This window comes from Camellia sinensis, chromosome 14 (assembly GCF_055761805.1).
Source record: "Camellia sinensis isolate YWXY chromosome 14, ASM5576180v1, whole genome shotgun sequence".
In the NCBI taxonomy this organism is placed as follows: domain Eukaryota; kingdom Viridiplantae; phylum Streptophyta; class Magnoliopsida; order Ericales; family Theaceae; genus Camellia; species Camellia sinensis.
This window is the reverse complement of record NC_138974.1, coordinates 52,208,322-52,280,410: the sequence shown is the minus strand read 5'-3', so window position 1 is coordinate 52,280,410 and position 72,089 is coordinate 52,208,322.

Genomic DNA, 72,089 nt, shown 5'->3' with positions numbered 1-72,089 from the left:
CTGAGGGGTCTACGAGCTTCATGTACAACCTGAGGGGTTACATAACATCAGCAGGCCAGGCTACGCCAAATGTGGAATTTCCAGTGGGGGCAGAGATTTGCGTGGTTCGAGAGGATGGACGTAATCAAGGGCCGGATGACCTTACAGAACTGGAGGAGGATATCGCGAGTCTGCAATTCTTTAATGAACAAGATTCGGGGGACGTGACTGTCAACTGGTTTGATCTGGAAGGATCAGCAGAAGCTACTAGGTGGCTCAGTGACGAGCCAGATGTTGTTGAGGCACCTCAGCCAGAGCAAGGGCAACCAGGAGTTGGGATGTCACCAGTGGCCGGAAGGGCCGGGAATCAGGATGCACCGCCGGAGAGCACCGGTGTTAAGAATTTTGCTCAAAATATGGGCAGTTTGAGTACGGAAGATACTGAACAACAGGCTACACTGAAGCAGTTTGAGCGGGAAAGGATTGAAGATTTTGAGGAGGCCAGAAAGGCCAAAGCCCTTGTGGGGACAGAACGTGTTGTGTGCACAAGAACGGAACGTGTTGTGTGCACAGGAATGGGAAGTGCTGTGGGCACAGGAATAGTTGTAACAGAGCCGGACAAGTGTCTGTCGATTGCCGATGGCATGTGGTGGGAAGACGACGACTTATGTCTTGCCCACACAGATGAAGATTGGGGGAACAATCAGTCGGATGATACCTGGTATGTTGGCGAGGTTGACCACATGACTAGGAGTGGGCAGTATTTCAAGCCCCTACACTTAGATCAACCAGAGGCGTCCGGAAAGGACAAAGAGGCAGAGAGGCAGAAAGATAAGCTGCTCGAAGAGGAGACTGTGTTGACACAGCTGAAGAAAATCCAAGCAGACAACTCCATCTGGGGACTGCTCATGGCCTCAAGAGTTCACAGGCAGGCTGTCCCTTCTGCCATGGACAAGGCCAAACTTTCAATCGAGACCACGCCTAAGCAGCTGGTAGGATTGGTTTTTCCGGGAGGAGCTTCCCTGATGTTGACCTTCACTGACAAGGAACTGCCGCCTGAGGGTGCAAATCATAACAAACTGCTCTACATCTCTGTCGAGTGTAGAAGTAAATGGATACCGATGGTTCTTGTCGATACAGGATCCGCTATCAATGTGTTCTTGTCGAGGATGACATATTCAATCGGGTTGAAGCTCGCAGATTTTGTGCCAACTGCCCAGGTGATAAGGGCCTATGATAATACCAGCAGAGAGGTGATGGGGGCCGTGAAGATTCGGACTCGGGTTGGTCCAGGACAACAGAATATTGACTTTCATGTCTTGGACGTTCCCGTAACCTTTAATCTACTCCTAGGGCGGCCATGGCTACACCAGGTAAAGGCAGTCTCTTCCACCTTGCATAAAATGCTGAAGTACCCCCACGGGAAGGGGGTGGTAATTGTCTTTGGGAATTCTTCAATCCATCTGCCACCAGAGGTTTCTACACCAGTTCTGGATATTGAGCATGGCGCGGAAGATGTGTTCCTATCAGGATTCACCCTAGCCGAGGCCCGGGTTGTTCGAAATATCTTAGCTGTTAATGAGGGGTTATATGTTAGTGCGCGGTCTGTGTACCTCATGAACAAGCTCCAGCATATCCCTGGGATGGGACTAGGAAAAAGTGGCCGGAAGGGCATTATAGCATCGGCCGAAGTGCCGCATAACCCGCATACCTTTGGTTTAGGTTATCTACCTACCAAAGATGATTGAGTGTGGAAAGGCAAAGAGATGGCCAGAAGAGCCAGAGCCAAGCAAGCCGGCAAGCCTTATGAGTTGATGCAACGGCCTATCCAGGGCACCCTAAACGGACGCCTTGTCCGGGAGGGGGAAGACTTTCCATTCTGCGACTTCCCAGAGCCATGGCTAAATGCTGAGAGGCGGCGCTCGCTGGGATGTGAGATTTTCTTTGACTTGCAGTTGTCCGGGGATGATGTTGTCAAAGAGCAGACAGACCCACCAACTGAGGCTGAGTAGTGTAAGGAAGAGGATTCTGAGATCACCGAGATTGAAATGGGGGTAGCATTGGCTTGTCCACTCTCAGATCCTCCGATCGTACAAGAGTGCTTGGGGAATAACTCAGTTTCCATGATTGGGAATGAAATGGCTGCGAGCCCATCTTCAAACATTCTGGATACTTCCATCACACCCTCCCTCGTCTGGCAGTATGATGAGGGATTTTTACTGAGCAGCACCGGGTCACATAGTGAGCCAAAATCTAATTCCATTGAGCCTGTGGAGTCGGAATCAGGTTCCAGCTCATCTGAGTCTGAGTCTAGTATTCTTGGGGGTAACAACCCGGATGCCACAGTCCTGTCTATGTCGTCTTTTTCTTTTTCCTTTGAGTCTTTTGTAACAGAGGAATCAGGCGATTTGGAAGTGATTAAAGAGAATTGTGCGATTGTGGCCTTCGAGTACTTTTCTGTGCCTTTGAATTATTGCATTACTCAAGACTTTCAAAATTTCGATGAAAATGACGAGGAAGAAATTCCTCCAGTTTTGAAATATTTGCTTGATCAAGAGCAGGAGAGGTTTGCAAAACCGCTGGTTGATGAAACCACCACAATTAATGTGGGTACTGAGAAAGACCCGCGGCTGGTCCAGATCGGGTCCACGTTGTCTTCGGAGGAGCACGAGCACTTACTCGCTTTATTAAAAGATTTCAAAGATGTTTTCGTATGGTCCTACGAAGACATGCCTGGAATCAATCTTGAGATTGTACAGCACCGGATCCCTCTTGACCCAGAGGGTCGACTTGTTAAGTAGAAGCTCCAAAGGATCTGCCCGGATTGGGCTCTTAAGATCAAAGAAGAGGTCACCAAGCAAATTGACGCAGGTTTCTGTTGGTATCAGAATACCCAACTTGGTTAGCCAATATAGTTCCAGTGCCGTAGAAGGACGGCAGAATTCGGGTATGTGTAGACCTCAGGGATTTGAATAAAGCCAGTCCGAAGGACGACTTTCCTCTGCTGCATATTGACGAATTAGTGGACTTCACAGCGGGGCATGCGTTGCTCTCATTCATGGATGGGTTTTTAGGCTACAATCAGATTCTGATGGCAGCCGAAGATCGGGAGAAGATTGCTTTCACCACCCCATGGGGGACCTATTGTTATAGGGTGATGCCGTTTGGGCTGAAAAATGCTAGAGCTACATATGAACGGGCCGCGACCATGATTTTGCATGATATGATCCATAAAGAGTTTGAGGTGTACGTGGACGACATGATTGTCAAGTCCAAGGAAAGAGAGGGCCACTACACCGCCTTGCAAAAATTCTTCCAACGAATCAGAGAGTATCGGTTACGGTTGAATCCTCAGAAGTGTACATTTGGTATTACAACAGGGAAAATGCTAGGGTTCTTGATCACATAGAGAGGTATCGAGGTCGATCCTTCTAAAATCAAGGCCATCTTAGAAATACCACCACCGTGGACTGAAAAGGAGGTGCGAGGCTTTCTGTGTAAAGTGCAATTCATAAGACGGTTTATTGCAAAATTAACCTTGACTTGTGAACCACTCTTTGGTCTCCTGAAGAAAGAAAAGAAGTTCCAATGGGACGGCCGATGCCAAGCTGCCTTCGAACAGATCAAGCAATATTTACAGAACCCACCTGTGTTATCACCACCTGAGCTGGGGAAACCGTTGATTCTGTACCTTTCAGTGACTGAAACTACAATGGGCTGTATGCTTGCACAGTAGTCTGAGGACAAAGTGGAGAGAGCTATCTACTACCTGAGCAAGAAAATGTTGGATTAAGAGACCCGCTACACTCCGCTGGAGAAGCTTGTCTGGCCATGGTATGGGCTACCAGGAAGTTGCGGCACTACCTGTTAGCTCACTCTGTAATACTAGTTTCGAGATTAGATCCCATCAAATATCTCTTCGAGAAATCGGCACTTACGAGTAGGTTAGCTTGTTGGTTGCTTCTGCTTTCCGAATTTGATCTGAAATACAAGACGAGCAAGTCAATGAACGGGAGAGCGGTAGCGGAGTTCCTAGCCGATCACCCAGTGGAAAGGGATGAAGCAGTTGAGTATCTGTTCCCAGACGAGGCCATTCTGTATGTCGAAGAAGAAACTTGGACGATGTACTTTGATGAAGTGTCAAACCAATACGGGTACGGGATAGGGGTGCTGCTGATAGCACCTGGCAATTCCCGTATACCTTTAGCATTCAAACTCCGGTTCAAAGTCTCAAACAATGAGGCAGAGTATGAGGCATGTATTGCTGGACTAGAAGCCGCCCTAGAACTAAGGGAAAAAATGGTTGGATGTCATCGGGGACTCGAACCTTGTTGTATCTCAAGCTAAAGGAGATTGGAAAGTTACAGAAGAAAAGATGAGAATCTACCACTAGACCTTGGACCTGCTGATTCCTCGGTTTGAGAAATTGAACCTCGCTCATCAGTTAAGAGAGAACAACAGGTTCGCAGATTCATTAGCAACTCTATCTTCTATGATAGACATTTCTTTCGGAGTCCGGATGCGTCTGATCATCATCAAACAGAAATTTGTGCCGGCCTACGAGCTGATTGCTGCCATAGATGAGGTACAAGATGAGAATCCCTGGTGTTACGATGTCTGGAACTTCTTGGAAAAAGAAGCGTATCTGCCAGGGGCAAATGCCAAAGATAAAAGGGCAATTTGAAGAATGGCTGCGGAGTTCATCGTCTGCGGGGGTAAACTGTACAAGAGAGGTCATCTCAGGATGCAAAACTGTACAAGAGAGGTCATCTCAGGATGTATAAGCTGTGTGTTGATGTTGAAGAATCCAAGCACCTGATAGAGGCCATCCATGGAGGAGAGTGCGGAGTGCACATGAACGAGGTGATGTTAGCCCAGAAGATCCTTAGACAGGGTTATTACCGGTTTACCATAGAGGAGGATTATATTGGCTTTGTCCGGTGATGCCACAAATGTCAGATTCATGCAAACCACATGAACATTCCGCCATCGAAGCTATACAACATGACTTCGCCATGGCCATTTTCAGTCTGGGGGATTGATGTAATTGGGGCTGTCACTCCAAAGGGGTCCAATGGGCATGAGTTCATTCTGGTCGCGATAGACTATTTCACGAAGTGGGTTAAGGCCCAATCTTATGCAGTGTTGAAGGCATCGCACATTGCTAAGTTCATTAGAAATAACATCGTCTGTTGCTATGAGGTTCCGAACGAGATTATTTCAGATAATTGCTCCCACTTCAAGAAGGAGGTGGTCGACTTATTGGAGAAGTACAACGTGGCTTTTCATAAGTCATCTACATATTGGCCGCAAACCAACGGAGTAGTTGAGGCCGCCAACAAGAACATCAAGCACATTCTATAGAAGATGGTGGAAACCTACCAGGACTGGCTAGATAAGCTGCCATTTGCTCTGTGGGGCTACCGGACTTTAATTCGAACTTCTACCGGAGCAACTCCGTATTCCTTGGTTTATGGGATGGAGGCTATTCTGCCTATCGATGTTGAGGTTTCGTCATTACGGGTATTGGCTGGGTGTTAGATAACTGAGGCAAATTGGCAATGAAGCAGGTTCGAAGAACTCATGCTGTTTGACGAGAGAAGGCTGAAAGCACTATATCATGTTCGGGCTTATCAACGAAGAATTGCTAGGGCTTTCAACAAGAAGGTTAAGTCCAGGAATTTGAAAGAAGGAGATTTGGTGCTCAAAGACAACCGAGCTCCCATCCACGACCCTAAGGGCAAGTTCAGACCCAATTGGACTGGTCCTTACATCATTAAGTCTATCTGGTCGGGTGGAGCTATCATTCTGATGGACCTAGATGGCCTAGAGTTCTCCCAACTGATCAATATGGATAAGTTGAAGAAATACTTTCCCTGAGTGGCTCGCTAGGCCGAAAATCCAAAAGGGCGACCTAGGCAAAAGTTAGAGCATGAAAATTTTGAAATTATAAAAACTGAGCTCGCAAGGTTGAAAACCCAGAAAGGGCGTCCTTGGCAAAAGCTAGAGCGCAAATGAGAGGATTAATACACGAGTGAACCCAAGCTGAACTACGTAAGGCTTGATTCCCATCTTTGGGATACGTAGGCAACTTCATCTTGAAGTCCAGCCATAAACGCTTCCAAATCAACTTTGTCAGTGTGATCACGTTGGTCATCTTTGTCTATTCTGCATTCAAGAGCTCAGTTGTGATCTCCAGTGCAGTGCTATTCAGACTAGGGGCAACTTTTCAGTTGCTGGGATCTGGGGTTGTGCATCTCAGTGATAGCTTTCAGGCGTGTCCAGTTCGGATCCATATCGAAAATGGTTTTGAAAAGTTTTAATAAAAGTTGATTTTTGCTCAAATTAATCTTTTTACAACTTAGACCATTTTTGGACCAAACGAAAAATTTTCAGTGCCCACAACCTTCAATTATATTGATTTCAATATAGAGTTCTCCTACTCTTGAATACAAATTGAAGTTGCTTTTTTTTTTTATATTCATAAAGAAAACTTAAAGTACTGATTAAAGAAAATAAATTCGGGACATAGTCAGGTGTTCCTGCGCCCCCTCCCAAAGTTGATCGAAGCCTCTGACGCCAAAGCAGGCCCAACCTGTGCCTCTTCATCGAGCCAAGCTATGCACTCATCAGAGAGGGTGCAACTGAAAGTGGGAGCAAGGGCCAGAAGCTCTCTCGTCCTCCATGTTGTGGCATACCGAGCTAGCTGTGCACCTCGGAACAGAAATGCAGCAGGGTACTCTATCCCCTCTTTCGGTCAAGTCTGATCATGTCTGAACTGGTACCAGAATCAGAAAGGGAAGTAAAAGACACAGTGTGTCAGGCCAATCAACTGAATCCCGGGCTGGCGGGTCATGCGGTAGCTCACCGCCGATAAATTAAGCTAAGGGCAGCACCAAGCAATGTCTAGAGCAGACAAACTGCACATCCAGTAGCCCCACCATCCCTCATCAAGGGCCTCAACTAGCCGTCGTCGGAAGAAATAGTTGTGAGCTGAATATGCTGGGCACGAGTCCACAATCTTTAACTTATCCATCAACCATATATGGGGAGGGATGAAAAATGAGAGATTAAAGAATAGAGAGGTGTACATTGAGTGAAAAAGTGAGAAAAGGGTTTTGAGAGAAAAACCAAGCTTGAGAGCTGAGTGATGTGAGAAACATATGTGAGATAAGGTGGGAAACATTACCTGTAGTAGTAGTGGACTCCTCGCGAATCCAGTTGTCTCCCGGCGATGAAAAGCGTCCAAACCCATCAATGTCTCAGCTAGCGTCATGGCGATGCAGCTCTTGCCCTCTTTTAAGCCCTCGACGAATTCAATCAAATGAGTGCTAAACCCACCGGAGCCCGAGGCAAGCAAGAAATAAGACAACATGCACAAGCAAAGCGTATGTCACCGATAACCATGCCAATGATGATCGTCGCGGTCACCGACATCAAAAAATTGATGAATGAAGCTCGGAATGTCCAGTTCTCTGTCGTGAATCAATGACCGAGCGTCATGCAAAGTAAGCCCGCACATCCGTCCTAAGGCCTGGACGTAGCCAAAGCGGAATTGAGGCAAGATATCTTCATCGCGCTCGGATTCCATTAAAGCATGGAAGTCCTCGAAGGTGGGACACATCTCTTTTCCGCCAAAGCAAAAGACGTGTGTTATCGGATTCCAAAACCTTGCCGTGGCATGAAGGAACGAAAAACGCAGCGGGGTGCGACTTAACGTGAATAGTGCATTGATCCCAAAGCCCCGAAAATTTAGATTTTTCGAGCCATCCAAGTTGGCAATCCAATTTGTGAGATTTTGGACAAGAAGTGCTTCCATTGGTGCAAGAACTGAGCTGAACTAGAGAAACCACGAAGCTAGGGCTTTTGAAGAAGATAAGGTGTAGAGTGGAAGACATGTGGCAACATTCTGGAGGTTTTTGCCATTTTTGGCCATCGGCTAGTAATGATGGCCGATGGTCATTTCTTGTGGCCGATAACTTTGGCCGATGGCCTTTCCTCTTGTTCTCTGAGCTATCTATGTGTTGGATGTATTGAGAACTTGTGACTTGTTCCACTTTGAATGCCTTTCGGTGATGATTTTGCGAAGTCGCGCCTGTGTTACTTCAATTTGTTTATCGAGTTGCTGCACTTTTGTTTATCGAGTTGTATTTTGTGTTCCTTAGTCTTTGTCTGGCTTATCGAGTTGTATTTACATTTGGTTAGCATATCAAGTTCTTTGTTTTGCTTATCGAGTTGATTTGTTGTTGTCAGTCGGTTCACTACCTGATTAATGCAATTCGAGTGTTTGGTTTTCAAAACAAAGTTCAATCTCATTTACATTGTTATGTAATGTGATGAAATGCGATACGATGCTTAGAATGTACAAATGTAACACTTTTTTAACAAAAAGAGTTGTTTCATTCCATCATATTTTCTTTTGCAAAAGTGCAATAGTTTTGAAGAACATATACCTGCCTGAGGCAGTACAATGTGCAAAAACTACTAGTAAAAAGAAAAATAAAGCAAAAAAAAAGAAGAGCAGCATCTGGATCGGCACCAGTCGCCTCAAGTGTGGGAGTTCGTCCTCGTCTTCTTCCTGGACGAAGGTCCAGGATCACCACTGTCAGCTCCGCTGTCTGAACCTGAACTAGAACCATCCCCAGCCTCATCCTGAGACAACTCTGCCTCCGCATCAAACTCATCATCTGGGGTAGGCGCCCGTGAGCTACTCCCAGAGTGAGTACGCCCGGTCCTGCTGCGGCTGCGTACTGAGATCCTTCGTCCTGCTCTTCCCGCTCCTCGGGCAGGTACTGAAGGTCCTGCTGAAGCACCCCCTACGGTCGGTATCTGGAATGGGGCCTAGAAAGAACAATTGGCGAACGCATCAGTTATGCTATGCAAATTCGAGTATGGTATCGAACACAGTATGTGAGTACAGTGTATGAATGTTGTGAGCAGTGTATAAGTTACAATGTATCAGTGTCATGAGTGGTATATGAGTACAGTGTATGAATACTGTGAGCAGTGTATAAGTTGCAGTGTATTAGTGCCGTGAATGATATGTGAGTGTAGTGTATTAGTGTCGTGACTGGTATGTGAGTGCAATGTATCAGTGTCGTGAGTAGTATGTGAGTATAGTGTATCTGTCACGCCCCAAACCCGCCCCTAAAAGTTTGGGCATGACCACTTCAGAAACGGACACTTAACCTGCTATATATAACATATGGGGCCTAAGTGGAAGCATAAATTTTATTTAATAACATGCAAGAAAAGAGCTACATCCATTGAGCGACAACTATCATGCCAGGATCACAAACAGACAAATAATAATAGTTACACACACATATACAACCCCACCCGTGTTTGGGCGTATAACAAAAAAAAAAAAAAACATTAGAATTTACAACATATTATGGACAATCAGAATGTAAGCCAAAACATCACAAAACGGGTAGGCTTCACCCAAATGCTTGGACACACAGAGGCTAACAAAGGGAAACGACCATTAAGAGTTGTGGCTGACCTCCAAATGCAGGACCTACGGAATTAGACAAAATACAGAGTGAGATAACCTCAGTGAATAATAGTACGTGAATAACTCAATGTTCAACTTGAATTACAATGCAAATTAGAGCGTATATAATATAAAAGACAGGTAGTTAATCTGATTCTGTACTAATGTCAGAACGGCCTTAGGCCCCTTTTTAACTAAAATAGCTTTAAGCCCTTGAACAGAGTGGTATTGAGCCCTAGAACGGTATTAAGCCCTTATCAGAATGGCATGAACTCAAGAGGCGGCTCACATAGCAGCACTTTGTTTCACACTAATAGATCATACAGAGTGGCCATAGGCCTAGATGTCACAAATTGGCCATAGGCCTCATAAATGTTACCGAACGGCTATAAGCCTCATACCCTTCAGAGTACAGCTTTAGGCCTCATTACTTTCACATCGGCTTTAAGCTCGGTTCACATATGTATGGACTCAAGAGGTGGCTCGTACGGATTCTAGAGGTGACTCGTTTGTAAATCTCCGATTCAACTTATAACAGATAAGACAGAATAGCTTGAAGCTCAACATAGAGCCTTCATCAAGTATGCCACAATAAATTATCAAATGAAGAACTCATTCATGCATAGCAAAATATCTCTTTCAGAAAACTTGTCATATCTTGAACATTCGGAGTTTCGTAGCGTATCTAGTCATTTTGGGAAAATTACCCGGAAAGCTTATCATATCATAAACATGTCTGAAATTCATAGCATTTTTATCATTTCAGAAAATACTTATCATATAAAACATTTCATAACCCAAAACATGGATTTCATTTAACATTGTATAGCGTAGTCATTTATACAAAATTATCTTTTACAAAGACATTAATCACTTAGGTCCATGGTCAACTCACACAAGGTCACACTTGTTAGAAGTACCGAATGTAATTGATGGTATAACATCTTTAAATAACACAGATCACATAAGTTTCATTCTAATGATCACTCATTTCCAAATTACAATAAAGGAACAAGCCTTGAATTAATTCTCATACAAATATCTCATCCTTAATTAATAATGGTGAGTTTATGGTAACAATACGTTAGGTTCAGAACAGAAACGTATCAGAACAAAATTATATCCTTCAGACAAATGGCAGTCCACAAAAGAAACACAACTTCCCTATATCACTAAACTTCCATAAAATTCTACCGAACATTATGTGATCACAAATCATGATACTTGTATTTATTAACATTCCAGGTAGCAATTTCAACGTTCTAACTCTTGATCACTAGTTCCATGCTCATTATCAATCATTAAATATTTCAATCATAATAATTCCATGAGTTGTCAACTACCATAATTCTAATGTCTCTCATCATTTCATATTTCCAGAACTCAACATGTTTGTACTTCCCATTAGTCAAGTCAAAACACTACAATTTCATAAACCTTAGCCTTTTGTTTCCTTATACATATCATGTAGAGAGATATTGATTACGGATTATAATTTACACATAACAAAATAGATTACAAATAGTAAAGTTAGATTTCAGATTTCAAAATTCACATTTTAGCTTACAGGTTTCCATAAACAAATTACACTCGCTAAGAGAGGTCATTATATGCATAACTTCTTCTTACAGTCAATCGTACTCAATACAATTTCAATTAGTATGCAACCACATTTTATCAAACTACTTAGATGCAGTACTTTCTCAAAATCACAGATCTAAACATTGTCATGGTAAGGAAGACATAACTCTAGCTTAAAGTTAGAGTATCACATATAGTATTTCCTTTGTTCTTAGAAATATCCCATGCTTAGAGTTTAATCAATTCACCAATTCACTTAGAGAGATGCTAAAAAGCCTAATTATATTGTCATCATTTCTCACAGATGACTAACAACCGACAACATACATTTTATTTAATCTTTACATATAAGTCGTCTTACCAACCAGTTCGAACCCTCACCACGCTTCTGCTGTGTAACTTTATTGATTTAATCCCATCTGCAGATCTTACCATGTTCTGCATAGCAATCAATCACAATATATACAAGAAACGTATAACAGACATGAATAATAACCATTGCGGTTAGCGTCATTACATATACCATTATCGTTGCTATCAATTCCTTTCATATGCACTAAGGATGTCATGCATGATGCCTAAGTCTTTTCTAGACATCCCAAAGCTCAATGGAGTCGTGTGTGAGATAGCAACTCGTGCTCTGATACCACTTGTCATGCCCCAAACCCGCCTCTAGAAGTTTGGGCGTGACCACTTCAGAAACGGACACTTAACCTGCTATATATAACATATGGGGCCAAAGTGGAAGCATAAATTTTATATAATAACATGCAATAAAAGAGCCATATCCATTGAGCGGCCACTATCATGCCAGGATCACAAACAGACAGATAAAAATAGTTGCATACACACATACAACCCCGCTCGTGTTTGGGCGTATAATAAAAAAAAAACGTTAGAATTTGCAACATATTATGGACAATCAGAATATAAGCCAAAACTTCACAAAACGGGTAGGTTTCACCAAAATGCTTGGGCACACAGAGGCTAACAAACGGAGACGAGCATTAAGAGTTGTGGCTGACCTCCAAACGCAGGTCCTACGAAATCAGACAAAATACAGAGTGAGATAACCTCAGTGAATAATAGTACGTGAATAACTCAATGTTCAACTTGAATTATAATGCAAATCAGAGCGTATATAATATAAAAGGTAGGTAGTTAATCTGATTCTGTACTAATGCCAGAACGGCCTTAGGCCCCTTTTTAACTAAAATGGCTTTAAGCCCTTGAACAGAGTGGCATTGAGCCCTTTAACAGAACGACATTAAGCCCTTATCAGAATGGCATTACAGCCCCTATCAGAATGGCATGAACCCAAGAGGTGGCTCGCATAGCAGCACTTTGTTTCACACCAATAGATCATACAGAGTGGCCACAGGCCTAGATGTCACAAATTAGCCATAGGCCTTATAAATGTTACCGAACGGCTGTAAGCCTCATACCCTTCACAGTACAGCTTTAGGCCTCATAACTTTCACACCGGTTTTAAGCCCGGTTCACATATGTATGGACTCAAGAGGTGGCTCGTACGGATTCTAGAGGTGACTCGCATTGCAGCACTTAGTTCCGTACAGCACTTTGTTCCATACTGGAAATCATTAAGTCTTAAAAACCAATCAATTCATATGATAGCATAACATAGCATAAACGGAACGGATAAATATTATGCTTGAGTCAAAAACAGAAATCAGAGTTTATGCTTGATCATAACCCACCCGTACAAGACCGTCGGTGGTACCATCCGTACAAGACCATCGGTGGTACCATCCGTACAAGATCGTCAATGGCAAGAGATAACTTGTAACATACTTGAACCACGGTATTATTACCCTCGGGCAAGGGCCTTGTGCTAAGGATGCCATGTATACTTATATATATATATATATATATATATATGTATATGTGCGGACTATCATTCGTTGATTCAAAATGTAACATATTAGAAAATACAACATTTCTTGTCATGTCATGTCATTACGATACACTTAACAAAGACAGAACAGTTTACATTTACCATTTCTTCCTGTTAACTAATTCCACCGTATGAACTCTCGGATACAGGACACAGTACAACCATTCTCTTAAAACAAATCACTCTTGTTTTTGTATAACACAGGACATTCTTTAGCATAACGAATCCAGTTAGATTTTTCTTTAAACTAACCTAACATTAATAAGTCATATACCATTCTCATGCAAAGCCATAGGTAATTTACAGATTATGGCACATTATCGATAACCATTAATCATAACCGGAGTGCATATTATTTTCAGAGTCATACCGATGTAAACGAGTCTTTCAACGTTCCCATTCTTCGCACCGGTTGTCAATTAACATAAATGTGAACATACTTACTTGCAAAGAACAAAGTGTTAAGCATAAAAATCATTAACAGTAAGTAAATGTACAATCTCTGTACTGCTACTCACAGTGTTCAGGTGTTTGGTCTGCCCTTGTAGCTGACCCTACACAATTCACGTAATTCAAACATAATTCATCATAGTACAACACTATTCAATTCAATATTAGTCAACACAACATAATCCAACAAAGTCAACACCACGTAGTTCATTAACACCATTTGCAATTCAACATAATTCAAAATAAACCCTTGAATCTCATTTCAACATTCCAAAACCGAGTTCATATCATCCATGTCAGTCATAGATTATTTCCCTAATTTTCCCTTCACATTATAGCAAGAATTACAACGTTCATAACGTAGTTCATTCGCAAATTTTTAAACATATTTTTCAAACATTTCTAAATTTCAATTAAACTTGAACACATATAATTCAATACCTCAATTTCATTAATCTACTTTCAATTTGGGCCAAATCATTGGTTATCATCATTAATCAACCTAGGGTTTTAAAGAAAATTGGGGGTTTTCCTCTTTTCTTAGTTAAATCTTTAAATCAACAATTACTATTTATCAATATGCTAAAAACATTCAACATCCTTTGAAAATTGGAGTGGAAACCCCATTTGTAAGTAAACAACAAGCTATTAATGTTTCTAACCCATAATCAATTCAAAATTCCAAAATGTCAACAAAATCCCAAAGTGGCAACAAAATCACTTTGAATCATAAACATTCAAGGCTAAGAGAACCCTCTACCTCAAGATTGGAAGCAAAGAAGCTAGATCGAAAGCGTCCTCTCGAAAATCTCAAAATCTAATCGATTGGAAAAGTTGATCTTCACTTCTTTTTCATCCTTGATGCACGATCCATGGTGGATTGTTGGTGAGAATGGATGAAATCAAAGGTTTGAGGGTTTGGTTTTCGGACCTAGGAAGAGAGAAAGGAAGAGGGAAGAAGGAAATATAAGAAATGATCCAAAAATCCCATTTTTATGCTGCTGTGCTCACGAAACCCGCTCGAGCATCCCTTTTCACGCTCGAGCGTACCTGCTCCCAGCACAGATTCCAAAACGTCAAACAGGTATGACTCTCCCATCCGGACTCCGTTTTAGGTCGTTTTTGTATCCAAATTGAAGCCCCAGAAATAAGCTTTCCAATGGTTCTAACCTCATATTCAAATTCAAAGTGTGGAAAAAGAAATGGGCAAATGAGTGATAGCTGATCGTAGAATAACTATCCAGATTATATTCTTTGGTCCAATCTTACTTTACCATCATACCACCACCTCAATCAATACCCCAAAATAAGATAAGAACATTCCAAATACACTAACAAGAATGCCAAAAATGAGCCCACGTGCCTCAGAAGTTCAAACTTAACCAGGCGGCCTGCTCGAGCGCCCAACCTTGCGCTCGAGGGCGGAGACCAACAAAGCCGTCCACTCGAGCGACCATTTCTATGGTCGAGCGGAAAATCACCACTTCCAGAATTTCATCCCGCCTGCAAAATTACTGGAAACACCAAAAGTCCGCTTGAGCGCCAAATCCCCCCACTCGAGCGGAGGGAAAAATTTCAGATCGTTACAGTAAAGGTCGTCAATTCCAGTTTTAAAGTCATAACTCAACAGATAGTTCTTCAATTCCAATAGATATAGTTGAATTAAAACACATTAACCCCTACTTCCTCTACGTATTTTGGGGTCATTACAGTATCAGTGCTGTGAGTGGTATGTGATTGCAGTGTATCAAGTGCCGTATTGATAATGTGATGCATCAGATCATGTATGGAACAGATTATGCAAAGTTATGGGACTGAGGTTGAAAGAACTCACCGAGATATTGTAAATGCTCAACAGGTCTATACTCCTCTGTAGCATCCCCATCACCGAAGCCGTCAGCTCTAGGGCCTGTCCAGTGTACTCGATAGAAGCCTGCCAAAAGTATTGAAGTAATTAGTATTCTGTGGGATATCAAATGAAATGAAATGATTGTACAGAGTGAAGAGTATAACACATACCGAGGTCGAGCCGCAAACTCCAAGGAGCTCATGATCAGCTGGAGGAGGAGCGATGGGTGTAATAACCCGACCCTCGTACATGTTCTTTATTATATTTTCGGATCCTATTTTGTGATTTTGAATGCTTACTGTGGAATCCTATGGGAAATTTAAATTAAGTAAGTAAACCATATGATTATGGATGTCTATCTGTTCAACAAGAAAAGTATCTGTCACATGAGAATGCTTAGATCAGAAATTAGAAGCCTTAGAGGATTAATTATCTGAAATTGATTTCACATATATAATCAGCATAATTTTTAAGTAATATTAAGCACTTCTGTGAAATTTCAATTTGGGAATGCTTAAACGATTAATTTTTGTCCCTATTCAAGCTTTATATATATATGCTTATAAGAGTCTTATGACCTTAAGACTTAGGAATCATATTTCTCGTGAGAGAAGGTGAGGAGTGAGAGAAATTGAAGGGTAGAGGGAGGAGATCATCAAAAAGGTTGGGAATTTGTGGAAGATTAAGTACAAGGTATGTATAAGACTATCTCAATTGACTCCCATAACTCTTCTTCTTAGGATGTGTGAAATACCCTCATGATCATGTCACTAAGAGGCTGAAATGATGATTCCATATGTATGTAAGAAGTTAATGAACAAGATAACTTTATTTGGTTGTTTGATTCAATTGAAATGGACTATGGAGAAGTTATATTCTATCTTCTTATTTTGAACTCAAGTGTATGAGCATGGCTTTGTATTAAGTATGCTTATGGGCATGTAATGTAAAGAAAGAACTCTTATGGACTTGTGTATGTTGAACTATAGTTTAATGTATGTAATTGTCATTGTATTTATATGAATTTGGTCATGTTCTATCAATGAGAGAAGTTATTTTGAACCTTGTTCATGTTTTCTAAAAGGTGAGATTTTGCAAGAATTTTCAGACATTTTTTGGGCAGAATCGCCGCACGTGCGGGGGTCATGGCCGCACGTGCGGGAGGTGCTGCCACACGTGCGGGAGTCATGGCCGCACGTGCGGGAAATGGTGAAAAACAGGGGCTTGGCCACTGTCTAAAAGGCACGTGCGGGCATTTTGCCGCACGTGCGGGAGAGCTTGCCGCACGTGCGGGGCTCACAGCCGCACGTGCGGCCCATCCTGAAAAACATGGATCGCTCCGTTTTACATGTAGAACCCTCTAGTGTTGTCGGAATATGTATTTGATGCCTCTTTAATATGTATAAATTCTTTCAAAGTAAAATGAAACAGAAAGTAATTTGATATGAAAAAAGGAAACTAAACTCTAAAAGTTGAATATGTGCAGGGCACACTCCGGGAGGAACAAGCGCATTATCGCAACACTGTGAGTAGTAGTATCATTATCTTCTTTACATATGGCTAATGATTTTCATTAGCATTTTGTTTACGCGATTATGTTAATGTCTCAAGTACGCAACTATGATTAATGTTTCAAGTATGCATGTTAATACTCAAGTATGTTCCAAATATGTAAAGAATGAAATGGGAAAGATAAAATACCTTTATTCTATAAGACTCCGGGCCTACGGCCACTCAATATAAGCTATTATGATATGAAACAAAGTGCTACACGGAACTAAGTGCTACGACGTGAGCCACCTCTAGAATCCGTGTGAGACACCTCTTGAGTTCGTATAAGTATGGTTTCAAGGGCTTTATGCCACTTTCAAGGGCTCCAATGCCAACAAGTTACAAGGGCCTTGTGCCACACGTTTCAAGGGCCTTAGTGCCATATGTTACAAAGGCTTTGTGCCACCATGTTTAAGGGCCTTGTGCCACTATGTTCAAGGGCATTATGCCACCATGTTTAAGGGCTTCAAGCCGATATGAATTAAGAATGTGATATGTCAAGCTGTTATGTTCAAGATTGGGCCTAAGGCCGTTATAAGATGAATACAGAATCAGGCTAACTTTGTAATCTCTGCATTTCCACATGTATTGATATGTCATGTTTCAAGTTGAACTTTGTTTCATTATGTATTACTATTCACTGAGCCCGGCTCACTCTCTGTTATGTCTGTTTCTGTAGGCAACCAACCAGGTGGTCAATCCTAACCTATGACGCCCGGTTTCTTTTGTCAACCTTCGTGTATCCAAGCACTCACGAGGCCACCTATTTTGTGAAGTTTGTTAAGATAATTAGCTTATTTCTTGGTTATCCTTCCAAGGTTGAATGTATATAACTCCAATAGTTTTTGTTACACGCCCGACTACAGGGCTGGGTCTGTATATGTGTTTATATATAAGTACTGTTAAGGAATATTGTTTTTGGACTCTATCAACCTATTATGATGCATGTAATGTATGAGATCCTGGCATGTTAGAAATAGCTCAATGGAGTTTGTTGGTTTTGTATTCTTCTAGTACTTTGTGCTTTCGTCAAGGCCCCATATGCTATATATATACCAGGTTATATGTCTGTTTCTGAATGGGTCATGCCCGAACTTTTAGGGGCAAGTTCGGGGTGTGACAATGGGTATCTAATAAGTCTCCCCATGCTGTCCTTGGCATGTCATGGTGGTGGGCAGCTCTGGCCACTCCGCTCTCTGTCCCCTCCAGGACCCACTCCTATCGGGGGACTGAGTTGCCCTCGGTGCTCCCGCTCCTCACACAGGGGCTACAGGCTTCTCCCTCTCGACTCGACGAAGCACTAGCCAGACGTCACATAAGATGAGTCTCGATGAAGACGGTGTAGTCACCCTCATCTCAGAAAAAGTCAGTGTCCCAACCGATCGTGAAATCGGTCATCTCCTGTAGGGTGTACCTCTCTGTATGCCTAATATGGGTGGGAGGTGGCCTCGAAACTATCTGCTCAGGTAAAGCAAGGGTCTGCCGCAAGAAGCACTCCCCCAAATACCAAGCCTGGCAGACCGGACCCTCCAGCAAAACCCAGAACCGGGCAGTCTCCTAAGCACCCATGTACTGGTCTCTCATTACATCCGGCAACGCGGCCCAAGGCTGCCAGGTGATCTGCAAATGACAGGATATACAGTTTGTTATCTACTGTTAAAAGTACAATGTAAAGCGAAGCTTAAATAAACTGTAATGTTTGAAATACCTCTGCTGCGGTAATGGTGTTGAAGTATCTACAGATGAACATAAAAGACTCCCGCGGTCTATGCTCACACCTCACATTGTATTGATGAGAATATAGGACAGCGAGGAGCATCTCCACCTCTGACTCTGGAGCAAGCCTCGGAATGTAGGCATACACCCACAACTTCAGAGTGTAACAGGGTAAGAATGAGTATGCTTATCAGTAAGGCAGTATGCAGATAAAGCAAAAACTAGAGAATTGTGTGCAGTGTATTGTGCAGTGTGTGTAGTGTACAACCAGTGTAAAACAGATTGCATGTATATAGTGTGTGTGGTGTACAGATAGTGTAAGGAAAAACTATAAAACAGAAAAGGAAGGTGTACCTCCCAGGCTCGCCAGTAGCCTCCTAGCAGATGTCTGCTGCGGCGGGATGAAAAGCTCATGTACCCGTAAAGCGTGGCCAAGCATGCGCCACCCTAGTCGTAGCGTCGGATACTGGTCACATCAACCAACGCGCTCAGCAGATACATGCCAACTGTGTTCGCCTGGTCGGCGAAAAGGGTGGTGCCCAGTAAGAACATAATGAACCCTCAGGCGTACTGCTCCACCACCTTGCGGGTCGTCAGCATCTGCACTTTGAACTGGTCCTCGAACCAAGAATACCTCACGAACCCTGGCCGGGAGAGAGGCGAGCAAGCGCCAAGCAAGAACATCTGGGCAGCATCCCACTCACCCATGTCAGTGTCGAAGGGAATCGGATCACCTCCTACTCCGGTGCCAGTGAGCATGGAGAAGTCAAAGGGAGTCATCGTCATCTCCCCTGCTGCAGAAAGGTGGAAGGAATTAGTGGTGTCCCACCACCTCTCCACCAGTGCACCTAGAAGGGGCTTACTCACAGTGAGGCGCAAGAGTCCCATGCAGAAAATGCCGAAGCCAGCCTTGTCAACGATATGGCGAACCTCGTCGGGTAGCTCCGTGTACCAACCCCGCGCGATGGTGTTCCCATAGCTCCGAAGGGCATGGGAATCTCCCTGTGTTCAAAGACAAACAGAAGCGAAGCAGTGTCAGAAATACAGTGTTTGAATATGTTCAAAATTGATGAAAATGCAGTGTGTGTGCATGTGTTCGAGTTTACACAGATATTATGTATGAACGTGCTCAGGGTGAACTAAGCATGTGATCTACAAGTGTGTTTGTGATGATCAGAAAAAGGGCAGTATCAACTATCCAAGATATACGCTCTACATTGTAAAAAGTAACGAAGAAGAGTATACCTCAGTAGCGCCGTAAGAAAGGTGCGACTCCGGCTCTCATAGCAGAAGCTCCAATGGCGCGCCTCGCGCATAGCTCCTGAACTGGCGGATGCTATCGGGAGGCAATACATGTATCGCGGGCCAGTATGTCGCCGGGTCGAACGGTCAAACACTGAGCGGCAAAAGCTTGACCTCAGGATCTGTATCCATCTCTGGGGGAGTCCCACCCTGTGGAATATTGTCCGCCATCTCGAGAAAAGTGCAAAAATGGCCGAGGGTATGGAAAGTGGGCAAGAATGCCAAAAGTCAACCGAAAGTCAACCTCGAGGGATGAAAATTGAAGAAAAGGGCGAAGTGTGGAAGAAGGCACGAAAACCAAGGCTAACTTGGGGGAAACAAACCCCAAGTGGTGGAAATCAAGAATGTGGCACCGAAATCACATTTCATTTAGTTCAAAGTGTTTGGAACGAAGAGGGTTTCGCGAATTGAAAGTTGCGGGAAGCTTAAAAATGGGAGAAAAGTACAGATCGGATGGAGGAAAATGCCCTAGAGAGAGAGAACAAGAGTTTTCAGTTAAGGAGAAGTGAGGAAATAGGGTTTGGAACCCTATATTTAAAGACCCGAAGCAAATGGACAAAATTGCCCCGAATCTGTCACTTTTGGCCGATCGGCCAAATTTTTAGCCGATCGGCTAAATTGTTGGCCGATAATCTCTTTTGATGGCTGATGGATGGCCGATAGCTCTCTCTTGTGGTCGATGCACCTCCAATGCCCTTGTTTGGGTCAGTTCTATTGTTTTGTACCCTCATCTCTCAAGAAAGTGCAAGAAAATAAACTTATGAAGCTTAAGTGGCCTTCGTGGTGGCCTCGAACCGTGTCTTTCGTGTGCGGCTCTCAATACACACAAGGTGTACCCTTTTTTCATATCCTTTTACATGTTGCAAGATTTGAGAATTGCTCGAGAATTGCTTTTGAATATCTTGCCTTACGAGTGTTTCGTCATGCTTGTAAGGTGCACATTTGTTATACATCTTTTCGCTCTTGCATTGAGCATGCCTTATCTTGTTTTGAAGTTTCATCTCAACATCATGAATAACATGCCTTTACCATGCTTACGTTGAGCATGTGCCTCTCTTTGTTGTTGCATTGTTATGTACACACTACATGCGTTGTCGTGCACATTTTGTTTGCATTGTCATGCACATCTTCCTCGCAGTGTTATGTACACACTATATGCGTTGTCACGCACGTTTTGTTTGCATTGTCAAGCAGATCTTCCTCGCATTCTTATGCACACACTATATGCGTTGTCACGCACGTTTTGTTTGCATTGTCATGCACATCTCGCTTGCATTGTCATGCACATTGCTTGCATTGTCGCGCATGCTTTTCCTTGCATTGTTATGCATCCCATTGCTTGCGTTGTCGCGCATGCTTTTCCTTGCATTATTATGCACATTTCTTGCGTTGTCACGCATGCTTTTCCTTGCATTGTTATGCACCCCATTGCTTGCGTTGTTGCGCATGCTTTTCCTTGCAATGTTATGCACCCCATTGCTTGCGTTGTCGCGCATGCTTTTCCTTGCATTGTTATGCACATTGCTTTCTGTAGACACCCCATTTTTGACCGACCTTAAGACTCAGACGTCATCGATTGAGCGCTCGGTGATGGTGCATGTTGTGCTCGTTTAGAGGTTTCGGAGCTTTGGCTTAGAGCCTTGCCTCCAGGCCTCTGAACTCTTTTGTGCTTCGGCTCGGTCTGAGGGCCGAACTCTGTTTCTCTTCCCGGAGGGAGGGAGAGGTCTTGTCGACCATCTCTCTGTGGTTGTAGACTAGTTTTCATGGTCGTAGGCCACTTTTCCTGTTTGGAGACTAGTTTCCGATTTTTGGAGCCTTTGGTCGTGCGGCTTGTCTCGGGACCGCTTAACGTTCTCCGTTTGGCTTGGCTTTCGAACCACGCCTTGCTTCCTCTCCCTAGAGGGACACTGGGGTCCGAGGGACCACTATTGTGGTCGTATACCACTTTTGGTGCTCGACAGCTTGTTTTCGAGGCTCTCAGCTGCGCGCTTTGCCCCCCGAACTCTCGTCTTGCATCCGTTTTGGCTTGTTTTTGGTACAAATATTGTATTCCTTGTTTGGAAGGTGGTACGAGGATGGGAGACCAGTTTTTTCCCTTGGAGACCACTTTCCTTCCCACCAGCCGGTTTTCTAGTCGGGAAACTGGTTTTCTTGGTCTCTAGGCCACCTTTTCTGGTCTCCCCCCCACCATTGGCTTGCTTTCAGTGTGGAGACAATCAATTCCTCCTGCCGACCACTTTTTTTCTGGGAGACCACTGCAAGTAGCAGGCCGACCACTTTAAGTGGTTGGCAGCTCTCCCCCTGTTTTGGCAGACTGTGTGGATGCCAGTTGTGCCAGCTAGAGGGCACAAACTGTATCCTTCATACACGTGTATGGAGGGATTGAAACCAAGTTTTAGCTTCTCCAAGAAGCTTGAACCTTTTTTTTCTATAAGGGAGGCTCTCCCTCTCCAAGGGAGAGGTTCAGAAAATTTCCTAAGGCATAAGCATATATCTCCCTCTATATCTCTATTTTTGGTGCCTAAAAAGGGTGTTGTTCTTCACTTTTACGCCACAACCCTTAACCACACACCCCCATCATTGAGTTGAGGTTCTTGAAGGACATATTTGGGGTCTAAAAAGCTGGTTTTTGGCTGAGAAAGAAGCTGTTGTTGCAGTGCTTCAAGGGTAACCTCTTTTCTCCCTTTTAAGCTTTGTTTTGGTTGTTCCCTTGGTCCCATTTGAATGCTTACTTGGGCTTAGCTTTCAACTAAAAAAGTCTTGTTTTAAGTTGTTTAAGGTCATTTTGTGTTGGGGGTAGTCTACTTCCTCTTAGGCCTTGTTTGGTCTTGTTTTGGACCTTCCCTTAAAGCCTTTGGGATCACCTTGCTTTGGCCTTCTCACCACTGAAATCTAGAGGATTTTCAGTGGTGGAAATGGTGTGTTAAGGTCCCAAAAAGGAGAGGGTCATCCCCTCTCCTTGTGTCTTTAATACTTGCCATATATACCTACTGTTTGAGCATGTGTTTTAAGCTTGTGTTGGCTTGTTCTTGGCATGTATTTGGGGTTATTTTAGCATGCCTTAGATCTGTTTTTGGTTGTCTTGATCATCCCTTGCATGCATAATACACTTGTAGCGTAAATCACACAAACTAGCCTTGTATGCTTCATGAAGTAGCATGTCATTCTAGCTTGTTTTCTTTCCATTTCAGCATGTTTTTGGTGATATTTTTCCATGTCATGACTCTGTTTTGGTTTGGTTTGGTTGGCCCTTGCATGCCTCATGCACTTGTAGTGCAATTCCATGAAATTGCCATAGCATGCTTTGTGCTTTAAGCCATGTTTTTAGCATGATTTTGGCTCGACCCAAAGAAGATTTTACCCTTGTTTTACCATGCTTAAGGTCTGTTTGGTGTTGTTTTGGTCATGCATGTTTGGTTTTGTATAGCTATGGTGTATTTGGCTTTGCTAGCCTTGCACTTTGGGCCCCCTAGCATGTCATATTTGAGCTATTTGCATGATATGGAATCATTTAGTAGGTAATTCCAGACCATAAAATTCTGTCATGCTCTCATGATTATCACTCTTTCATTGTGTTTAAGAGTTGTGCCCTTATGCCTTGTTTGCGAGCTGATTCGAGAGCCTATCTTTCTTGCCATCTTTGTTGCGAGTTTAGCTTGTTTTTGCTACCATATTGACCTGCCTTAGGTCTATTTTGAGTGCTTTAGGTCATTTGAGCATTGTTTGGTATAGTTGTAGTGTAAAGCCCTTGACTAGCTTTGTATTTCGGGTCTCTTGGCATGCTTTATTTGAGTTATTTGCATGATATGACATCACTTGGTAGATGATTTCAGTGCTTGTACCTATGCCACACTCTCATATTCGTCACTTCTTCATTGTGTTTGAGAGTTGACCTTTATGCCTTGTTGATGAGCCATTGCATGAACACATGTTCTTTGCCTTTTTGTGCCTAAGTTTTGGTGTGAAATGGCCTCTATTTGGGCATGGCTGAGGTCTGTTCATTTTAGTCTAAGTCCATTAAGCATGATTGATTGCATGTTGTATGCATGCTATGTTGTCCATTGCATTGTGTATGCCTTACCATTTGCACTGTGTATGCTTAGGTCACATTGCATTGAGTATACCATCATTGCATTGTGCATGCTAATTGGTACTTGCATTGTGTATGCCATGTTACTTGTTGCTTGCATTTGTTTGGATTAAGTGTTAATCCGAGCACAAGAAATGAGGGACGTTTCATACTCGAAGTGATGAAATGTGCCTCAATTCTCGGTCGTCGACACTCTTGACTATACATGACGGAGTTTTAGGCTTTATGTGTTCGTGTGTGCATTCATTTCATATTGAGTTGTACAACTTGGGCTCCTCGGCCATCATGCATTGAGATGCATGATTGGTGGCCCGAGGGTCGAGAACCATACTCCCTTGAGCTTACGTAATGATAGGGAGGGTGGTTGTGCACACATATGTTGCAAATACTTTGCCATGCCCTTTCTTGCTCTCTGTTGCAGCAAAGTGGAATCTGGCAGCAATAGCTGGCCGACCACTTTTTTTGGTTTTTCAGTACAGAAAGTGGTCAGCAGGTGGTCTCCAATGCCAACAACTGGTCGGCAGCATCCCTATAGGCACCCATGATGGAGTTTTAGCTTTTTGGAGCTTTGAGCAGTGTTCTGGAAACAAGTGCAAACAAAGGCAAGTTGGGGCATCATGATGGATTTCCGAGCAAGGCAATTCAAGCATGCATGCATCCCTCGTCATGAGGCCATTTCAGTGCTTTTGTTAACTTAGAATAGTTGTTTGCTTCAATTCGTTTTGTAATAATTAATTAGCTTGTTTGTTAGTTAATTAAGTGATTTGTATTATTTATTCGGACCCTCCGTCGAGAGGGCACAACTATTGTAAATAAGTGTGCGTGTGTGCAATGCAAGTCTTCCAACCCCCATTTCTTTCTCCCTTTTATTTACCAACTTACGATGGTTAGTTTTAGGCATGTTTCAATTAGCATCCTTATGCTTCGCATGTTTGCATTCATTCATCTGTCTTGCATGCACCGGGCTCGGCGCATCATACTAACTGCATTGTATTTCAATTCCTGTTTGAATACATGTATCAAATTGCATTTCACATGACATTTTAAAATAGCTGAGCCTATCTTAGTTGCATTTTGTATGTGTTGCATTAGGCATTCTTGACATAGCTAGGATCATGCATTGATTTCTAACATAGCTTTTGTTTTGGCTCGGAGTACTCGGTAAGTGTTTATGCTTTAGCATCCTTGCATGTGTGTGAGTGATTGCCATGATAGCATGCTTGACATGAGGCTAACTGCTTATGTGATATAACTGCCTGAATGCCTGTGGGTGAAGGTTGAATTACTTGAATTGGAACAATTCATTGATTACGAGTTTTAAGCCCATTTGAGAGTGGCAAATCACCATGTTTTCAAAGACCACTTGTGTGATACCCCTGCTCCGTAATATGTTAATTGGTCCTTAATATGAGTATGATTATGTGTTTAATATGATTTTGTGTGCCATTAGGTGAAAATATGTGGTTTTGAATTTCTATCTGTTCACCGTAGGAATATCTGTTTGATTATCTGCTTTGGAAATTAAATTGAAGGCCTTATCGACCACAGAACCAGAAATTGACTACGCCAATACGATTGGCATGATTTTTAGAGCCTACGGTGAAATTTAGTTAGAAATCGATTCGGATCAAAATAATTAGATTCAGAACGGCTAATTAAGTGCTCAATTATTTGATATTAAAATAATGTGACTTAATGAGGCTTTATAATGATCTTATTATATTCATTCCTTCTCTTTAAAATCATTTGGCTGATATCAACTCTAAGAGAGGGAAGAGAGGGTCTGCTAGAGAGGGAAAGAGAAAGGATTGCATGTTTTGGCCCAAGGTTTGTGAGATTGGGAAGTTAAACTCAAGATTCAACTAGAAATTGGGAAGATTAAGGCTCCTAGGTGAGTAATCAACCCTTGACTCATGGATTTTTGTTTATAATTTGTAAATTCAAGTTTCATTAATGGTCAAGAACATGAGTTAGATTGATTATGATGAAATTGAGTTGGTTTTGTTGAAATTGAAGTCTTAGAACACATGCATGTAAGAATTTGCCATAAATTTCCATATTTGAGCATAAAGTATGTAATCCATGTTGAGTTTTGATTAATGACAATGTATTTGATCATCTCTTCACCAATTAAGTTGAGGATATTGTGTATATTTCACATGCAAGAGCAAATCATGGGAGTTGAGTCTTGCATGTTTGAATCTAGTGTGTTGGTGATGAGTTTGAGTTGATTCGAGACATGCATGTGATTAAATTATGAAACTGAGCTTCATTGTGTTGTAATTTGGTGTTTATACCATGTTAGAATATGTATATGTGAAGTTTGAGCCAAAATCATGCATTTGGAACCTTTGAATGTCGAATTGAAGCTCAAGAACATGTTCTGGATTTTCCAGAATTTTGATTCCCGCTCGAGCGGGGAAACCGCCGCTCGAGCGTGAAATTCGTGTTCCCAGTATTTTCTGCAGACATGGTGTCCGCCCGAGCGGGGAAGTTCATGCTCGAGCGGGAAGCCATGTAGAGAGGCCTTCCGCTCGAGCGCCAAAGTTCGCGATCGAGCGTAAATTTGACATATCCAGTACTTTTGCAGGCCTCAAGGGTCCGCTCGAGCGGGGAAGTCCACGCTCGAGCGGGGACCCTGTTTTTTGAAATTTTGAAAAGACATTCTGTGTTTCATTTTCTGTTCTCTTTCACTTCCAAGTACTCTTAGGCATGCATGGAGCATTGTAATTGAATTAAAGAGATAAGAATCAAGCCTAAAGAGGAAAATGTGAATTTAGAACGGATCGAATTGTTTGTGACCCTTTTGTGTTCATGGAATGTGTAGGGTCGAGCTCTAGGGCAAACCAACCAACCGATCACTGTGAGTAATATCAATATTTTGGAACTTGTCATTTGTCCAATTGGTTATTTCTTTAAGAGCCTTATAAGTGCTAGTTTGAATTATGGACAAATGTTTGCTATGAATAACTGAATGGGCCGAAGGCCATTTTGACATAGATGAATGAATGGATGGGCCAGAGGCCATTTTGACAAGAATGGATGGGCCAGAGGCCAGTTTGACACGAATGAATGGGCCAGAGGCCAGTTTGACATGAAAGTTTGAATGGGCCAGAGGCCAGTTTGACATGAAAGTTTGAATGGGCCAGAGGCCAGTCTGGCAAATGAAAGATAAATAGGCCAAAGGCCAGTACGTTTGGAAGTATAGTCACTTGACCTACATTATGTATATGTATGTTAACTAGAAATATGAATTGGGCCCAAGGCCATTTGAAGCATGTTGTTCTACATATCATATGTATAATTTCTGTATTTGAAATTATTCACTCGGCTATCGCTCACGCTCATTCATGTGTTTGTAGGTGAGCCAAGAGAAGTCCAGACCCAGCCTCAGTGATGTCTGTGTGGAACAACAAAAGTTTTGAACAGTCAGCCCTCGCGTCTCATGCACGAGACCCGCCTTCGCCTTTTTGTCATTCTATTTTATCTTGTCATGTGGGCAAAGTCTTTGAATATGGTGTATATAGTTTTGATGGGTTGACTTTGACTATTATGATCCTGTATGTACAGAACCTTATCTGGTACGTATTTTGTTGTGAGTTATTAATATGCATATGTATGGTTGTTACGATGTGCCATGTAAGCACATCTCTATGGACAAAGTTTTAAATTGCTTCTGTTTGGCCCTTATTAACTCTGTTAAAACACGTTTGGTTTGGTTTGAGGCCGTAGGTAATCTCATGATTACTGGCAGGTTATGTCCTTAACCCATGGGGGCGAGTTCGGGTCATGACATGCATGTCTCAAATCAACTCAAACTCATCACCAACACACTAGATTCAAACATGCAAGACTCAACTCCCATAATTTGCACTTGCATGTGAAATATACACAATATCCTCAACTTAATTGGTGAAGAGATGATCGAATACATTGTCATTAATCAAAACTCAACATGGATTACATACTTTATGCTCAAATATGGAAATTTATGGCAAATTCTTACATGCATGTGTTCTAAGACTTCAATTTCAACAAAACCAACTCAATTTCATCATAATCAATCTAACTCATGTTCTTGACCATTAATGAAACTTGAATTTACAAATTACAAACAAAAATCCATGAGTCAAGGGTTGATTACTCACCTAGGAGCCTTAATCTTCCCAATTTCTAGTTGAATCTTGAGTTTAACTTCCCAATCTCACAAACCTTGAGCCAAAACATGCAATCCTTCCTCTTTCCCTCTCTAGCCAACCCTCTCTTGCCTCTCTTAGAGTTGATATTAGCCAAATGATTTTAAGGAGAATGAATGAATATAATAAGGCCCTTATAAAGCCCCACTAAGTCACATTAATTTAATATCAAATAATTCAGCATTTAATTAGTCGTTCTGAATCTAATTATTTTGATCCGAATCAATTTCCAACTAAATTTCACCGTAGGCTCTAAAAATCATGCCAATTGTAATGGCGTAGTCAATTTCGGGTTCTGTGGTCGATAAGGCCTTCAATTTAATTTCCAAAACAGATAATCAAATAGATATTCCTACGGTGAACAGATAGAAATTCAAAACCACATATCTTCACATAATGGCACACAAAATCATATTAAACACATAATCATACTCATATTAAGGACCAGTTAACATATTACGGAACAGGGGTATCACAGTCTTCCCCCCTTTAGGAAGTTTGGTCCCTCAAACTTATTTTACCTTCGTTGGGAAAAAAATGTGGATATCGCAGGCGCATTTCATCCTCTTTTTCCCACGTGGCATCCGTCCCATAGTGTTCTTTCCATTCTACTTTCACAATTGGGATGGACTTGCTTCTCAATTGTTTCACTTGCCGGTCAATGATTCGTTTCGGCCATTCGGCGTACTCCATATTTTCATCAATAGCTACCCGGTGATAATCAATCACATGGAACGGGTCTCAGAGGTAACCCCTCAACATCGACACATGAAACACGTTGTGGATTTGTTCGAATCCCGGTGGCAAAGCAACTCTATAGGCAACTAGGCCAAGCCTTTCCAGAATTTGGAACGACCCAATGTAACGGGGCGACAACTTGCCATTCCTTCCAAACTTGACTTGGCCTTTCATTGGGGACACGTGGATAAACACGTGGTCACCGACCTCATACTCAAGAGTTCTTCTTCGAACGTCTGCGTAATTCTTTTGTCGGTCTTGAGCTGTTTTGAGCCTTTGCCGAATAGTTTTGATTTTCTCAGAAGTATCTTGCACAATTTCAGGCCCAAGTAAAGCTCTATCCCCGACTTCTGTCTAACAAATCGGTGATCTACACCTTCTACCATACAAAGCCTCGTGCGGTGCCATACTGATGCTGGAGTGGAAGCTGTTACTGTATACAAATTCCACAAGTGGCAAATAGTCTTCCCAACTCCCTTGAAAATCTAAAGCACACACCTGAAGCACATCTTCCAAAGTCTATATTGTTCGTTTTGATTGCCCATCGGTCTGTGCGTGGAATGCAATACTGAATCTTAGTTCTGTCCCCATAGCTTCCTGCAAACTCTTCCATAATCTAGATACAAATTTCGGATCTCTATTCGACACAATGGATACCGGAACTCCGTGTGAACGGACAATCTCATCAACATAACTGGTAGCCAGTCTATAAACATTAAATGTAGTTCTAACTGGTAAAAAATGTGCAGATTTAGTCAGTCTATCAATTACAACCCAAATAGAATCCATACCTTGAGAAGTTCGAGGTAGGCCAACAACAAAATCCATAGTCACATGCTCCCACTTCCATTTAGGAATAGGGAGAGGTTGAAGCAGACCGCCTAGTTTCTGATGTTCAGCTTTAACTTGCTGACACTGAAGACATTTGGACACATATTCTGCAATCTCTTTCTTCATCTTAGGCCACCAATAGGTTTGCTTCAAATCCCGATACATTTTATTGTTACCCGGATGCATAGCACACACAGATCTGTGGACTTCATCTAAAACCCTCTTCTTTAGTTTCGGGATATCTGGGACACACATTCGGTTTCGAAATTTCAACACTTCGTTTTCAATACTGAACTCTACTCTCGAACTTGTCTCAAATTCACCAATCACTTTCCAGAGGAATTCATCCTCTTTCTATTTCTGCTTGATTTCATCAATGATTGTTGGCTCGGCTGTAATAGCGGCTATCAATCCGCCCTGTTCACACATTACCACTTCAATTTCAGACTTCTCAAAATCTTGCAAGATTTCTATCTGCTCAGTAAGCAAACAAGCCATACTCCCCGTTGATTTTCTGCTTAAGGCATCAACAACTATGTTAGCTTTCCCAGGGTGATACTGAATCCCTAAATCATAATCCTTTATCAGTTCCAGCCATCTCCTCTGTCGCATATTCAACTCCTTCTGTGTGAAGAAGTATTTCAGACTCTTGTGATCCATGTAAATTTCACACTTTGCTCCATACAGATAATGCCGCCAGATTTTCAAAGCAAAAACAACTACGGCCAATTCTAGGTCATGTGTTGGATAATTCTTCTCGTGTGACCTCAACTGTCGGGAGGTGTAAGTGTAGACACCCCATTTTTGACCGTCCTCAAGACTTGGACGTCATCATTTGAACACTCGATGATCATCCATGCTCATGTTCGTTTTGAGTTCTCGGAGGTCTCGGCTATGCGCCTTGCCTCAAGATCTCTCAACTTGTCTGTTTTGTGCTTGATTGTGAACCAAACACTTGTGTTTTTGCTTCTAAGGGAAGAGGGCAACTTTTTTGCCATACCCTCAACCCACCGGCCAAGGCTTGAGGCCAGCAGCCTTGTTTTATTTCCATCGGCCAAGTGTGTTGGCCGATCGACATTGTTTTTGGTCGGCCGGCCGGCCATTGTGTTGGTCGATTGGCCATTTTTGCAGGCTGAACCCTGTTCATCTGCTTTATGCATATATTTTGTGCCAGCTGGCAGAGTTGGCATCCACAATTAACCCTCTCCATACACGTGTATGGAGGGATTTACCCCCTTCGCTTAGCTTCTCTTAGAAGCTTTGGATTGAACTTCTATAAAGAGGGAGTTCCTCCTCCCTCCTCAGAGGTTCAGAAAATCTATTCTGGAGAGAATAGATATACCCTTGTATCTACATTTCTTAGTTTAGCCTTGTTTTGTACACAAAAGTGTAGTATTGTCTTACTATTGTACCCAAACACCTAGCAATACACCTTCTCTTTGTTGTTGAGGTACTAGGGAGTTGGTTTTGGTGTTCTTGGGTGGGTTTGAACTCAAAAAACCTGCTGGAGCATTGTTCTTGAAGAGGTTCTACAAGGGTGAGTTCCTTGCTTTAGATACCCCATTCTTGCTTAAGCTTTTAGCCCTTCTTGCTTATTGTTTTAAGCTTAGATTATAACTGATAAAAGGTCTATTTTTTAGTGCTTAAGACCTTTCTTTAAGGTCATTTTTGTGTTTGGGGTTGTTTTCCCCCTCTTAGGCCTTGTTTGGCCTTGTTCTTGTGCTTTATTTTTTAAGCTTTGAGATCACCTTGTTTAGGCCTTCTCACCACTGAAATCCAGTGGTGGGGATGGTGTTTTAAGGTCTCAAATAAGAGAGGGTCATCCCCTCTCCTTGTTGTCTTGGATGCTTGCATAAATGGCTTATGTTGGTGGCTTGTATGCTTAGCTTGTTTTAGCTTCATTTCAGCATGTATTAGGCTTTGTTTTGTCATAATACACCTTTCTTTCAAGTTGGTTTAGACAAACCATGGATGCTTTGTATACTTGTCTTGTAATCCCATGATTTGCCTTAACATGTACCTAGCATTTAGACCACTATGGCTGCATATTTTGGCCCACCTCCATGAAGCTTTTAGCCATGTTGTGACATTCTTAAGCTCTGATTTTGGTCTTCTTAGTCATGCTTGCGCTGTTTTGCATAGCTACCATGTAATCTGGCTAGTTAGCTTCAGGTGCTCAAGTCATTAGTATGCTCTATTTCAATAATTTCAGTGGTTTGACATCACTTGTTATGCTATTTCAGTCCATATAGTATGCTCATATGCTTGCACTTGTGATTTCTTTAATGCTTTAAAGAGTTGGTATGTTATGCCTCGTGAATGTATCATTGTGTATGCCATCATGCTTAGGCCCTTGGGATGCCATCTAAGTGGATATTTGGGCTTATTCTGACATATTATAACTCTGATTTTGGTTGCTTAAATCATACCATGTTTGGTTTTGATAGGTGTAGTGTAACACCCCATTTGTAGCCTTGCATGCTCCTTGTTTTGAATCCACCTTTCTAGCATGTTTTGGTCTCATTCCTTGTATGTTTTAGGCTTACTTTGGCATGCTTTAGGACTGTTTTGGGTTATACTTGCCACATGCCCTTTGTTTTGTGTAGCTTCGGCTCAAGTCCCTTTACTAGTCTTAGGCCTTAAGCCTTATGCATGCTATAATTATGATTATATGTGTGATTTGGCATCATTTCAGAGCATGTAGTATTGTTACACTTGCATGCTTTTCACTCTTTTAAGTGTGGTTAAGAGTTGTGTCTTCATGCCTAGGTGATAGGCCAATTAGCAAGCATGTTTGCATATGCTTTTCTCCCTCATTTCTTAGCATTTTGGCCACTGATTTGGGCTTATTTGAGAGCGGTCCATATTGGTTTAAGTCCATCATTTGCATGTTGTTGCATGCTTGTTACCTTGCATGTTGTTACATACTTGGCCTATTGCATGTTGTTGCATGCTTAAGTCGTATTGCATTTGGCATGCCCTTTTTGTTGAGTTGCTTTGCATTTTGCATGCATCGTCCCTTGCATGTTGTTACATGCTCGCCCCACATGTTGTTACATGCTTTCCTATCTTTAAATGTTGTCACATGCCTTGCATGTTTGCATGCTTATCTAGGTTGCATTGCATTTGGCATGCTTGTTACCTTTAACTTTGTATGGTATGATCATTAACATGCTCATGTTGCACTACTTTTGCATGCATGTTTGCATCCCTTGCCTCCTAATAAACCATGATAGAGGTTGGGGTTATTTATGGTTTTTTGTGTGTATTTCATTTGACATTAAAATGCACACTTGGCTCCTTTGACCATCACGCATTGAAATGCGTAATTGGTGGCCCGAGAGTCGAGAACCATACTCCTTTGAGCTTTAAACATGATAAGGAGGGTGGTTGTGCAAACATTCCCTTGAAAATGCATTGCCATGCTCTGTCTGTCCTCTATTGCAGCAAAAACAGCATTCTGCAGGAAGAGATGGCCGGTCGGCCAACTTCAGTGCCGGCCGGCTATGAATTGTTGGCTGAGAGCTTCATTTGTGGTCGATGACCAATTTCCTTTGGCCGATGACCTCACATCTTGGTCGGTGACATCCCACAGTCTCCATGAACGGGTTTTGGAGTATCCTCGAGACTTGCACAATTTTCAGAGGTGCAGTAAACAAAGGCAGCATGAGCATGGCGATAGATTTCGGAGCGAAGCCGAGCATGCATGTTTCCCTCTTCCCGAGGCTGTTTTACTGCTTTAGTAGCTTAATTAATTTGTTTAATTAGTTAAGTGTTGTGTAATTAATTAATTAGCTTGTTAGTTAGTTAATTTGTATTATTCTTTCGGACCCACCGTCGAGAGGGCGAATTTTGTAATAAGTGTGCATGAGTGTGTGAATGTCTTCCAACCCCACGTCTTTCTCTGTTTTACTTACCTGCTTTTGATGGTTTGCTAAGGGTCATTTTCAATTAGCATCCTTATGTTATGCATGTTTGCATCCATTCATCTGTATTGCATGCATCGGGCTCGGCACATCATGCTAACTGCATCGTATTTCAATTCCAACTTGAATACATGTGCTAAATTGCATCTCACATGCCATCTTAGATTAGCCGATCCTATTCTAGCTACATTTCGCATGTATTGCATTAGCCATCTTAACATGAATTAGGCTCATGCATTCATTACTAACTAGTTCTTTGTTTTGGCTTGGAGTACACTGTGAGTGTTTATGTTTAGGCATCTTGCATGTATGTGGATGTTAACATGAAAGCATGTTTTCCATGAGGCTAATTGCTTATGTCATATAACTGCCTGAATGCCTGTGGGTGAAGGTTGGATCGCTTGAATTGGAATAATTCATCGAAATCTGTGTTTTAGCCTACTTGCGAATAGCAAAATTCAAAACCATTTCCAAACAAACGGATATGCGATGCTTTGTTCGAAGTTAGGCGATCTAGTCTATACTTGTTTTGCTATGCGCATCACGTAGTAAAGTGTTAGAAATTGGGGGCCCATGTGGCATGACCCTTTAAACCTTTTGAACCTTATCCACGTAAGTTTGAATTTGAAATCAAAACTTACGTGGATAACCACTCAGGATAGCCATATCTATCATATCAACTGATATGGATAGATGAGATATTATCCTATATATCTGATATGATATGGGATATGGGTGACTAAGAGAAAAACAACGTATGTTGTATGTTTTTCCCATATACTGACTCTCTCCCAAAATAGAACAATCAAGAGCCATTTTGCACTGTGACTTGTGTGGGTGATATTTATTCTATAATATCACTCCATTGCTGGGTTGATTGATCAGATTCAGGAAGCACGTGATTTACCCACGAGATTCAGACTCTGCAGAAAAAGGTATGACCGTAATTTTTCATCCGTTGCATTTATACTTTCATTTACATAAAGATTAGCCAATTAATCGGAATAAAAACGCATGTGTTTTCAAAAACTCGATATCATGCTTAGTACAGGCCGATCTTTGGATCGGGCAAGCGGGGGTGCTCATAGATGACCTTCTCCAATCGTACCCAAGCTCCCGAGCCAAGGCAACTTTGGTGATGACGAACATGTGGCCTTAGGCAACGAGTCAGGGTTTCCTAAATTCCCCCAAAATAAAATATTTAGGTGGTGACTCTGTATCTGGCAAAGCAGTCCATGTTTGGCACTTCTTTCTTAAAAATTAGTTTTTCAAAACGATTTGCCGGATTTGGACTGTTTGGTAATTTATCAATCTCACATCGCACATTGTGAGATCAGATTAAGAACCATGACAAATGAGTATGAACTGTAGGGGCAAGGCCCTCTCGGGGTGCGTCTACAGTTTCTGGCGACTCCGCTGGGGAACTCATGATATCTTGTTTTGGTTACACTTATGTATTTCTTTGCATTGTATTTGCATTGGTGTGCCTAGGACACCGTGTTTGCCATCTACTATTCCTGAACGGTTTGTCGGAGGCTCATTTTGAGGAGTGTGCCATAAGGCTGACCGGTTACGGGCTCTGCCACGATGGGAACATAAACCCTGGTTTTACCAGGGCACCCTTTTTGACCATTCGACCTAATGCATATTCGGAATCCATAGTGACCATCCCAAACTAGGACAGGTTGCTTACCCAATTATAGGTTGTTTGAAACCGCTGTGTGCGTAGTGAAACCCTAGTTCCTGACGAAACTAGGATAGGAAAACTCTACCCCTCCATAAGGGTGTTTTTGGGTCTCACTTGTTTGCTATGTGCTTTTAGAGTGTGTCTGTGCAGGAATGCATGTATCAGTTTGCGAGTTTGGGTATCAGGCGTACGGGCATCTGTATTTTGAGAATCAGTTATATCTGCGGGTATCAGATTCAGTTTTGGGGTAGTAATTTGGGGAACAACGATCAGTGGTCAAATACAATTATTCAGCTATGTTTATGTCTGTTCTAGTGAAATTGGGCTGAGATGCTGCCTGTTTTCTCTTTCAGGGGGGGAGGGGTCCAGAGAGTCGGTTCAGAATAACCAGTGTTCTCCTTCACTAAGGCAAGGTAGAAAAGGGCCAGTCAAGGCTCGTCGGTTCATCAGATCCGTCAGCCACTAGTCATATCACCTCTGTTCAGTTCAGCAGACTTGAGATGACACAAAATTCAGAAAAAATTGTGGTCATGGCAACGACACTAAACCAAGGAATCACCATGCAAGGTGAAACCAATGTTGACATACCACACCCGCCTAGGTCGCCTGCCGCACATCCAATCTGGGAACCGTAGTTATTTCAAACCCGTGAGCCCACCACTTTTGAGTTGATGGGAATGATTGGCGATCTCTAGAGATCTGTGGATGATTTAGCCTACGGAATGTTGGCCCCGCCACTGGCTGCATCGTATGTCGGGAATTTCATACCGGAGGAGCCCTCGTTATTGGGGCGAATTGTGATTGAGCTCAGCCAACCTGAAGCCATCCCAAATTCTGGCAATGGCATGTTAACAACAACGGGGCTCCGCTCTGATGTAGCAATCGAAACCTTCCACCAAACTGAGGTGAGTGGTAAGGACAAGGTGAAGGTGGGCACCGATCCCTATGAACAACTCCAACAAGCTGTTGAGACTCTAAAAGCCAGGGGGTGAATAAGCAACAAGTACTCCTAGTTGTGGCTAAGACTGTGGATGACATTTTCCCTACTCAGACTGGGAGCAGTTCAAGCCAAAGGGAAAATCGGGATGGGAACCGTCGTACCAGAACAGTTCCTTCTGATCCTAACCCTGCACCTGGAAAAGATCAGAGAGCCAAGGCAGCACCTGCCGATCCTTTTTCTAGTGCGTCTAGCAAAGGTCCACAGACTTTGAAGTATCTGCCCCGAGGTCGCAGGGTCTTTCATACCCTCTACATGCCTTTTCCCAAGGCTCTTTGAATCCTCACTGAAAAGGGTCATCCCAAACCTCTTGAGCCTCAGCCTCTCCCAAGTAATCTCCCTCTCTTACATGATGCTACCCAGTACTGTGCGTACCATCAACAAACTGTCACACCACCGACAACTGCTTCCAACTCCGCCACGAAGTACAGGATCTGTTTGACGATGGGGTCATCCTCCCACCGAGCTCAGCAAAGTCTGTCATCACTGGGTTGGTGGACTTCAAGGATAATACAAGTATGTGATCAAGGGTTGAACCACCTGCGGGCAGCACTCAGTATACTCCAGATGTGGCATGTGGCACGCACTGTTTTGAGCATTTGCGAATGTTGGTTTTTGTAGTTCCTGGCTAGGGAGTTGAGTCAGTTCTATGGTTTTACTTTCAGTCTGTCTCTTTGTTTTGAGTCAGTCTTTTGTGATTTAAGGTTTGTCTTGTTGTATCGAGTCAGTCCTGTTGTATAGAAGTCAGGTGATTCCGGGGATGTTACCCCGGACATCACTTGCTTGTTTTGTGTTTGTCTTTTAGTTTTCTTTTGAGTCTGTTTCTGCCTTGGAGCCAGTTGTGCCAACAGATCTGAATGAAACCGCAGTAATTTTCATACTCTTGTGTTTGCTTCTGCCTTGCGCCAGTTGTGCCAAAAGTTTGAATGGAACGGCAGTGCTTTTCACTTATTTTTTCGTGCCTCGAAATCATTACATTGGCCTAAGTCTTTTAAAAAAAATTTGAACATTGTGACAAAAACGAAGAGGAAGGAATTCGTCGGGAATTGTAAAATTTGATCAATTAAGAGAAAGAGAGGCGTGCTAAGCCCTTAATGAATGAGATCATGCCTATGAATGTGAGTATTGAGAAGGATCCTGGCTTGATCGAGATTGGTTCTACATTGTCTTCAGCGCGAGCGACATTGTCACTTTCTTAAAAGATTTCAAAAAAAATAATAAAAAAATGTTTTGCGCGGTCCTGCAAAGACCTGTGTGGAATCGCTCTTGAGATTGTGCAGCTTAGGATCACTCTCAGCCTCGAGACTCGCCCCCCGTACTTCCAAACCTTGAACCTTAATTCAGAATGTTCAATGGTCAACCATCAAAGGAGGCCTGTGTGGCTAGATTCAAAGTAGTCCATGAATTGGCCGCAATAAAGCCAGATCAAGAAGATCAAATGTCATCAAAAGGAAGCTTACAAAGCTCGATCAAAGTACCCCTTGGACTAGGGGCACAAAAATGTTCGATGCGCTCGAAGAGTAAAAAATTGGGATGTTTTTCAAGCTAACGAAGATCGGCAAGGATGCCAAATCCTAGAAGGAAGGGAGGAAGAAAGTATTGCTGAAGAACAACTGAGTTCCTATCCACAACACTAGAGGCAAAATTCAGCCCCATTGGATGAACTTCTACGTCGTCAGCGACCAGCAGCCATTCTCCCGGATTCAGATGGCCTTGAGATCTTAAAACAATTTGATATGGACAAAGCTACACTTTTACCCTTGAGAGGCTCGCTGGGCCGAAAACCCAGAAGGGCGACCCAGGCAAAAGTTAGAGCAAGAAAAAAAAAGAAAAGAAAAATGCGAAAAAAAAAATGAAGAAAAAGAAATAAAAAATCTTGAAAAGATTGAAGAAAGGAAAAAGAAAAGAAATGAAAAGAAAAGAAGAAGAAAGCTCGCAAGGTTAAAAACCCAAAAGGGCAGCCTTGGCAAAAGTTAGAGCGTAAAAGGAGAGGTTAATACCCGAGTGTACCTAACTGGAACTACGTAAGGCTTAATTCCCATGTTTGGGATACGTAGGCAACTTCTTTCTGAAGTCCAGCCATAAACACTTCCAATTTGATTGTGTCCATGTAATGGTCTTGATCATCTTTGTCTTCTCTGAATCCGGGAGCTCGGCTGTGACCGACACATTCAGGACTGATTACGGTGTGTTGTGGTGCTATTCAAACAAGGGGCAACTTTCCATTGCCATGCAGTGTCCTTCAGACAAGGGGCAATTTTCCATTGTTTTGGATTTGAGGGTGCGCATCTGAAGAGTAGGTTTCGTGCTCGTTGAGCAGTGGCCGTTTGCAAAAATAGTTTTTGAGAATTTTTACTGAGGTTGACTAATTTTCTCGAAAATTATTCCATTTTTCCAAAATTGGACCATTTCTTGGACCCAAAAAAAGAAAATTTTCAGTGCTCATAGCCTAACTTGCATGATTTCAAATCAGAAAGTTGAACAAACATGTTAATCTAACTCTCATATTGGTCAAAATTGTTTTAGTAGAAAGCAAAAACAAAAAATGGTCAAAATGATGAACTAGGGGCACAGTTGAGTCAGGTGTTCTGTCTTTTCCCCATTGTTAACATACTTGCCAGAAAGGGCATCATGCCTGCTAGAAAGGGCACAACTGAGGATAACAACGAAATGCCGAAAGCTATCTCATCCTCTGAGCAACGAGATATCAAGCCAAGTGCGAAGCACGAACTGGATTGGATCAAGATATTCCACTCCCTCGTCTGGACACATCTGACCATGTCCAAACTCCCCAGCAGAGCATCGTCAACCAATGTCAGCTGCAGATTGGCTACACACCTAGTTGTAATGCAACCCCTCTGTGGGGGAAGTTCACTGTTGTGAGCAGAAGAAGAAGAATCTAGCAGAATGCTAGGGGCATGAGCCCACAACCTCCTAATTATCCATCAACCACCCAGAGGAGGGATAAAAAAGAGAGAGATTGAAAAATAGAGAGATATGCGCTGAGAGAAAAAGTGAGAAAAGGGCTTTTTCAGAAAAAACAAAGCCTGAGGGCCAAGTGATGCAAGACTCACAAATAAGAAAGGGTGGGAAACCATACCCGGGGAAATTGGCTCCTTGCGACTGAGAGGTCTCTCGCCTTTGTAATACGTTTGAGTGTCGTGTTTGTTGTGTCGTTTGTCTCGATTCTTGTTTTCAGTCGTTTCGAGTGTTACTCGATGTGTTTAGGTTGTTTACGTTTTGTTTTTCTTTGTTAAGTCGTTTTGACAGTGGTCAGTTGTAGGCTTAATACCAGGTTAAGGATCCCTTTCTCAGTTCAATTTGAAAATAAATAGTTTTTGTGCTGAGAGCGCTGTGTCATTCTCAACGTTTGTGCAAAACAAGATTCTTTGCCTCATAAACTGCAGGGTTCAAACTAGGTCATGTGAGAAAACCGAACAAGGACCTATCTGAAGCTATATGGGTTTTAGACTGCGAAGCAAGAGAAAATCTGGAAAATCTGGAACATCTTAGTGTGTTTCAACTCCAGCAAATTTCGAGACTATGTTCCAGGTACATCTTGTCAGGCCTTGCCTTTCTCTGGAGTAGGAGTGTGTCTCGACCCCAAGTGTAAGCCTGCTTCGAGTCAGAATGGCAGTCCAAGCAGCACCTATGGTTTTCACATACAGATGTTATCTCTTGTCAATATAAACGGGGTGTACCCTTTTTGAGCTGAGTGTGTTGCAAAGCCCTCTGAGAGATAAATTGGAGGCACCAGAGTACATGTTTGATGCCCCTCTACTGCATAGAATCTGCACTTTCATCTACACTTCTGTTGCGCGCATGCTGCGCATCGTTATGATTCTTACATAGAATATGGTTTCAATGTTGCATATAATATGCTTGTCTATTGCTTAAAATGTGCTTGCTTTCAAATTTTACATAGAATATGCTTTACTTGTCTCATGCAAAAAAAAAATGCGTGTTTGCTTATCGAGTTGTTGCTCATTTATCTATTGAGTTGTTGCTCATTCGTTTATCAAGTTGTTGCTCATTTGTTTATCGAGTTGTTGCTCATTTGCCTATCGAGTTGTTGCTCATTCGTTTATTGAGTTGTTGCTCATTTGTTTATCAAGTTGTCGCGATTTATTTATCGAGTTGTTGTACATTTGCTTATCCAGTTGCATTTCACATTCTTCAAGTCCTTGCTTTGCTTATCAAGTTGCATTTACACTTGGTTAGCTTATCGAGTTGTTTTTGTCATTACTCGGTTCACTGCCTGATTATTACGATGCAAATACTTAATTTTCAAACAAAAGTTCAAGTCTCATTTACATTGTTATGTAATGCGATGCGATGCGATGCATAAAATGTACAAATGTAACACTTTTTGAACAAAAACAGCTATTTCATTTCATCATGTCTTTTGCAAAAAGTACATAGTTTTGAAGAAAGTAAACCTGCCTGAGGCGGTACAATGTGCTCAAACTACCAGTAAAAAGAAAAATAAAGCAAAACAAAAGAGAAGAAAAGCAGCAAATGTCTGGATCAGTATCTGTCATCTCGAGCACGGGAGTCTGTCCTGGTCCTCCTCCTAGACGAGGGTCTAGGATCACCGCTGCCAGCTCCATAGTCTGAATCTGAGCCGTCTCCGGCCTCGTCCTGGGACGACGCCGCCTTCTCGTCAGAATCATCGGGGGAAGGCTCTCATGAACTTCTCTCAACACGGGTGCGCCTATGTCTGCCTCAACTGTGGATAGTCATCCTCCGCCTGGCTCCCCCTTCTCCTCGAGCAGGAACAGATGGTCCAGCTGGAACACCTCCCGCAGCCGGAATCTAGAATGGGGCCTAGAAAGGACAAATAGCAAATGCATCAGTCATGCTACGTAAAACAGTATGTAAATGCTGTGAGCAGTGTATTAGTACAGAATACAGTGTATGAGTACAGTGTATGAATGCCGTGAGCAACGCTGTGAACAGTATGTGGGTTACAGTGTGTCAGTGCCGTGAGTGCTGTGAATCAAGTGCCGTGTTGATAGTGTGATGCATCAGATTATGTATGAAGCTGATCGTGCAGAGTTTGAGACTGCAGTTGAAAGAACTTACCGGGATATTGTAGATGGTCAACAAGTCGATGTATCGCTGTAGCATCCCTACCGCTGTGGCTGTCAACTCCAGGGACTGGCAAGTGTACTCAGGGGAAGCCTGCGAAAGTGTTGAAGTCATTAGTATTCTGCGGGATATCAAATGTACTGAAATGACTATACATAATGCAAAGTCTAGTAGTAACATACCGAGGTCGAGCCACAGACTCCGACAAGCTCATAATCAGCAGGAGGAGGAGTGAAGGGAATCTGATAAGTCTCCCCACCCTGTCCTCGGCATGTGATCGTCGTAGGCAGCTCTGGCTATCCAGCTCCCTGCCCCCTCCGGGACCCACTCTTGCCTCGGACCGGAGGTGCCCTCGGTGCCCCTGCTCCTACTGCTGGCGCTGCTAGCTTCCCTCGCTCAGCTCGATGAACACCAGTCAAAGGCCGCATGATATAAGCCTCAATGTACTCGGCGTAATCACCCTCACCCCTAAAAGGGTTAGAGTCTCAGCCAATCATGTAGTCTATCATCTCCTCTAAGGTGTAACTCTCGGTGTGCCTGACGTAGGTAGGAGGAGGTGCTGGAACTATCGGCTCGGGTAGACCAAGGGTCTAGCACAAGAAGCGCTCACCCAAGTACCAAGTGTGGCAGAGTGGTCCCTCTAACAAGATCCTGAACTGGGCAATCTCTCGAGCACCGCCATACCGCTCCCAAACTGTGTCAGGCAACGGGGCCCAAGGCTGCCTGGTGATCTGCAAATAAAACACAGTTTGTTATCTACTGATATTGAGAGTACAAAATAACGTGAAACTTAAATGAACTGTAATGTTTGACATACATCGGCTGCGGTGATGGTGTCAAAGTAGCGGCGGAAGAATATGAAGGACTCTCGTGGCCTCTGCTCGCATCTCACATCGAAGCGGTGAGAAAATGGAACACCAAGAGGGATCTCCTCATCTGGCACTGGGGCAAACCTAGGAAAGTAGGCATACACCCACAACTGTATCCTGTAACAGAGCAGATATGAGTATGCTTATCAGATAAAGCAATATACAGATAAAGCAGAGTGTAGTACGTGCAGTATATTGTGCAGTGTGTGCGGTGTACAACCAGTGTAAAGCAGATTGCATGTGTGCAGTGTGTGTGATGTATAGATAATGAAAAATAGAAATGAAAAGACAGAAAAGGGAATATGTACCTCCCAGGCTCGCCAGTAGCCTCCAAGAAACTGCCCGCTGAGGCGGGAGAATGAGCTCATATATCATAGAGAGTGGCCAAGCCCACGTCACCCCAGTCGCAGCGGCGGATCCGTGTCACGTCCACTAATGCGCTCAGTAGGTAGAGGGCGATTGTGTTCGCCCCGGTTGGTGAAGAGTGTGGTCCCCAGCAGGAACATAATGAAACCACGGGCATACTGCTCCTCATTCTCCCGAGTAGTAGGCGCCTGGATCCAGAAGTGATCCTTGAACCATGAGTACCTCACAAATCCTACCCGGGCAAGAGGTGGCTGAGTGCCAAGCAAGTATAGCTGAGCGGCGTCCCACTCATCCATATCTGTACCAAAGGGGATCGAATCACCCCCTACACCGATGCCTATGAGCATGGAGAAGTCAAAAGGAGTCATCGTCATCTCCCCGGTGGCAGAAAGGTGGAGGGAGTCGGTGGTGTCCCACCACCTCTCCACCAAAGTAGCAAGAAGGGGTCTGCTCGCAGTGAGGCGCGAGAGTCCCATGCAGAAGGTCCCAAAGCCAGCCCAGTCGACAATATGATGGACCGCATCGGGTAGCTCCATATACCAACCTCGGGCGGCAATGTTGCCATACCCCCGGAAGGCATGGGAATCTCCCTATGTTCAAAACAAATAGTTGCAAAGCAGTGTTAGAAATACAGTGTTGAATGCGCTCAGAGTTGATGAGAATGCAGTGTGCGTGCATGTGTCTGAGTCTACACCGATATTGGGTGTGGATGTGGTCACAGTGAACTACAGCATATGATGTATCAATATGTTTGAATTGTTCAGTTGAGAATGTGGTGTGTGTGCATGTGTTCAGATTGAAACAGATATTGAGTGTGGGTGTGCTCACAGTCAACTACAACATATGATGTATCAGTATGTTTGAATTGTTCAGTTGAAATGCAGTGTGCGTGCATGTGTCCGAGTCTACACAGATATTGGGTGTAGGTGTGCTCACAGTGAACTACAGCACATGATTTATCAATATGTGTGAATTGTTCAGTTGAGAATGCAGTGTGTGTGCATGAGTTCAGATTTAAACAAATATCGGGTATAGGTGTGCGCACAGTAAACTACAGCATGTGATGTATCGGTGTGCCTGAGTTAAGTGGTTAAAGAACGGAGTCGACTATCGCAGTTATATGTTCTACATTGCAGAAAATAAAACAGAGGAAGAATATACCTCAGCGGTGCCGTAAGACAGATGTGACTCTAGCTCATGCAACAAAAGCTCAGTGGCGCGCCCCGCGAATAGCTCCTGAAGTGGCGGATGCCGTCGGGAGGCAACACGTGTATCGCCGGCCTGTAAGTCGCCGGATCGAATGGTCGAATGCAAAGAGGTACGAGCTCGACGTCGCGGTCCATGTCCATCTCTGGGGAAGTCCCACCATGCGGAATGTCGTCCGCCATCTCAAAAGGGGTGTGAAAATGGCCGAAAAATGTGAAAAACAGACAAGAATGCCAAAAGTCAACCCCGAGAGGATGAAAAATGAAAAAAAGGTTGGGGTTTGGAAAAGGCACGAAGATCGAGACGGTGGAAACCAAGGAAAGGGCACCGAAACCAAGATTTGTTCGGTTCAAAGTGTGCGAAACGAGGAGAGTTTCGCGAATCAAACGATGGAAAAGTGTCGAAAACAAGAGAAAAACATGGATCGAAGGACAAAACTGCCCCGAAACTGCCACTTTTGGCCGGTTGGCCAAATTGTTAGCCGATCGGCTAAATATTTGGCCGATGATCTTATTTTGTGGCCGATGGTTGGCCGGTGGCCTCCCCTTGTGGTCGGTGAATCTCTCACACCCTTGGTTGGGTCAATTATGATGTTTGGGACCTTCATTCCTCAAGAATCTACAGGAAAATACACTGTCGAAGCTCAAGCCGGCCTCCGTGTCAACCTCAAATCGTACTTTCCATGTGTGATGTTGGGTACGCGTATGGTGTATCCTTTTTCGTATCCTTTTTGTATCTTGCGAGATTCGAAAATTTCTTTAAATGCGTTGCATTACAATGTTTTGTCTTGCGTTGTAACCCACACCACGTTTGCATTGTTATGCACATCTCTTAAGCGTTGTAGCGCACACCCCTCGCATTGTTATGCACTTCTCTTAAGCGTTGTAGCGTACACCACGTTTGCATTGCTATGCACGTCTCTATAAGCACTGTAATGCGCGCCTGTTTGCATTGTTATGTACGAACTATATGCGTTGTCACGCACACTATGCTCGCATTGTCATGCACATCCCTTAGGTCGCATTGTCTTGCACCCCCCTCCATCTGCATTGTTTCGCGTGTCTCATTCGCACCGTCATACACCTTATCATATTACATGCGTTGTCATGCATTTCAGAACATGCATTGTTATGCACTTCAATCATTAGCATTGTCATGCATATTTCATTTGCATTGTCATGCATTTCAGTTCACGCATTTTTCACGCATTTTATTACATGCATTGTCATGCATTTCAATCTTTCGCATTGTCATGCATCTTTTATTTGCATTGTCATGCATTTCAGCATCACACATTGTCATGCATCTTTCATTTGCATTGTCATGCATTTCAATCTTTCTCATTGTCGTACATCTTTCATTTGCATTGTCATGCATTTCAAATCTCACGCATTGTCATGCATCTTTCATTTGCATTGTCATGCATTTCAATCTCCCGCATTGTCATGAATCTTTCATTTGCATTGTCATGCATTTCAACCTTTCGCATTGTTATGCGTACACTTAGGTTGCATTGTTATGCACCCCCTTACTTGTGTTGTCACGCACACTTGTTGCGTTATCATGCACCTTTTTACTTGTGTTGTCGCGCACGTCCTGCTCGCATTGTTATGCGTACACTTAGGTGGCATTGTTATGCATCCCTTGCTTGCGTTATCCCGCATGCTCTCTCTTGCATTGTTATGCACCCACATTTAGTTGCGTTATCACGCACCTTTCACTTGCATTACTATGCATGTTTTTATCCACATCATATGTGCATGTGTTTATCTCCTATTGAAATGATATCTTGATTTAACGTGGAACCTGTGTTTCTACTATATTGTACATGTTGAATTTCTTTCTTTTGCAGGCACGATATTGTATGTACGGTTCATTTGAAGATGATGAAACCAGACGATATTGTATGTATGGTTCATTCAAAGGTAGTCCTGGTTCAGTTCAACAGTTAATCCTTTCTCCACTTGCGTGCCGCGTTTGGATGTAATCCTTTCTCCACTCGCGTGCCGCGTTCGGACGTAACCCTTTCTCCACTCAAGTGCCGCGTTCGGACGTAATCCTTTCTCCACTCACGTGCCGCGTTCTGACGTAATCCTTTCTCCACTCGCGTGCCGCGTTCGGACGTAACCCTTTCTCCACTCGCGTGCCGCGTTCGGACGTAACCCTTTCTCCACTCGCGTGCCGCATTGGGACATAATCCTTTCTCCACTCGCGTGCCGCCTTTGGACGTAACCCATTCTCCACTCGCGTGCCGCGTTTGGACATAACCCTTTCTCCACTCGCATGCCGCGTTTGGACGTAACCCTTTCTCCACTCGTGTGCCGCGTTTAGACGTAACCCTTTCTCCACTCGTGTGCTGCGTTTGGACGTAATCCTTTCTCCATTCGCTTGCCACGTTTGGATGCAATCCTTTCTCCACTCGTGTGCCGCGTTTGGACGTACCCGCACTGTTATGTGCATCACGCTTTCTTGCACAGTCCTTTCCTCTCATGCGTGTGCCGCACTGAGAGATACTCCATTTCCACTCATGCGTGTGCCATGCTGAGAGATGCTTCCATTCCTCTCATGCGTGTGCCACGCCGAGAGACGCTTCCTTTCCTCTCTTGAGTGTGCTATGGTAAAAGATGTTGTGTTTGGGACTCCAGGTGTCCTCGGTAGTCGCTTTTAGTCTTCTCCGCGTGAGATGCAGTGAGAATTGCATAATTTTCTCACATCCTTTCTGTTGGAATGTGTAGGACCGTTATCTCTTATTCGCTTGCTTAAAATTGTTGTATTTATTTTGCATGGATGCTTCATTACAGCTCTCTTTGCATGATCATAAGTTATGCTCGGCATCTTGCATGTCATTTGCACCTTACCCCTGCCTACGGGCGCATATCTTTGTTATCTTGAGTATTTGTCTGAGTCTTTGGCCTTGTCAAAAATGGGTCGTCTCTGGGCTTTGACATTCACTTCCGTCACTTTGTGACTTTCGAGTTCTGTCAAAGAGGGGCAACTGTAGACACCCCTTTTTTGACCATCCTAAAGACTTGGACGTCATCGTTTGAACACTCGATGATCATCCACGCTCGTGTTCGTTTTGAGTTCTCCGAGGTCTCAGCTACGCGCCTTGCCTCAAGATCTCTCAACTTGTCTGTTTTGTGCTTGGTTGTGAACCAAACACTTGTGTTTTTGCTTCTAAGGAAAGAGGGTGGATTTTTTGCTATACCCTACCCACCGGCCAAGGCATGAGGCCACCGGTCCTGTTTTATTTCCATCGGCCAAGTGTGTTGGCCGATCGACACTGTTTTTTGGTCGGCCGGCCATTGTGTTGGTCGATCGGCCATTTTTGTTGCCCGAACCCTGTTCATCTGCTTCATGTAGATATTTTGTGCCAGCTGGCACAACTGGCATCCACAATTAACCCCCTCCATACACTATGGAGGGATATACCCCCATTGCTTAGCTTCTCTTAGAAGCTTTGAATTGAACTTCTATAAAGAGGGAGTTCCTCCTCCCTCCTCAGAGGTTTAGAAAATCTGTTCTGGAGAGAATCGATATACCCTTGTATCTATATTTCTTGGTTTAGCCTTGTTTTGTACACAAAAGTGTAGTATTGTCTTACTATTGTACACAAACACCTAGCAATACACCTTCTCTTTGTTGTTGAGGTACTAGGGAGTTGGTTTTGGTGTTCTTGGGTGGGTTTGAACTTAGAAAACCTGCTGGAGCTTTGTTCTTGAAGAGGTTTGTAGACACCCCACTTTTGACCGTCCTCAAGATTTGGACGTCACCGTTGGAACACTCGGTGATCATTCGTGCTTGTGTTCGTCTCAAGTTCTCGGAGGTCTCGGCTGCGCGCCTTGCCTCAGGATCTCTCGACTCGACTTTTCGGTGTCTGGTTTTGCACCAAACACTTGTGTTTCTGCCTTGAGAGGCAGGGAATGGCTTGTTGGCCATTCCCACACTCCACCGGCTGTCCCCTCACATCACCGGCCGTTTATTGGTGCCACCGGCAGTGGTTTCTTAAAACTAATGGCCGGTCGGCACTATATTTTGCCGACCGGCACTTTTCTCTGGCCGGTGACCTTTTTTTGCTGGCCGGTGTGACCCTTTTGCACCCTTCAGACTTGGTGCATGCCAGCTGTGCCAGCTGGAATGCACCAACACTCCTCCCCGTGCATGAAGTGGTTGTTTTGCCCCTTTTGCCCCCTTTTCGTCAAAGCTTCTTGAGGAAGCTTGACCCTTTGGTCAAAGCTTCCTCAAGAAGCTTGGCCAGCTGTCTTAGCTTCCTCAAGAAGTCTTGCCCTCCTTGCCCCATTTGCCCCTTTCATTTAGCTTCCTTGAGAAGCTTGAATCATTGCCCTTTGCCTATTTAAACACCCCTCTTCTTCCATTGTTGGGGTTAGAGTTTTTTTTTTGAACATAAAAACCAGAGCTTATATACATATACATCTTATACACTCTCTCTCTCTCTCTCTATATTTCCCTCTCTCTCATCCCTTGTGTGTGTTTTCTTGGCCTAAAAGTGCATTTTGACCTTACTTTTGCACTAATACACACACCATTACACCTTGCTCCGAGATTGAGAAGCATTGAGGGTTGTTTTTTGAGATTTTGGACTGATTTTTCTCAGAAGAGTGTGGCTGGACCAACTGTTCTTGAAGTGTTCTTCAAAGGTAAGATTTTCACTTTAGTTTCCCCAATCTTGCATTGGCTTTTGACCCGTCTTGCATATTGATTCAAGCTTTGAGTATACCATAAAAAAGTCTTATATTTTCCTGCTTAAGACATCTCATTGAGGTCATTTTGGCATTGGGGGTCGAACCCCCCCTCTTAGGCCTCTTTTGGCCTCTTTTGGTGCCTTTTCTTTAAGCCTTGTTGGCTTTGCTGTATTGCTCTTTTCACCACTGAAATCCAGTGGATTTTCAGTGGTAAAGAAGATGGTTTGAGGTCTTGCATAGGGGAGGGACACCCCTCTCCCCTTTGTCTCTCTTTTATCCTTGTTTTTGGCTTAAAGGGCAACATGCATGCTTGACTGATTTTGGCCCTATTTCAGAGGTTTTTAAGTGTCTTTTGATCATAATATATCTCTATCTTTGGTCGGGTTTGTGGTCTTTTGCATGCATAATACCCTTGTTTTGTATCCCTCCCTTTTGCATAGAAATGCATCTTCTATTTAGGCTTCCATGCTTGCATGATTTAGCTTAGCTGGTTGAACCTTTCGGTCATGATTTGTCATGCTTAAGATCTGTTGGCCACTTTTTTGGTCATGTTTGACATCCATAATGTAGTTGCTTTGCATTTTGGCTTGTAGGCCTTGAGTATTTTGGCTTCTAGCATGCTTAACTTAGACAATCCTCATGATTTGGCATTATTTAAGATCATATTTCAGTCCATGTAAGGTGGTCTTATATTGTCATTTGTGTCCCTTCCCATGCTTTAAGGTGTTGTAGTTTTGTGCCTTGAAATGGGCATTGTGCCTTGAAATGGGCATTGTGCATGCTTGTATGTTTAAGTCATTTTGGGGCTGCCATATCAGCAGGTTTTTGGGTGTATTTTGCTGCATTGAACATCTATTTTTGGTCACTTAGTTCATGCCATGAGTGGTCATGATGATTGTAGTAGATTGCCCCTCGTTTGTGCCTTAGCTTTGGGCCCCTTTGGCTTGCATGTTGGCATGAGTGCTTGTTCACCATTTTGGACACTTTTTGGTCACTGTTTTGGGATGGACTGAGGTCTGCCCTTCATGGTTTAGCACCATTATTGCATGATCATGTTGCATTGTTTTGGTCCTCATGCTTACATTGTATCATACTTGCATGTTGGCATGGCATTTATCTAGTTGCATCTCATATACATTGTACCATACTTGGCACATTTAGAATGCACTAACTTAGTTTGCATGTTTAGGTTGTATTACATTTGGCATGTTTTGCATTTTAACCTCACGTTGTGCATTTGAGCCAAGTTTGTATATATGCATTGCATTGCTTGGTTTGGGGTGTCAAATCGGGCATGGGGGGTTGAGAAGTGTTTGTACTTCAAGTGACAAAACACGCCTCAACCCTCGGTCGCCAATCCCCTTGACCCCAAATGATAGGGTGTTGGTATTCATGTGTTTTGTTTGCATGCATTTTACATTGAATTGCAACCTCGGCCTCTTAGGCCATCATGCATAAAAAATGCACGATTGATGGCCCGAAGGTCGAGGGTCACGCTCCCTTGAGTCTCTTGCATAATTGGGAGTGTGACCAAGCTCACATTTGCTCAAAATTCCATGCCATGTACTGCTTTGCCCTCTGCTGCTGTCAACTGCAGGTCCCAGCAGGAATTTGTGGTCGATCGGCAGTGTTTAGTGCCGACCGGCAAAGAATATGTGGCCAATAGACTTGAAAGCAGCCGATGGAAATTTCCCATGGCCGGTGGTTATTTCCCTTAGCCGATGGTGTTCTACAGTGTGCAGATAACATATTTCAAGACTTTGGCAATTTTCAGAGGAGCAGGGCAGCATCAACAGAGGCAGCAGTGGCATGGTACGGGTTTCCGGGCAAGATAGATCGAGCATGCATCATTCGCGTATCCTGAAGCAGGGCTGCGGCCATCTCTATTCTGCATTTAATTTGTTAAATTAGAGGGTCTGTAATAATTAATTCGCTAGGATAGGTAATTCATTATTTGGATTGTATTATTCTTTTGGACCCTCCGAGTGAGGGCAATTGTGTAATAAGTGTGCGTGAGTGTGTGCATGCCTTCCAACCCCCACTTCTTTCTCCCTTTTACTTACCTGCTTTGATGGTTAGTAATAGGTCATGTTTAATTTAGCATACCTTATGCTATGCATGCGTGCATCATTCATCAGTATTGCATGCACCGGGCTCGGCGCATCATGCTAACTGCATTAGTATTTCAAATCTAACTTGAATACATGCTACTTGTGCATTTTCACATGTCATTCATAGAATAGCCGAGCCTACTCTAGTGACATTCCGTATGCGTTGCATTAGACATTTAAACATGGACTTGGATCATGCATTGATTGCTAACAAGTTCTTTGTTTTGGCACGGAGTACGATGTAAGTATTTACGCTTTAGCATCTCGCATGAGTGTGAATGTTAACATGACAGCATGCTTACCATGTGGCTAGATGCTTATGTGACATATCTGCTTGAATGCCTGTGGGTGAAGGTTGGATTGTCTGAGTTGGAATAGCTCATTGAAATCCGTGTTTTAGCCTACTTGCGAGTAGCAAATTCCAAAACATTTTTCCAAAACAAACGGATGTGCAATGCTCATTCCCAAATTAGGCAATCTAGTTTATACTTTTGTGTTGTGCGCATAACATAGTAATTCTAGGCTAATAATTGGGATAAGAACACATAACGTTTTCAAAAATTGATATCATGGTTAGTAGAGGCCGATCTTCGGATCGGGCGAGAGGGGGTGCTCATAGCTGACGTTCCCCAATCGTATCCAAGTTCCCGAGCCGAGGCAACTTTGGTGATGACGGACACGTGGCCTTTGGCATTGAGTCAGGGTTTCCTAAATTCCCCCAAAATAAAATATTTAGGTGGCGACTCTGTATCTGGCAAAGCAGTCCATGTTTGGCACTTCTTTTCTAAAAATCTGTTTTTCTCAAAACGATTTGCCGGATTTGGACTCTTTGGTTCAGATTAAGAACCGTGACAATTTGAGAGTCCTGAACTGTAGTGAACCTAAAATGAACAGAACGGGGGACTCGTTCTCCCAGGGCATTCGGGGACGTCTACAGTTTTCTGGCAACTCTGCTGGGGACTTTAGAGACCTTGACTCGAACTCGTGATATCCTCTTTTGATTTCATTTATGTGTTTCTTTGCATTGCATGTGCATTGGTGCGCCTAGGAACACAGTGTTTTCCATCTGCCATTCCTAAATGGTTTGTCGGAGGCTTGTCTTGTCAAGGCATGACCATAAGGCTGACTGGTTGTGGGCTCTGACAGTATGGGAACACAAACCCCGGTTTTACTGGGGCACCCTTTTTGACCATTCGACCTAGTGCATATTAGAATCCATAGTGACCATTCTAAACTAGGACAGGTTGCTTACCCGATGCTAAGTTGTTTGAAACCGCTGCGTGCGTAGTGAAAGCCTAGCTCCTGACGAAATAGGACAAGAAAACCCTACCCCAACATAAGGGTGTTTTGGCTCTCACTTATCTGCTATGTGCTTTAGAGTGTATCTCTACAGGAACGTACATATCAGTTTGCAAGATTGAGTATTAGGCCCGAGGGCACCAGAATCAGTGTTGTTGAGAAATCAGTTATCTGCGGGTATCAAGTTCAGTTTTGGGAACGGTGATTTGAGAACAATGATCAGTATCGAGGAACAGTGTGTTCAGCTTACCAACTATGTGTTATAAATACCCAACTGTGCATTGTGTATGTTTATTTTACGCCGTTATGCTGTCCGATTGTCTGGTTATTTATTGCTTTATTTATCTTTTTGCTAGGTAGCTTAGCGCAATTGCTTCCAACCCGGTAGATATTCCCCAAGCACTCTGGATTAGAGGTTGTCGGCTCCATTGATCTGAGGATCTAGTAGACGGACAACCAGTGTACCGCTCTCTACCCCCGGTTACTAGACGAAGGATAGCTAGGCAGAAGCCATCAGTTCAACAGTCAGTACAGAGGGCTCTGGCTACCCCACCCGAGTACAGTAGGGATCAGGGTTCTGTTTCACCCACCTAGAGGGAACATATACCGATAATTCAGTCAGAACAGAACAGTATGGCTAGTTTAGAGGAGATGGTGCGCCAACTCCAAGAAAGCATGAAAGTGATGCAGCAGGATACTGTCTGACAGGCAGAGTTCGCCAAACAGCAGGCCACGGTTATGAATGAACAAGCAAAGTTAATTGTAAGGTTACAGCAGCAAACCGGAGCATCTGCTTCACAGCAAGTCCCTCCCCCACTAAGGGTTCCGACACCCGAAGAAACACCGAATGTCCGGAATGTCCAAGAGAATACAGACCTTCCAGCAGGGCCAGCTCCACCCTCGATTCCACCGCAACTATCTAAGGCGCCCACGCCAGTCAATATACCAGACTCTCCTTTTGAGTTCGAAGTGGACCCCACAGCCTTAAAACTAAGCAAGTTGGAAAAGATGTTTAAGAAGTCCCAGGGAGTCAAGACCATCCCTGACATCGAAGATCGATACACTGACACAGCTGTGACGCTGCCTGACAGATTCAAAATGCCGCACATTGATCGATTTGATGGGTCCGGGGACCCCATGGTGCACCTGAGGTTGTTTTCAGATATCCTAAAGCCAATGGGCCTCACTAGACTGCAGAAGCTGTCTCTATTTGGCCGGACCCTGTCAGGTGTAGCGGCCATATGGTATGCCAAATTGGAGGATGACGTCAAGAGAAGCTAGGACGAAATGGCTGAGGCCTTCATCTTGCAGTACTCATACAATACACAAATCGAGATTACGACCCGAGATCTCGAGACAACGAGGCAAGAACCCAAAGAGGGCTTCTCAGAATTCGTGACCAGATGGAGGGTGAAGGCTTTGATGATAACCCTAAGGCCTACAGACAAAGACCAGATTCGGATGATTGTGCGCAATCTTCAGCCGAAGTTGATGCAAAAGATGATTGTACTCCCCTTCCCTACCTTTTCTGATCCACATGAAATGGGGGTGCAGATTGAGGATGCCTTAAAGCAAGGCTTAATTGATAATGACCGGGAGCAACCCCGCAGAACTTTCAATCGTAACACTAATGCAGGCCCGAGTGGTGCTACAACTACCAGGACCTCCGAAGTGAGTATGGTCACCACCAACCCTTCCCTAAGAACTATGGTGGCCGCACCATTCTCCGGTGCGTCCGGAAGCAACCCACAAACAGTCAAATACCCACCCAAAAACACCAGAACCTTCGCTCCACTTTATATGCCCCTGTCCAAAGCTTTGGGGGTTTTAATCAGAAAAGGGCATCTGAAGCCCCTAGAGCCGCGGCCCTTACCAGAAAGACTCCCCGCTACCCACAACCCAGCCAAATATTGTGCATTTTCACCAACAGCACGGTCATGACACCGACCTGTGCTTCCGATTACGTCATGAGATTCAAGATCTCATCGATAACGGGGTGATTTTGCCTCCCGAGAAACCCAACGTTACTACAAACCCTCTCCCCACACATAACCAAGCTCCACCACCCAAAAGAGTCAACCTCATCCAAACTGGGGTCATGCCTTACGATCCTAGCATCTATATCACTCTTTCCCACCTGCCTAAGCCGGAAGTGTTCCTTCCCGATTGCACTGATTTGTGCATGATGGACACCTCCATAACCCGACCTAAGCCAGTGGTGATGACTGTCGAGGACAGGAGAGAGAAGATTCCAAAGGAGAAGGGGGTTGCTGAGCCAGAGTCTGCGGAATCTGGGAGTAGTGTTGGGAATGCTTATAGTGTAGGTGACTACATTTTGTCAATAGGCCAGGATAGGCCAGATATGGAACTACCAATAGAGGGGGAGCTATGTGTGATCCAAGGGGACAGTCTAGGACAGAGAACGGATGATTTAACAGCTGTGGAAGAGGACTTTGCCAAGCTCCAGTTTTACAGTAACCAAGACCCAAGAGACTCAGCCATCAACTGGTTCGATTATGAGGAATCAACAGAGGCTACGGGATGGTTGGACGATCAACCAGATGTGGTAGGAGAGTTCCAACAAGGACAAGGCCCGGCGGGGGCAAGAATGTCCGTAACAGCCGGGAGGGTTGAAGAACAAAGTGCATCGCCGGAGAGCGCCGGTGTCAAGAATTTTGCTCGGGATTGGAGCATTTCGAGTACGGGGATTATTGAACAGTCGGCTACGTTGACACAGTCGGAACAGGAAAGATTCGAAGATTCCGAGAGAATTAGGAAGGCAAAAGCCCATGTGGGGACTGAGATTGCTGTGAGCACAGAAATGGAGAATGCCGCGAGCATAGGGATAGAAGGTACTGCGAGTATGAGAACAGTCATGCTAGAGCCGGACAGTTGCCTGTCGGTTGCAGATGGAATGTGGTGGGAGAACGATGATCTATGTCTTGCCCACACAGACGAAGATTGGGCGAGTAACCAACCAGATGTTACCTAGTATATCGGCGAAGTCGATCACATGACTAGGAGTGGACGGTATTTCAAGCCTCCACACCTAGATCAACCAGAGGCGTCTGGAAAAGATAGGGAGGCAGAGAAGCAAAAAGAAAAGCAACTCGAGGATGAGGCCGTATTGAGACAATTGAAAAGGATACAAGAAGATATCTCCATTTGGGGGCTGCTTATGGCTTCTCGAGTACATAAACAGGCGATCCTTTCAGCCACGGACAAGGCCAAACTCTCGATAGAGACTACGCCGGAGCAGTTGGTTGGATTGGTTTTTTAGGGAGGAGCTACCCCGATGCTGACATTTTCCGACAAGGAGTTACCACCCGATGGGGCAAACCATAACAAGCCACTCTACATCTCTGTGGAGTGTAGGAATAAATGGACACCGGTGGTCCTTGTTGACACAGGGTCCGCCATCAACGTCTGCCCGGCAAGGACAGCCTATGCAATCTGTTTGAAAATCACGGACTTTATGCCAACAGCCCAGGTGATTCGGGCATATGACAACACAAGCCGGGAAGTAATGGGAACAATTAAGATTCAAACAAAGGTTGGGCCGGGACAACAAGAAATAGATTTCCATGTCTTGGAGGTTCCTGCCACTTTCAATCTACTCTTGGGGCGGTCGTGGCTGCATCAAGTCAAGGCAGTCTCCTCCACCCTACTTCAAGTGGTGAAATACCCCTATGGGAAGGGAGTAGCCATTGTTTTCGGAAATTCGTCGATTCATCCGCCGCCGGAGGTATCTACGTCTGTTCTAGAAATTGAGCACGGTATGAAGGATGTGTTCATATCGGGTTTTACCTTGGCTGAGGCTCAGGTTGTACAGAACATCTTGGCCGCTAACGAGGGGGTATACGTCAGTGCCCAAGCGGTATACCTCATGAACAAGCTTCAACATATCCCTGGGATGGGATTGGGAAAGAGCGGCCGGAAGGGCGTCGCAGCATTGGCCGAAGTGCCACATAACCCACATACCTTTGGCTTGGGTTATCTACCCACCAAAGAGGATTGGATAAGGAAGGGAAAGGAAATGGCTGGAAAAGCCAGAGCAAAGCAGGCTGGGAAGCCTTTTGAGTTGATGCACCGGCCCATTCAGGGTACCCTAAACGGACGCTTCATCCAGGAGGGGGAGGACTTTCCATTCTGTGGCTTCCCAGAGCCGTGGCTGAACGCGGAAAGGAAGCGCGTACCGGGGTTTGAGATTTTCTTTGACCTGCAGCTACCTGAGAATGACGTTGCTGAAGGGCAGACAGATCTATCAGCTGAGGTTGAGCAGAATAAGGAAGTGCAGTCTGAGGACGCTGAAAATGAGATGGGGGTAGCGCTGGCATGTCTACTTTCAGATCCTCCGATCGAACAGAAGTGCTTGGGGGATAACTCCTTGGTATGCATGATCGGGAATGAAACGGTTGTAGGCCTACCATCAACTATTTTGGATGCATCAATCGCACCCTCTCTCGTTTGGTAATACGAAGAAGGATTTTTATCAAGCAGCACCGGGTCAGGTAGTGAGTCGGAATCTGATTCCACCGAGTCTTGTGAGTCGGAATCAGGTTCCAGCTCGACTGAGTCTGAATCCGGTATTCTTGGGGGTTATAACCCGGATGCCACAGTCCTGTCTAGGTCGTCTTTTTCTTTCTCTTCTGAGTCTATTGTAACAGAAGAATTGGACGGCTTGGAAGTATTTAATGAGAACGATGTGGATGTGGTTTCTAAGTATTTCTCCGTGCCTTTGATTTATTGCTTAAATCAGGATTTTCAAAATTTTAACGAAAACGACGAGGAAGAAATTCCTCCGATTTTGCAACGATTAATTGATCAAGAGCAGGAAAGATTTGTTAAACCATTAATGGATGAAATCACTACTGTGAATGTTGGTACTGAGAAGGACCCGCAGTTGGTCCAGATCGGGTCCACGTTGTCTTCGGAGGAACGCGAGCGCTTAGTCGCTTTATTAAAAGATTTCAAAGATGTTTTCGCGTGGTCCTACGAAGACATGCCTAGAATCGATCCTGAGATTGTGCAGCACCGGATCCCTCTTGACCCCGAGGCCCGACCTGTCAAGCAGAAACTCAGAAGGATTCGTCTCGACTGGGCCATCAAGATTAAGGAAGAGGTCACCAAGCAAATCGATGCAGGCTTCCTGCTGGTATCCGAATACCCGACTTGGTTGGCCAACATTGTTCCAGTGCCAAAGAAGGATGGCAGAATCCGAGTATGCGTGGATTTTAGGGATTTGAACAGAGCTGGTCCGAAGGACGACTTTCCCTTGCCACATATTGATGAGTTAGTGGATTTCACAGCGGGGCATGCTTTGCTCTCATTTATGGATGGTTTTTCAGGCTACAATCAGATAGTGATGGCGCCCGAAGATCGGGAGAAGACTGCTTTCACCACCCCATGGGGGACATACTGTTACAGAGTGATGCTGTTTGGGTTGAAGAATGCTGGAGCTACATATCAACAGGCCGCGACCACAATATTGCATGACATGATCCATAAAGAGGTTGAGGTGTGTGTGGACGACATGATTGTCAAATCCAAGGAAACAGAGGGCCACTACACCGCCTTGCGAAAGTTCTTTCAAAGGATCAGAGAATTCTGGTTGCGGCTGAATCCTCAGAAATGTACATTTGGTGTTACAGCGGGAAAAATGCTGGGGTTTCTAATTACACAAAGGGGCATCGAGGTTGACCCTTCAAAAATCAAGGCCATCTTAGAAATGCCACCACCAAGGACTGAAAAGGAGGTACGAGGCTTTTTGGGTAAAGTGCAATTCATAAGACAGTTTATCTCGAAATTAACCTTGACTTGTGAACCACTTTTTGGTCTCCTGAGGAAAGGCAAGAAATTCCAATGGGACGGCCGATGCCAAGCTGCTTTTGAACAGATCAAAGAATATTTACAGAACCCGCCCGTGTTGTCACCGCCAAAGCAGGGGAGACCGTTGATATTGTATCTTTCAGTGACTGAGACCACGATGGGTTGCATGCTTGCGCAAGAATCAGAGGACAAGGTGGAGAGGGCTATCTACTACCTGAGCAAGAAGATGCTAGAGTATGAGACTCGCTACACACCATTAGAGAAGGCTTGCTTAGCTTTGGTATGGGCTACTAGGAAGCTGCGGCACTACCTGTTAGCTCACTCCGTAATGTTGGTTTCACGGCTCGATCCCATCAAATATCTTTTCAAGAAACCAGCACTTACGGGTAGGCTAGCTCGTTGGCTGCTGTTGCTCTCCGAATTCAATCTGAAATATGTAACACGCAAGTCAGTCAAGGGAAGAGCAGTGGCAGAATTCTTAGCCGATCATCCAGTGGAAGGAGGTGAAGCAGTTGAATACTTATTCCCAGATGAAGCCATTTTGCACATCGACGACGAATATTGGACGATGTACTTTGACGGAGCGTCAAATCAGTACGGGTATGGGATAGGAGTGTTGCTAATAGCACCCGACAATTCCCGTATCCCTCTAGCCTTCAAACTCCGGTTCAAAGTCTCGAACAACGAAGCAGAATATGAGGCATGCATTGCCGGTCTAGAAGCAGCCCTGGAACTAGGAGCAAGACGATTGGACGTCATCGGGGACTCGAACCTTGTTGTGTCTCAAGCAAAAGGAGATTGGAAAGTCAAAGAAGAAAAGATGATAATTTACCATCAGACCTTGGATCAGTTAATTCCTCGATTTGAGAAACTAACTTTCACTCATCTAGTAAGAGAGAACAACAGGTTCGCAGATTCACTAGCAACTCTATCTTCCATGATAGACATCCCGTCTGGAGTCCGGATGCGTCCAGTCATCATCGATCAGAAATTCGTGCCAGCCTATGAGTCAATTGCTGCTATGGATGAGGTTCAAGACGAAAACCCCTGGTATTACGACATTTGGAATTTCTTGGAGAAGGAAGCATACCCGCTAGGGGTAAGTGCCAAGGATAAAAGGGCAATCAGAAGAATGGCCGTCTAGTTCATCATCTGTGGGGGTAAGCTGTATAAGAGAGGTCATCTGGGAATGCATAAGCTATGTGTTGAAACCGAAGAATCGAAGCGCCTGATGGAGGCCATCCATGGGGGAGAATGCGGTGCGCATATGAACGGAGTAATGCTAGCACGGAAGATCCTCAGACAGGGCTACTACTGGTCCACCATAGAGGAGGATTGTATCGGTTTTGTTCGGCGATGCCACAAATGTCAGATCCATGCAAACCGCATGAACATCCCATCGTCGAAGCTGTACAACATGACTTCGCCATGGCCATTTTCAGTTTGGGGAATTGATGTGATCGGGGCTGTCACTCCGAAGGGGTCGAATGGGCATGAGTTCATCTTGGTCGCGATAGATTACTTTACAAAGTGGGTCGAGGCCCAATCATATGCGGTGTTGAAAGCGTCGCACATTGCAAAATTTATCAGAAACAATATCATCTGTCGCTATGGGGTCCCAAACGAGGTCATTTCGGATAATGGTTCCCACTTTAAGAAGGTAGTGATTGACTTGTTGGAGAAATACAACGTGGCTTTTCATAAGTCATCCACATACCGGCCGCAAACCAACGGAGCGGTCGAGGCCGCCAAAAAGAATATCAAACACATACTGCAGAAGATGGTGGAAAGCTACCGGGATTGGCCGGATAAGCTGCCATTTGCTCTGTGGGGCTACAAGACTTCAATTATAACTTCTACCGGAGCGACTCCATATTCATTGGTTTATGGGATGGAGGCCGTTCTACCTATCGAGATTGAGGTTCCGTCATTGAGAGTATTGGCTGAGTGTCAAATAGCTGAAGCAGATTGGCAGCAGAGCAGATTTGAGGAGCTCGTGCTTTTTGATGAGAGAAGACTGAAAGCACTATACCATGTTCAAGGCTATCAGCGCAGAATTGCCCGGGCTTTCAACAAGAAAGTTAAGTCTAGGAATCTAAAGGAAGGAGACTTGGTGCTCAAGGACAACCGAGCTCCCATCCACGACCCAAGGGGCAAGTTCAGACCTAATTGGACAGGTCTCTACATCATCAAAGCTATCTGGTCAGGTGGAGTTGTGGTTCTGATGGACCTAGATGGCCTAGAATATTCCCAACCAATCAACATGGACAAGTTGAAGAAATATTGGGTATGTTTGGTTTGTGTTTGAGAGATGTGTTTTAGAGATAAAAAGTACGTAAACATGTTTGGTTTAGTTTTTTTTAAAAGATGTTTTGGAAAATTATTTTGAGATAGAGTTTTGGAAAAAGTGATTGATTTGATATGTGTGAGAGAGAGATTTGTTTGGAAAACTTGTTTGGTTTACAAGTTTAGAGAAATTTTTTTGGGAAAATTTGTTTGGTTTGATTATTTTTGAAAACTTATTTGTAGAGAAAATTTCCCAAATTTTTTTCAGAAAATCAAACCAAACGAGCCCATTACCCCTGAGAGGCTCGCTAGGCCGAAAACCCGAAAGGGCGACCTAGGCAAAAGTTAGAGCACAAAAAAATTAGAAAATATAAAAACTGAGCTCCTGTGGACACCCCATTTTTGACCGTCCTCAAGACTTGGACGTCACCGCTTGAACACTCGGTGATTACCCTTGTTTGTGTTCGTTTGGAGTTCCCGGAGGTCTCGGCTACGCGCCCTGCCTCAGGATCTCCGAACTCAACTGTTTTATGTCTAGTTTTGTACCAAACACTTGTGTTTTGCCTTGGAGGGGCAGGGCCCACACACCACCGGCAGTGGCTAGAGGTCACTGGCTGGTTTTTGCTGCCATCGGCACTGCTTGTTGCCGGTCGGCACTAAATTTTGTCAAAATGACATTTTTGGGCAGCCGACCACTGTTCATCTACTTTATGTAGATATTTTGCGCCAGCTGTGATAGCTGGCACCAACTCTGCTTCCCTCCATACACGTGTATGGAGGGATTTCTGTCTAAGCAAGCTTGTTGTATAAGCTTTGCAAGAGGGAGTTCTATAAGAGGAGAGGCCTTCTCTTTGCTCTAGGTTAGAGACTTTGAAGGCAAAACCAGAGCTTCCACATATATATACACCCTATCTCTATATTTCCCTCTCTCTCCTCCTTTGTGTGTGTTTCTTGGCCTAAAAGTGTGATTTTACCTTACTTTTGCACCAATACACACAGTATTACACCTTGCTCCGAGATTGAGGACTTTGAGGGTTGATTCTTGAGTTTTTGGGCTGTTTTTGATCAAAAGAAGGGGGCTGCCTTGGCTGTTCTTGAAGTGTGCTTCAAGGGTGAGCATTTTACTTTAGTTTCCCCAAACTTGCACTAGTCTTTTACCTATCTTACTTGTTGATTTAGTTTTTGTGCATAACATAAAAAAACGCTTGTATTTTCATGCTTAAGAACTTTCATTAAGAGTCTTTCATGGTTTGCTTTCAAACTCACCCTCTTAGGCCTTATTTGGCCTTTTTGTTGCCTCTTTGGCAAGGCCTTGTTTGCTTAAGTTTTCTTGTCTTCTCACCACTAAAAACCAGTGGATTTTCAGTGGTGAGGAAGGTGGTTTGGAGTCTTGCATAGGGGAGGGACACCCCTCTCCCTTCATTGTCTTGTTTCCTTGCATTTTGGCTTTAAAGGGTAACATGCATGCTTGATCATTTTTGGCCCCATTTCAGAAGTTTTTTGGGTGTTTTGGGTCATATGTGATCTCTGTTTTTGGCTGGATTTGTACCCATTTGCATGCTTTATATACTTGCTTTACATTCCTCCATTTGGTCTAGAATTGTATCTTGTGTTTAGGCCATGAGTCTTGCATGTGTTGGCTTGGTTCCATGAAGGTGTTGGCATTATTTTACCATGTTTAAGGTCTGTTGGCCATTTATTTCAGTCATGCTTGCCTTGTTTGGTGTCACCTCTTTGTGTTTTGGCTTGTAAGCCTTGAGCATATTGACCTCCAACATGTATAGCTTAGGCCATCCTCATGATTTACCATCATTTAGGGTCATATTTTAGCCTATAAATCATGCTTGTATACTTGCATTTGTGACCTCTTCCGTGCTCTTAGGGTGTACCCTTTTATGCCTAGAAATGAGTCTTGGTGGATGAATTTCATGGGAGCCACCTAATCTGTCACATTAAGGAGGTTTTGGAGTCCCTTTTTGCATGTTAAAATTCTGTTTTGGTTTGTCCAAGTCATGCCATGAGTGGTCATGTTGGTGGGAGTGAAGTGCCTCCTTTTTGTGCCTTAACCTTAAGACCATTGGCTTGCTTGTTGGCATGACTTTTGGTCCACCTTTTGGACACTTTTGGCCACTGTTTTGAGGTGGGTTAAGGTCTACCCCTTTACCATTTTAAGCCCCCATTGCATGCTTTGTTCATGTTTGTTGCATGGTTGCTTCATTAGGTGTTGTAGCATGATTATTCTATTGCTTAAATTGTCCATATTTACATTGCATTTGCATCTTGTATGCCCAACATTGCATGTTTGCCATACTAGTTGCATGACACTTGGTATGCCTTGTATCTTGATATCATGTTGCATTTTGAGCCATGTTTGCATAACATGCATTGCATTACTTGGTTTGGGGTGTCAAACCAAGTGTGAGGGTTAAGGGGCGTTCATACTATAAGTGATGTAATGTGCCTCAACTCTCGGTCACCGGGGCCTTTGATTTCGACATGATAAGGTCTTGGTCTTCATTCGTGTGATTGCATGCATTTTTACATCAAGTGGCAAGCTTGATCTCTTGGGCTATCATGCACCATTGATGGCTCGAGTATTGAGGGCCATGCTTCCCTGAGTTCAAAGCATGATGGGAAACATGACCATGCTCACATGTGCCTGAAATCCCATGCCATATACTGTCTGTTCTCTGTTGCTGTCAAAACTGTCTCCTGCAGGAAGTTTCTGCCGACCGGCAGAATTCAATACCGACCAGCCTTTGGTGAATGGCCGATAAATCCAGAAGCAGCCGGTGGAAATTATGCACTGCCGGTGGGAATTTCCCCTGGCCGGTGGTCCTCTGCAGTACGCAATAAACCTGTCCCAGCACTTTGGAATTTTTCAGAGAGATAGGGCAGTGTAAACAGAGACAGCCTTGGTATGGTACGGACTTTCCGGGCAAGGCGGGTTTGAGCATGCATCATTCGCGTCTCTCGAGGCGGAGGCTGTGGCCATCTCTCTCTTTCATTTTACATTCGTTCTATTAATTAAGTAGAAATTCTGTAATAATTAATTTATTTGTTATTCGGACTGTAATATTTATTTGGTCCCTCCGCGCGAGGGCAAATCTGTAATAAGTGTGTGTGAGTGGGGTGTATGTCTTCCAATCCTACGCCTTTCTTCCCTTTTATTTACCTGCTTATGATGGCAGACTAGGGCATATTTAAAATTAGCATACCTTATGCTATGCATGCGTGCATTCATGCATTTGTCTTGCATGCACCGGGCTCGGTACATCATGCTAACTGCATTTGTATTTCAATTCCAAATTGAATACGTGCATCAATTGATTGCATTTCACATGCCATGTTTAGGTTAGCCGAGCCTACTCTAATTACATCTTGCATGTGTTGCATTAGTCAATTTGACATGAACTAGGATCACGCATGTTTGCTAACTATTTTATTATTTTGGCACGGAGTACGATGTAAGTATTTATGCTTTAGCATACCGCATGCGTGTGAGTGTTGCCATGACAGTATGTTCGCCATGCAGCTAGATGCTTATATGAGATAAACTGTTTGAATGCCTGTGGGTGAACGTTGGATTGCTTAAGTTGGAGAAACTCGTTGAAATCCGCATTTTAGCCTACTTGCGAGTAGCAAATTCCAAGACATTTTCTAAAACAAACGGATATGCAATGTTTCTTTCCGAATTAGGCAATCTAGTCTATACTTGTTTGCTCTGCGCATAACATAAGTAACTCTAGGCTAATGACCGGTTTAAGAACACATAACGTTTTCAAAAACGGATATCACGGTTAGTAGAGGCCGATCTTCGGATCGGGCGAGAGGGGGTGCTCATAGCTAACCTTCCCTAATCGTACCCTAGCTCCCGAGCCGAGGCAACTCTGGTGATGACAGACATGTGGCCTTCGGCACCAAGTCAGGGTTTCCTAAATTCCCTCATAAAAAATATTTAGGTGGCGACTCTGTATCTGGCAAAGCAGTCCATGTTTGGCACTTCTTTTCAAAAAATCTGTTTCTCAAAATGATTTGCCGAATTTGGACTCTTCGGTTCAGATTAAGAACCGTGACACAAATCGAGTCCGAACTGTAGTAGCGGGGGCCCTCGTGGGCGCGTGCTACAGTTTCTGGCGACTCTGCTGGGGATTTAGAGAGCTTGACTCGAACTCGTGATATCCTGTTTTGATTTCATTTATGTGTCTCTTTGCATTGCATTGCATGTGCATAGGTGCGCCTAGGAACACAGTGTTTGCCATCTGCCATTCCTGAACGGTTTACCGGAGGCTTGTCTTGTCAAGGCATGACCATAAGGCTGACCGGTTATGGGCTCTGACAGCATGGGAACACAAACCCCGGTTTTACCGGGGCACCCTTTTTGACCATTCGACCTAGTGCATATTCGGAATCCATAGTGACCATTCCAAACTAGGACAGGTTGCTTACCCGATGCTAAGTTGTTTGAAACTGCTGCGTGCATAGTGAAACCCTAGTTCCTGACAAAATAGGACAGGGAAACCCTACCCCAACATAGGGGTGTTTTGGCTCTCTTTACTTGCTATGTGCTTTTAGAGTGTTGCTCTACAGGAACGCGCATATCTGTTTGCAAGATTGAGTATTAGGACTGAGGGCATCAGTATCAGTTTATGAGAATCAGTTATCTGCGGGTATCAGGCTCAGTTTTGGGAACAGAGATTTCGGGGAACAGTGATCAGTATCGAGGAACAGTGTGTTCGGCTTACCAACTGTGTATTATGGATACCCAACTGTGCGTTGTGTGTGTTTATTTTATGCCGTTATCCTGTCCGATTGTTAGTTTATTTACTGCTTTATTTATCTTTTTGCTAGGTAGTTTAGCATCATTGCTTCCAACCCGGTAGATATTCCCCAAGCACTCTAGATTAGTGGACGTCGGCTCCATCGATCTGAGGATTTGGTAGACGGACAACCAGTGTACCACTCTCTACCCTCGGTTACTAAACGGAGGGCAACTAGGCAGAGAGCATCAGTTCAACAGTCAGTACAGAGGGCTTTATCTACCCCACCTGTGTACAGTAGGGATCAGGATCCTGTTTCACCCGCAGAAAGGGAACATATACCGACAATTCAGTCAGAACAGAGCAGCATGGCTAGTTTAGAAGAGATGGTACGCCAACTCCAAGAAAGCATGAAAATGATGCAGCAGGATGCTGTCCGACAGGCAGAATTTTCCAAACAACAAGCCACAGTTTTGAGTGAGCAAGCAGAGTTAATTGTGAGATTGCAGCAGCAAACTGGGGCGTCAGCTTCACAGCAAGTCCCTTCCCCACTAAGGGTTCCGATACCCGAAGAGACGTCAAATGCCCGGAATGTCCAGGAAGATACAGACATCCCAACGGGGCCGGCTCCACCCCCGATTCTGCCTCAACAATCCAAGGCACCCACTCCTATCAATCAATCGGATTCTCCCTTCGAGTCCGAGGTAGACCCCGTGGCATTAAAAATGCGCAAGCTTGAAAAGCTGTTCAAGAAATCTCAAGGTGTGAAGTCCATTCCGGACATTGGAGACGGATACACTGACGCAGCTGTGACGCTGCCAGATCGGTTTAAAATGCCCCAAATTGATCGTTTTGACGGATCTGAGGATCCCATGGTACACCTGCGACTATTTTCAGACGTCTTAAGGCCAATAGGCCTCACTAGACTGCAGAAGCTGTCTTTATTTGGTCGGACCCTGTCGGGTGTAGCGGCCGCATGGTATGCAAAATTGGAGGATGACGTCAAGAGAAGTTGGGACGAGATGGCTGAGGCCTTCATCCTGCAGTACTCGTATAACACACAAATCGAGATCACGACCCGGGATCTCGAGACAATGAGGCAAGAAACCAAGGAGAGCTTCTCAGAATTCGTAACCAGATGGCGGGCTAAGGCCTCGATGATGACCTTAAGACCCACGGACAAAGACCAGATTCGGATGATTGTGCGCAATCTTCAGCCGAAGCTAATGCAAAAGATGATTGTAATCCCCTTCCCTACCTTTGCTGATCTGCATGAAATGGGGGTGCAGATTGAGGATGCCTTAAAACAAGGCCTGATTGATAACGACCGGGAGCAACCCCGCAGAACTTTCAATCGTAATACTAATGCAGGCCCAAGTGGCACTACATCTACCAGGACCTCCAAAGTGAGTATGGTCACCACCAACCCTTCCCCGAGAACTATGGCAGCCACACCATTCTCCGGTGCGTCCGGAAGCAACCCACAAACAGCCAAATACCCTCCCAAAAATACCCGAACCTTCGCTCCGCTTTATATGCCCCTGTCCAAAGCTTTGGGGGTTTTGATCAGAAAAGGGCATCTGAAGCCCCTAGAGCCGCGGCCCTTACCGGAAAGACTCTCCACTGCCCACAATCCAGCCATGTATTGTGCATTCCACCAGCAGCACGGTCACGACACCGATCTGTGCTTTCGATTGCGTCATGAGATCCAAGATCTCATTGATAACGGGGTGATTTTACCACCTGAGAAACCCAATGTTACTACAAATCCTCTCCCCACACATAACCAAGCTCCACCACCCAAAAGAATCAATTTCATCCACACTGGGGTCGTGTCCTACGATCCTAGTATCTATATCACACCCTCCTACCTGCCTAAGCCGGAGGTTTTCCTTCCTGATTGCACCGATTTGTGCATGATGGACGTCTCCATAACCCAACCCAAGCCTGTGGTGGTGACCATCGAGAGCAGGAGAGAGAAGACTCCAAAGGAGAAGCGGGTTGTTGAGCTAGAGTGTGCGGAGTCTGGGAGTGATGTTGGGAATGCTTATAGTCCGAGTGACTACATTTCACCGATGGGCCAGAATAGACCAGATATGGAATTTCCAGCAGAAGGAGAGCTGTGTGCAATCCAAGGGGACAGTCCAGGACAGGGAACAGATGATTTGACAGCTGTGGAAAAGGATCTTTCCATGTTCCAGTTTTATGATAACCAAGATCTAGAAGATTCAGCCATCAATTGGTTCGATTATGAGGAATCGACCGAGGCCACGGGATGGTTGGAAGATCAGCCAGATGTGGTAGGAGAGTTTCAGTCAGACTAAGGCCCGGCATGGGCAGGAATGTCAATAACAGTCGGGAGGGTCGAAGAACATAATACATCGCCAGAGAGCGCCGGTGTCGAGAGTTTCATTCGGGAATGGAGCATTTTGAGTACAGGAATCATTGAACAATCTACTGCATTGACGCAGTCAGAACAGGAAAGATTCGAAGATTCTGAAAGGATCAGGAAGGCAAAAGCCCACGTAGGGGTTGAGACTGCCACAAGTACAGAAATGGAGAATGCTGCGAGCATAGGGATAGAAGGTACTGCAAGTATCGGAACAGTCATGCCAGAACCGGACAGGTGCCTGTCAGCTGCAGATGGCATGTGGTGGGAAGACGATGATCTATGTCTTGCCCACACGGACGAGGATTGGGGGGGTAACCAACCGGATGATACCTAGTATATCGGAGAAGTCGATCACATGACTAGGAGTGGACGGTACTTCAAGCCTCCACACCTAGATCAACCGGAGGCGTCTAGAAAAGATAAAGAGGCAGAGAAGCAAAAGGAAAAGCAACTCGAAGATGAGGCCGTATTGAGACAATTGAAGAAGATACAAGCAGACATCTCCATCTGGGGGCTGCTTATGGCTTCTCGAGTACATAGACAAGCTGTCCTTACAGCTATGGACAAAGCCAAGCTTTCAATAGACACCACGCCCGAACAGCTGGTGGGCCTGGTTTTTTCAGGAGGGAGTTCTCCGACATTGACCTTTTCTGACAAAGAACTGCCACCTGAGGGTGCGAACCATAACAAACCACTCTACATCTCTGTGGAGTGCAGAGATAAATGGATACCCGTGGTGCTTGTTGACACGAGGTCCGCCATCAACGTCTGCCCGGCAAGGACAGCCTATGCGATCGGTTTGAAAGTCACGGATTTTGTGCCAACGGCCCAGGTGATTCGGGCATATGACAACACGAGCCGGGAAGTAATGGGAACAGTTAAGATTCAAACGAAGGTTGGGCCGGGACAGCATGAGATAGATTTCCATGTCTTGGAGGTTCCTGCAACTTTCAACCTGCTTTTAGGGCGGCCGTGGCAGCATCAGGCAAAGGCAGTCTCCTCCACCCTACATCAAGTGGTGAAATACCCCTATGGGAAGGGAGTAGCCATCATCTTCGAAAATTCATCGATTCATCCGCCGCCAGAAGTATCCACGCCTGTTCTAGAAATTGAACACGGTATGGAAGATGTGTTCATATTGGGTTTTACCTTGGCTGAGGCTCGGGTTGTACAGAACATTATGGCTACTAGTGAAGGGGTATATGTCAGTGCTCAGGCAGTCTATCTCATGAACAAGCTCCAACACATCCTCGGGATGGGATTGGGCAAGAGCGGCCGGAAAGGCGTCACAGCATTGGCCGAAGTGCCACACAACCCTCATACCTTTGGATTGGGTTATCTACCCACCAAAGAGGACTGGATAAGGAAAGGAAAGGAAATGGTCGGAAGAGCTAGAGCAAAGAAGGCTGGAAAGCCCTTCGAGTTGATGCATAGACCCATTCAGGGTACCCTAAACGGACGCTTCGTCCGGGAGGGGGAGGACTTTCCGTTTTGTGGCTTCCCGGAACCATGGCTGAACGCAGAAAAGAAGCGCGTGTCGGGCTTTGAGATTTTCTTCGACTTGCAGCTACCTGAGAGTGACATCGCCGAAGGGCAAACAGATCTATCAGTTGAGGCTGAACAAAGTAGGGAAATGCAGTCTGAGGACGCTGAAAATGAAATGGGGGTAGCATTGGCATGTCTACTTTCAGATCCTCCGATCGAACAGAAGTGCTTGGGGGATAACTCCTCGGTATGCATGATCGGGAATGAAACTGCTGCGAGCCTACCAGTGATTATTTTGGATGCATCCGTCGCACCCTCTCTCGTCTGGCAATATGAAGAAGGATTCTTGTCCAGCAGCACCGGGTCAGGTAGTTAGCCGGAATCTGATTCCACCGAGTCCTGTGCGTCGGAATCAGGTTCCAGCTCGACTGAGTCTGAGTCCGGTATTCCTGGGGGTGATAACCCGGATGGCACAATCCTGTCTAGGTCGTCATTTTCTTTCTCTTTTGAGTCTGTTGTAACAGAAGAATCAGACGGCTTGGAAGTATTTAATGAGAACGATGTGGATGTGGTTTCTGAGTATTTTTCTGTGCCTTTGATTTATTGCTTAAATCAGGATTTTCAAAATTTTGATGAAAACGACGAGGAAGATATTCCTCCGGTTTTGCAATGGTTAATTGATCAAGAGTAGGAAAGATTTGTTAAAACCTTAATGGATGAAATCACTACCGTGAATGTTGGTACTGATAAGGACCCGCGGCTGGTCCAGATCGGGTTCACGTTGTCTTCAGAGGAACGCGAGCGCTTAGTTTCTTTATTAAAAGATTTCAAAGATGTTTTCACGTGGTCCTATGAAGACATGCCTGGAATTGATCTTGAGATTGTACGGCACCGGATCCCTCTTGATCCCGAGGACCGACCTGATTGGGCCATTAAGATCAAGGAAGAGGTCACCTAGCAAATCGATGCAGGCTTCTTGCTGGTATCCGAATACCCGACTTGGTTGGCCAACATTGTTCCGGTGCCGAAGAAGGATGGCAGAATTCGGGTATGTGTAGACTTCAGAGATTTGAACAGGGCTAGTCCGAAGGACGACTTTCCCTTGCCGCACATTGATGAATTGGTAGATTTCACGGCAGGACACGCCTTGCTTTCGTTTATGGATGGCTTCTCAGGCTATAATCAGATAGTGATGGCACCCGAAGATCGGGAGAAGACTGCGTTCACTATCCTGTGGGGTACATATTGTTACAGAGTAATGCCATTTGGTTTGAAGAACGCTGGAGCTACTTATCAACGGGCAGCAACCACAATACTACATGAAATGATCCATAAAGAGGTCGAGGTGTACGTGGACGACATGATTGTCAAGTCCAAAGAAAGAGAGGACCATTACACTGCCTTACAAAAGTTTTTTCAAAGGATCAGAGAGTTTCGGCTGCGGTTGAATCCCCAGAACTATGCATTTGGTGTTACAGCAGGGAAAATGCTAGGGTTTCTGATTACACAAAGAGGCATCGAGGTCGACCCTTCCAAAATCAAGGCCATCTTGGAAATGCCACCACCAAGGACTGAAAAGGAGGTGTGAGGCTTTCTGGGTAAGGTGCAATTCATAAGACGGTTTATCTCTAAATTAAGCTTGACTTGTTAACCACTTTTTGGTCTCCTGAAGAAAGGAAAGAAGTTCCAATGGGACGGCCGATGTCAAGCAGCTTTTGAACAGATCAAAGAATATCTACAGAACCCGCCCGTGTTGTCACCACCAGAGCCGTGGAGGCCGTTGATATTGTATCTTTCAGTAACTGAGACTACCATGGGCTGCATGCTCGCACAAGAGTCAGAAGACAAAGTGGAAAGGGCCATCTACTATCTGAGCAAGAAGATGCTGGATTACGAGACCCGCTACACTCCGCTGGAGAAGGCTTGCTTGGCCTTGGTATGGGCTACCAGGAAGCTGTGGCACTACCTGTTAGCTCACTCTGTAATGTTGGTTTCACGCTTAGATCCCATCAAATATCTTTTCGAGAAACCAGCACTTACGGGTAGGCTAGCTCGTTGGCTGCTGCTGCTTTTCGAATTTGATCTGAAGTATGTAACACGCAAGTCAGTGAAAGGAAGAGCAGTAGCGGAGTTCCTTGCCGACCACCCGGTTGAAGGGGATGAAGCGGTTGAGTACCTGTTCCCAGATGAAGCCATTCTGCACATCGAAGATGAAACTTGGACGATGTACTTTGACAGAGCGTCGAACCAATATGGGTATGGGATAGGAGTGTTGCTGATAGCGCCGGACGATTCCCGTATCCCTTTAGAATTTAAGCTCCGGTTCAAAGTCTCGAACAATGAAGCAGAATATGAGCCATGTATTGCTGGCCTAGAGGCAGCCCTAGAACTAGGGGCAAGACGGTTGGACGTCATTGGGGACTCGAACCTTGTTGTATCTCAAGCAAAAGGAAACTGGAAAGTCAAAGAGGAAAGGATGATAATTTACCACCAAACCTTGGATTTGTTAATTCCTCGGTTTGAGAAGCTAAATTTCACCCACCTAGTAAGAGAGAACAACAGGTTCGCAGATTCACTAGCAACTCTATCTTCCATGATAGACATCCCGTCCAGAGTCCGGATGCGTCCAGTCATTATTGATCAGAAGTTCGCGCCAGCGTACGAATCAATTTCTGCCATAGATGAGGCTCAGGACGACAACCCCTGGTATTACGACATTTGGAACTTCTTGGAAAAGGAGGCGTATCCGCCAGGGGCAAATGCCAAGGATAAAAGGGCAATAAGAAGAATGGATGTTCAGTTCATCATCTGCGGGGGTAAACTGTATAAGAGAGGTCATTTGGGAATGCATAAGCTCTGTGTAGAAGCTGAAGAGTCGAAGCGCCTGATGGAGGCCATCCATGGAGGGGAGTGCGGTGCACACATGAATGGAGTAATGCTGGCCAGAAAGATCCTCAGACTGGGCTACTACTGGTCTACCATGGAGGAGGATTGTATCGGCTTTGTTCGGCGATGCCACAAATGCCAAATCCATGCAAACCGTGTGAACATCCCACTGTCCAAGCTGTACAACATGACGTCCCCATGGCCATTTTCCGTTTGGGGAATTGATGTAATCGGAGCTGTTACCCCGAAGGGGTTGAATGGGCATGAGTTTATCCTGGTAGCGATAGATTATTTCACGAAGTGGGTCGTGGCCCAATCATACGCGGTGTTGAAGGCGTCGCACGTCGCAAAGTTCATCAGAAACAACATCATCTGTCGCTACGGGGTGCCAAACGAGATTATTTCGGATAATGGATCCCACTTTAAGAAGGAAGTGATTGACTTGTTGGAGAAATATAACGTGGCTTTTCATAAGTCATCCACATACCGGCCGCAAACCAAC